The sequence below is a fragment of the Rhynchophorus ferrugineus genome, unplaced genomic scaffold, assembly GCF_030347505.1.
Source record: "Rhynchophorus ferrugineus isolate W39M unplaced genomic scaffold, kcgeb_rfMv2 rfM8, whole genome shotgun sequence".
In the NCBI taxonomy this organism is placed as follows: domain Eukaryota; kingdom Metazoa; phylum Arthropoda; class Insecta; order Coleoptera; family Curculionidae; genus Rhynchophorus; species Rhynchophorus ferrugineus.
The window spans coordinates 9,203,160-9,275,248 of NW_027472587.1; the positions used below are offsets into that span (position 1 = coordinate 9,203,160).

A 72,089-nucleotide genomic window follows, 5' to 3' on the forward strand; every position below is an offset into this window, starting at 1 on the left:
CTTGAAAGAGGAAGGACCATTAACAGCGATTATTTCATAACGTTGTTGGGCCGTTTGAAGGACGAAATCACCGAAAACTGACAATGCACCGTGTAAAAAATCCGTAAATTTTGCTTCGAATAGCTTCCTCATCCACCGCATTCTCCAGATCTGGCCCCCAGCGACTATTTCCTGTTCTCAGATCTCAAAAGAATGCTCGCTGGGAAGAAATGTTCGTCGAAGGGCCTATTTTGAAGCAAAGGACAAATCGCACTACAAAAATAGTTGAAGGGAATTATGTTGAATAAAGAAACTAATTTTTCCAAAAAAATGTGTTTTACTATGGTAGGTCGAGGACTTTTCAATTAACCTAAATGTCTACAATAAATATATTAATTATTTTATAAAAATTATTTTAAAATTAACAGTCGTATATAACATGCACAAAATCAAAAGAAACAATATATTTCTAATGTAATCGGTTCTGAACAGCTGTAATTATAAGTGTAAAGGTTGAAATAATTTATTGATATTGTTAATAACGCTGTTACGAAAATCCTTATTGTTCGTGAACCACTTTCCTTATTCTGCAACGATTATCCATTATTTCAAAACAAAAAGACAGATGGTGTTGAAATTATATTCTAGACAATGGCCTGTCCATATATATCAATTAAAGCTTTTATAAGGTCATAAACATCATAAACAATGCTTTTACATGATTTCCTTTTGATGGATGCATATATTTTATATGGGTTTTTTTATCGCATAGGATATTTATAATTGATTGACAATGTCAGGGTAGACATATATAGTGTGACAGAATGATTTAGTGTGTGTTGTTACAAGTTGAAACCTTTTTGAATAATAGCGGATACAAGGATGTTGATTTTATGACTGAATCGTTGGCTGTTACTTATTTTGAGTTGCAGTGATAATAGCTAATAGAACTAGCTAATTAATTGAAAGAGGGTGTGTTTTAAAATTTGGATGTCTTATATCGATGTGCTTTAAAATTAAAAAATAAATATCTGTGATAATATAAGTTTTACGAATACGTAGATGAATGATATTATCGTTCTAACTATTCTAGAAACTATATACAATAACCAAAACATATACGATATATGGTACATAATCCAACAATAAATTCTTGGTTCCGTAATTGATGTAAAGCCTGTTGATAAATATAAAGATTAATGGCAATATCCTTATAACCTGCCAATGAACTGTACACAAATCACGAAAATAAATCTAATTTGGAAAAAGAGGATGAGTCATGGAAACTGCTAAAGAAGACAATCTCCAAAATTTCGCAAAACCACTTGATAGATGCACAAAAATAAATATATATATTCAACTATATTCTTCATCTATATAGCACACACTCAACTATTAAAATATTTCATTATAGACGAAATGTTTACAGTCAAACAATCGGAAGCCTACTTTACAATAACAGAAACTAAAGCAGGTTTACCACAAGTATTGGAAAATATCACGATGGCTACATTTGCTGATAATACCAATGTCTATGAATAATAATACTACTGTCTAATAATACTGTCGGATGTAATAGCGAAAAAGTCACACGAAAATTACAACAGGCAAGTAACAATATAAACCACTGGACCCAAATATGGTAAATAAAAATTAAGGAAAGTAAATCTGTGCTTGTAGAGTTCACGTATATTGAGATCGCACAAGCACAATAAATATAATTTCATAGGGCAATAACGTTAATTATCTCGGAATGAAACTTGTTACAAAGCTTCGCTGGAAGGGACACGTAAAAAAGGAAGGAAAAACTTAAATTAAAACATAGTAAAATATATTGATTACTTGGAAGGAAATCAGAATTATCAGTACATAATAAATTGCTTTGAACATACGGAATCCAGAGTCTTTAGCACTAATTTAGGTGCACCGATATACTATAGGACAGATCAGTTACACCGAGACCTTTAGGTACAAACTGTCACCCAAAAAATCAAGAGAATTGCAAGGGGACATGAATACAGATACCTCCAGATAACTCCAATTAAGCTACTTTATTAAACTTATGTGAGTTTTATGTCAATCTTGATATTGTCCTTAAAGACTTATAATTTGTTTTATTTTGAATTATTCGGTACTTATCGTTATTATTGTTCCTTAAGTTATCATTGTTCCTCCGTATATTATATTATATTGTATATTATATTATATAGAAATGGATATCAATAAAAATGATATTGAATAGTTTGTCATGTATAAGATCACATGCTACCTGACAGTTTACTTCTATAAAAGGTAGGGAGATTGACGGGCACGACTAGCTTAAACCTTTTAAATTAAATCACAGTGTCAGAGAATTCTCACGGGTTACCTGCTAGATAATTCATTAGTTATATTTCAAAAAAAGAAAACACAAAATGTGGATATAATACGGCCATTCGGGTGCTATATTTCTTTTCATTCGTACGCTCTTCATTGAGTCACGCGCTTGTTCGTCAACATACGATAATTATAAATAATTTTCGAAACATATTGATATCCGATAAACGAATAATACAAAAGATATCGGCATTATCAGAACGATACCCCGAAGGCCCCTGGTTTGGGTTTTTTTTTCGCCTCTTAGATGGTTTGTCGACATCGTCGTCTAACCTTAACCGTGCCCCAAACAAAATATGGCTCAATCAAGATAATCCAATACAAATCTATTCGAGGATCGTGTGAAAATCAATAATAGATATTTCGGTTCAACGTGATTAGGTGAACGACAATAGCCTTTTATCGCTCATTGGCGTAAAACAAAGAACGAATATTATTATTTCGAGATAATTGAATATTTGGTTTGGTACAATTAATGTCTATTTATACCGTTTATAACAAAAAGTTATACATATGTATATAACAACCAACAAAACTAAACTAAAAGTAAAAAAAATATACATCAAATTTATATCAAAATATACATTTTGAAATATAAATTTCTAAGCATTTACCAATACTTGTCTTATACGTTAGTGCATTTCTACTTTTAGATCTTGAGATTTATTTTCAACATTATTTAACTTCTCTACATGACTTATTTTATATTCTTGGTCCTACCTCTGTCAAACTTTGTGAACTTGTTGTTCTTCCTCTCCAACTTTCTCCCAACAACCCTACGTCAACCACTAACACCACTTAATTGTACTCCAACCTTCTTCGTACGGGAAAAATCTCCATATTCTCATATACGCAACATGTAAAGAGACGAAATAACATGAACATCATATAATATAATGCATCTTGGTACATAGAATCACTACTTCCATGTAAACAATGTTATGCGTTGGTATTTCTCACTTTACATGCCATTGATTGTGACCAGACAACATCAAGCCACCGTGGCAAAAATAAAAGCACAACTTAACACTAATTTGAGTAAAACAGCTACGACCAAAAGAGTACAGTAGGGGCTCCACAAAGCTAGCATTCACGGAAGAGCGGAAATAACGAATGTCTAAGCTAAGCTGCGAAATAACTGATCAACGATCCTAAAACTAGGACAATTGAATGTGTGATTATTGTCTGATGAATAATCATAATTCCATTGTTTCTTACGAACGGTAGAATTTATACATGAAGAACCACAAATTTGTTCTCTCATTCACATCACTGGCCATATAACTATGAATGAATAGGTCGACGTCCTCAATGATGAAGTTCTAACTACTACTGGCATGTTGCTGCCAAACTCTGACATATTACTAGATGATAATGATTCCATGCGCATAGCCAAAAATGTTCAGTCTTTTCTGGCGAACATCATAATACCATAAAACATCTTGCCTGGCCAGAACAATCGCCATACCTCACCAGAATTGAACCGTGGTTAGCTTTAGAGCAGAAAGTGGGGAGTATATTCCCATCTCCAACATCACTGGAACAATTGATGGGTGTCGAATTCTAATTCCGAACGAATCTATTCCGCGAAAACTTGCAGCTATTTTAGAATCAAATGGTGTCTCAATAACTTATTAATAAATACAATTTTTATATCTGTCAGTTGTGATATTTTTTTATCCAATCTCCTCAGCCAGGCATTATTATTCCATATCTCCATATATACAGAAAAAAGTCCTTTTTCGAACTGTTTTTGGAATATAGCAACAATTATATTTAAATCGCTTAAATTATAAAAACCATCTAGAATTCACCACTGTCCTTCACTGTCTGCTTAAAATCTCTAAATATATATTTTTAATACGCTTTTCAATCACGTATTATCATTATTTTTGATTATATTCATTTTTAATTCATTTGTAGGCAACCAACAATGCAACCTACTGAATGCTATTTAAAACCATTATATTACCTGAAAACAACCCTACTAGGCACTTCATCATTATTATATTACTGTTAATGTATAATACAAAAAAACAAAAAACGAAATTCCAAACCCAATCATACATATCTTGTACGTTAACTCGTAGGTAATGCTCGACCAACTCAGCACTATACATTTTATATCGTAATTCATTTGCCGTTCATTCGTTAGCAACAGGTTCGAAGGCTCTAACCAACAAAAATCTCCCCAACCATATTTCTGCTACTAGTTGTAGAATTGTTTGTTGTTCTCTTTTCAAAATACAAATTGATTTCTATAGATATATTGTATTATTTTCGGTAATGAAAAACTTATTGCGTTGGTTCTTTCCTAAAAGTTTGAAGTATTATGGCTTATACGTTTTGTACTCATTCATTGCCAGTGTATCTTCATATAGGTATAAGAGTTGATATTTTCTATTCGATGTATATATAGAAAGCTTTATATGGTGCTCAAGGATTAGTCTTTTTTTTGTCATATATTTTAAAGTGTCCTTTTTACCAACGAGGGTTTATATGGACTGGACCTACTGTTTAACGTGGACTTCAAACCACGGTCATCGGCATTAAGCCTACCGACTGGCTAGTGATCAACTTAGAGAGCATCCCAGAAGATTCCTTTTTTGCCCAGTCTGATTATATACATACATACAATTCTTTGGGAATTCGAACTGGGGGGGGGGCGTTCCATGATTAGTTTTTATATAAACTGAATAATTCAATTATCCTTAATGGAAAACTGCTATATTATGTCAAAAAATATCAAAACCTTCGAGTTTAACTGTTTAGTTATATTATTTAACAGTATTTAGAGAGATACTCCGCATTTTCCACTAATATCGATACTGAAAATACATATAAGCATCTATTATAAATTTGAATCCGCTATTGGCTTGAGTTTAATATATTTTGCCCCCGGTCTTGGTTTTTATTTTTTACTATAACTAATACTTTTGCTATTTTTAACAATTCTGGCAGATTAATTATAATATACAAACTTTCAATATGCACAGAATGGATTATACCGTACAAACTATACCAACGCCGAACGTTGACATTCATAAACTGCCACCCGCATAAAATGCAGTTCAACAGGATCTGTCCTGGTCTCCACTGTCTCTCTATGGACCGAATTAAACAAAACGACGGACAATATGCCGAGATATACTGCCGAGACTGAGGTAAATGGCCAAAAGTTTGCCTCGTCCTTTTATGGGGTCCGTCGTTTGTAATGATTTGCGGACGCTAGGACAAAATAGTTTTTGGTATTATGAAAAGGATATTTTACTTAAATAATACGTGATAGTTTTCCTAATAGAAATCATACATGACTGTGACAAATATTTATTTAATATTTAGTAATGGCTCTAAATAATGTACATATTTATCTACAAAGTGGTGATCACATTTTTTCGATAGTGTTGCTGATGCAGAATTCATCATGAATTGGCTGCCTCTGATTATATCGCTTGATTATAAATGTTTTAAAATAACTAATATTCCCGATTATTGCAATTTTTCGTTTACGACAAAATTCACAGATTATTTTCGATAAATCCGATAATATGTAGATATATTAGGCATATGACTAAATATTTAGATTTGTCATTACATTCGTAATAACCGAGGAGTTCATAATGAAGCATTACCAGTTTTATGGCTCCTTTATGTTCCACGAAGTATATGAGAGATAGGAGAACCCATATACATAAAAAAGGATGTTCTTTTTTTTTGCGTATATTCAAAAGCACCGAACTATTGTCGTTTTACTCTTTGCACTCGCTTCAGTTTACCACATGCGTGTATTCTTCAGAAAATTGTAGTACTTGATGTTGTTTACGTGCAAAGATTTGATTGGTTTTGTATCTTGTGTTTCATGTTTTTAACTAATTTTAAGTTTACGTTAATATCAATATATATTAATATATTAGTTAATAGTTAATATATTAAAAAACGTAAAAATTAATAATAAAATTATGTACTTCTATAATATTAATTTGTAGAGTGCATTCCACGTTATGTTGTAAATTTTGTTCCAGAATTAAAAAATAATATATTTATAGATATAAAAAAGTAATATATATGTTAATATATATTATAATATATATATAAATTAAGGCTATTAACTTAAATATTAATAATGAGACAAGAAAATAAAAATCTAATAAATGTTTATCTCACTAGACTATTTAATAATATATTATTTATTGAAAATAAGGTAACTCATATTAATCAGGTTTAAGGGAAAATAATAGAAGACTTTATTAGTTGTACAAACAGTAGTATGAATAACCTATAAAATATAAGTAGTTTTTAAAAGTTCATGACTTACAGATGGTGGAAATATTGAAAACTCAATATGTACACATCAATCGAATCTATCCAAAAACACAGGGAAATAAACTTAACGTAGAAATCCTTATATCTGGAATAAAAATAATATATGAACTTGACTTGTAAATACCTTGTACGGCTTTTGTTTAAGTGTTCTCGTTTATGCTACTTCATTTGTTGCCATAACATTTTTAGTATGATGTCAAATCTTTACACATTACTTTAATATATTTTCAATATATATCTGTTAAACACTAGTACACAATAAAAATAATTAACAACACAGGTCTGCAATAAAAAAACTGTTTGAATGTTTTCAGTTAACAACAACTGATGAATCAGATTGTCCAGCTTGGTTGGCACAATGTCCACGGTAACAGGACGGTCCTCCTACTGTTGCGATAGTCGCGGGTTCGAATCCTGCTGGAGCATGGACGTACTTTATGTTTGTAATTGTGATTCTAAGTATCTTTATAGGCAGCAGTGGAAAATCCGATAAGGAATAAACATCCTAGTCACGCCAATAATCTGGCTGGGTAAGACCGAATGGCTTCTGGGATGCTCTCTAAGTTAGTCACTAGCCAGTCAGTAGGCTTAATTCTGATGTCCCTGGTTCGGAGTTCACGTTAAACAGTAGGTCCAGTCCTGATAAACCCTCGTTGGTAAAAAAAAGACTTTAAAATATATGAAAAAAAAAATTAAACCTTGAGCACCATATAAAGCAGCAAATTGAAAAAACGATGTATTGAAGTTTCTCGATAAAGGAAAATGCTTTTCGATATGGAATTTTTATGGTATGGCGCGAGCAGAAGAATTAGAGTGATGACTGTTACTTTCGTTCGTGCGACTGTGCACGCAAAATGGACCCAGTCAATGTCATACCCCAATATGGATCAGCTGTTGGTCCCATTCCTGATAGTGGACATTCATAGTTCTGATGACGAACGTGTCTGAACCCGATGGTGTGTGAATTGTAAGATGGCAAAAAATTTTTAACAGGATGAGCTAAGTGATTTAATAAGAAACCTGAATATATCAATAGATATTGCTGGGTTGCATGGCTCAAGACTAAAAAGCCGGAACCTAATTCTGCCAGAAGTTTCTTCCATCTGGTTTAGATATCATGAGAAAGAGTTCACTCCATATTTTGCCCAAGAGGACGAATTGGTTTATTATACCGATATTGATGGATTGATGGATTGATGGATGGATTTAAGGAGCAATACGTTATCGAACAAGGGCCTCTTTTCATATATTCGTCAAAAGAAGCTCTCAAACAGTTCTGCTTCACCACGGTGATTTTTGTGCTGCGATTTCTGTAGATCATTCTGTGCAAAGCAAAAAAAAACTTGGAATTGGTTCTGCACAACTTAAATTATGAATACCCTGGTTGGCCAGTATACGGCGATTTCAAAATGTGCATGTAGCTGGGGCAACGCTTGGTCTACCAAATTACCGTACATTTTTTGTCTGTAGGATAGTAGAGGTCCAGTAAATCACTGGACTAAAAAGAGTAGGCCGTCGAGAGATCTCAAAATTGGCGAAAAGATGAACATTGGCAGCGACACATAAAGTTCTTTTACCATCGCTTCATATAATGATGGCATTGATGAAGCAATTTGTAAAACCACTTTTCCAGAACTCTCAGAAGCAAAGATTAAGGAAAGTTTTCATCCGACCAGACATTAGATGGTTTATCACTGACCTACGATTTATCACGACCTTGAAGGATTCTCAAAAAGAAGGGTCATTGCTTTTAATTAATTCATTGACAAATGTTTAGGAAATCCTAAAATCCTAAATAATTCGTTTAACATAATTTACCCAAATTGTCAAGAAACGTGTCACTCTTATGACAAAAAGGTCATTTTCGGACTAAACATACCTAGAAATATAAAGATTGCATCATAAAATCTAAGCAGCTCTTAGAATTCTTTTTGCACACATGTGTAGTTATAAAGGTTTAAATTTTCTAATTATATAATCATTTTAAAGGAAAATACAAGAACTAAAAGCCACTCTATGGCCACATATTCTTTATTTATAATTATCTTAAGTATACACAAATATAAATAAATACAATAAACTAATACAATATAAATTAAGTTTGTATAAATATAAAATACATTTCTTAACAATTAAGAGCCATTGAATCTCATCATTGGTTAACATGTTCCAGTATATACAATTGTAGACATATGAGTGTATAGGAGTATAAAAGTTAAAAAGATAACAAAGCTAGTAATAAGATTTCTTATTACTACATTTATTATCAAATAAATCATATAAATAAAAGTTGTCCATGTTACGATGGCATTCCACAAATTAGTGGTAGAAAAGTATAATATTTTACTGTTATAACTTAACACTTATTTTAATTGATACATGTATTTTAATTTTTTTTTGAATAAGCTATTAATTTTTTTCGTTTAACAACACATTGAAGAATAATGTAAACTTAAATTAGGCCAAAACATTGAAACTAACCTTTACTTGGGGCATATGCAAAGAGTAAACAGAGAATAACCTGGTGTTATAATTTTACGATTTAATATGCTATTTTGGCGTCGACATAAATATACTTTTTTCTGTCACTAGAATTTTTACTGTTTTCCATTTATTGAAAAGGCTGGGTATTGTAATTATATGCGTACTTACGTTATTCCTAGCTAAGCTGAGCTTATTGCTTTCGCATTGAACCTTCATTCAATAGGGTATGCAATTTCGTTTTTTAAAACTTTCGAGATTATCCAAAGAATGGAACAAATTGATTGCCATGATTCAGAAGCACTTCATATAGAATTCAGTGCTGAATATACTGTTTAGTTTGCTAGCCGTCAGTCATCATTATGTAATTTAGTTCATTGTGTCAGTGTCGCTAAAGATTTTGTGAAAAGCTGGATACCAATAATGGTCGATATTCTATATCTACCGATTATTAGAACCCACAATTTTATCACCATGGAATCAGCTATAGAATAAAATTAAATATGATGACCTATCACTCGTTATATTCAAGGCGAATCACCTTTGCTTTTTTTTTGAGTAATAGCAATAATATTGTTCCTAGACAACCACTTAAAAACAACCTTTAGACAGTTGTTCTCGAGATATGTTGGGTCAAAAAAATATAATTATCTAATGTTAACTACCCACTACCTCAAATCTACATCGTCGTAATAACTATATATAACGATTATGTTATGATTAAAAGCATCGTTATATCAATGGTAACTAAATAATTGCTTATGGATTAGATATATAGATGTATGATATTGAACAGAAAGTCAAATTTAAACTGAAACTTTGAAACTTTATTTAGAGTGATGTAAATTATTTTTTAGCGATTTGTCTGCATTGGTGCGAAATGTTGTAAAATTATTTTACTAAACATTGTCAGTGGATAATCTCTATTTTCTTCCTCTCAGGGGACATTTGAATTATTCGTCGAAAAAACATACTCATATTCATCATATATACTGGGAGACAATAGAATGAATGGAAGAAGTGTTAATAAGAATAGAAAATGTCTGGCGAATACAATGAGTGGTCAAGTACTCGTACAATAAGTTTTCACGGATTTTTCTGTAATAAGACGAAGAAGAATCCTGGTACAAACCTAATTTGTCACATTCCTGATTATAAAACATGTTATATAGAAAAAAAGTAAAAGAAGAATTATTAGATTAAGTAAATAAAATAAATTACCTAAATAATAACGATTAGATTGTAATTTTGTGGCGGTATAAAAACACGTTTCACTACCATCGAATAATTAAACAATACAGATGCATAACATTTTTGGCTTATAAATTCTTCCTCTGTATAAGCTTGAACCGTGCGAAATCCCGGTGCTCCCGTTTTCCCCAACAAGGGACGCAAAATTTCCGCTAAGCCGATTAATATACAGATACTGATTGAAATTATCAATTAAAAATATAAAAAGGAAAAAACGCATTTAAAAAATATCCAGCAGCGACAGGATGTTATTCCGGCCTATCGTTATTTCGTACGCTGGCCTCGCGTACTCTGCTACGACGACAACGTCGAGCTGAAGCAGGAGAACGGTCGTTTGTCAGGCCGACGGCCGTATCGCCGTGACTCGCCGCCAAGGTCTACGGTTCACCGGCCTGCCTCTGCGATTTCACCCCGCTTCTTGCCACCGAAACCACCTCCACCGCCGTCTCTGCCGTTGCTGCAGCCTCATCCAGCCACCCTGCATTCTGAATGATTAATTTCACACCGAAATATGGACACGACGAATACACGTAATGGGCCGATGCCCCTTGCTCCAGGAAGCAAAAAATCATTGTGCATGATTCAGTCGATGTGCATATGCAGAAAGACACAGAAAGGCGAGTGGAAGCGAGATGGGGTGATAAACCCGAGAGAGAGAGAGAGAGAGAGAACGACAGACAGGTCGATTTGGGTTCAGAATTCTAAAATACTATCTACAGGGGATTTTATCAAGTAGTTATCAACATTAACTAAGAAATGTATTGAAAATCATAACTCTGTTGCTAATGAAACTGCAGGTGTAACTATGTTTAAATGATTTCTCCATTATTCAACTTCAAAGGCGATCTATTATTAATGGAACGGGACTGTGGGACAAGTACATTGGCTTGTAAACAAAATAAATGTGGATTTAACTGCCAAAATAAATTGTTCGATTTCATTCCCGTTCTACATGAGATATGTCAGGCTTTTCATAAAGTAAAACATACACGGTTGCAAGTTAAATTAAAGAAACTGCTCCCTCATGCACATTTTTAGTCTCACAGATAAAAATTTCACTATAAAACAAGACAATGAACTACACTAAATTACATCCAATGGATTCAGGAGTTCCGTAAGGCAGTGTACTTGGCCCCATCACTACCGCAGCAACATATACGGACGACGCAGCCATATTTAGATCTTACAAAGATCCAATAACACCATCAAAAAACCTCCAGACACACTTTGATAAAATATAACTGTAGCCAAACACATGACATATTAAAGCAAATGAAACAAAATCTATTCATATAACATTCACTATGTCCATAAGAACATTCCCACATGTAGATATCAAATATTGTCAACTTCTGCAAACCATCCGGGCCGATACATAACCTAGAAGAAGCACATACTTGCTTTGGAGTCGGTGCCGAACCTAAACAGTTATATTAATTTAGACTAGCTTTGTTGATAATTTAATTTTTTGTATAGGTCACAAAATTGTATTATTTTTTCATTTTTTGGGCTTGGCGCCGACTTCAGTTGGTAGCATTTAAAACAATATTAAAAATAGATAAATAGATTTCAGTAGGTATTAAGCTAAATTGTGTGTATGTAGTAGAATATATAACACGGATAGTTTAAATATGGTTTTTATTCATTTGTATTCAGCTATTACAACGATTATTATGTACATATTTTATTATAAATTTTGTGTGTGTGTGTGTGTGTGTGTGTCTCTTTTGAGTGTTAGATATTTACTCAATAAATTACATAATCATTTTATTAAGTATTACAATGGGTAGACCAAGTAAAAGTGCGGCTCGTATGAGGAAAAATAGGAATAAAGAAACAATTAGGTGATTTGACAAAAGTTCTAACTAAACAACATCAAAAATTTCTTGTCTCCGCTGGGAATCGAACCCGCGACCTCCGTTTGGGAGCTAAACGCTTTAACCATTAGACAACCACCATAGAAGCAGTTGTTTACAATATTTCTATGAGGTCTTATACGCTATAGTTAGTGCTTAGAAAGCAAACTGAATGGCTTCTGCACTGAACCACTTCCGAGTTTCCGCTACATCAGCTCAGCAATAACATTATACACAAATATCTGATTATTTTAGATAAACAATGAGTGAAAACTTTGTACGTGCCTTTGAAATTTAAGGGTTTCCCCCCATACCCAGATTCTGACATGGTTCCAATGGGAGCACCTCGGAAGTTCGCTCTTTCGAATAAAAATAATTTAGAAAATCGGAAAATATGATATATATCTGCTGTATATATCATATATATATGAGTAGATATATATATATATATATGATATATATACAGCACGACTCCTTCCAAGATATCTAATTTATCCTATAGCGAATGGATAACGGTTAAATAATGAACAAAACTAGCATAACATTTTCTTTGTTTCTTCTATCAGCACGTCCGTAACAAGCATCAAATATTTTCTATCAAAATTACTCGAAATCGTGGAAAAAAAATATACTCTCTGTCATGAACCGGTTACTTTTCCTCCTCCTGCATTGATTTTATATACATGGTATTTACACGCTTCCCTGAATAATGATGAATATTGAAAAACGCAGACCATAAAAAAACACCTTGAACACGAAAAAGTTCAAGTTTATTAACCCAGTTTATTACCACGGCCGCGCGTCGCATAGTAGGCGGCTTCGGTTTTAATTAATAATTTATCTGTTATGGTCTTCTTCCAGTTCACACAATAACTCACGTGCAGCCCGAAGTCAGACACGAGTTTGGACATGTAGGTAAATATATTTTTGAACGGAGAGAACATTCAGCATTGATATCAGCCATCGAGTGTTTCCTATTTAAATATATAATGAAGATAATGATATCAGATTAGGGTTAATGACTCGATAAGTCATACAGTTTATTAGATATTTTTTTAAATTTGCGGTGGGTTCGGTGATAGGGGCTTGCACAACATTACACCACGATAGTGTGACTAATGTCGACTATTTAATAAGACGTATGTTGTCTACCCGGACAAAATTTATTTTTGTTGCGTCACAGATGTATATGCGAATTTGATTATTTTAAGCGAGATATTATCTGGACGTGTCACAACTAGTTCGTTGTGGCAGTCTAAAGAAATTAACTTAACCTCAAATGATAAAACAACAATGAAGAATTAAGTAATATTCCTTGTCAGGGGTGTGCAATTGCAATGGTAAGTAGTGGGGCAAAGTTTTGCTTAGTTCAATCATTAGCGGCGCTGACAACGTGAATTTGATTGGTTAGTTTAAAATAGTTATGTAGAAACCTGTAAAGAAAATACTTTGCTTTGATTGGTCTGCCATTTCGCCTCATTATTTTGTGACGTCACATTTATTGGCCAATAGTATTAAAATGAAAATCAAATTTGATTCTTAAAATTGATTTATTAAAATAAAATCCTATACAAATATACATAAGTGTAAATATTATAAATATATATAAACAAAAAGCAAAAAAAACATTATGCACTCTATTCTAGACAAAATTCAAATATCTATAATTCTTCTATAACGCCTTTCCATATATGTTTAATGCCATCAATTTTATGGGATCTATTAGAGTTCTAACTTATCTTGATATATTGAAGGTAAACTTAAAATCCTTCCCTGTTGATATTGCATTAACTTCATTAAACCAAAAATACAATCACACCTCATAATAACTTAAACTTTGGTCTTGAAAATCATTATGGATTGGACAGTTGAAACATTAAAAATTTATGTGTTTTTTAAAGGTATTTAGATTTTAGAGTATTTAATTTGTGGAACTACTTAATATAAAATGTAGACAAATATTGCATGTTGTCTCTTTTCAGAACTTTGGTTAAATAGGCTAAAATAAGACAAAATACAATATTAGACTCTTGTTTTTCTCAGAGCAGAATTTTTTGGAACTGAAAATATAGACTCAACTGGTGATTTAACAACCTCAAGTGGTACTAGATCTCCCGTTAAAAAGGAATATAAGTTATCTAACACGTTCATCTTCTTTACGATTTTCCCTGGGGGAATGATGTGAAAAAATTAAAGTGATGAACATACTAGGTGAAGGATGCTGTTTCTACCTCCATGACCTCTAAAAGATCCAACAAAATTCCTTAAGCAATCTTGGTTAAGATTTGTTGGACAAATGTAGTTATTTGTAAATTTAGACAAAATAGATTTCTTTAAGGTAATAAATTCCCTAAAAATAGCAATTAAATTTTTAATTGATGACACCGTAAAAAATATTTTCTTAACAAGGCAATCAAATTTAAATATATAATTCCTCTACTATAAAATCATTGAACACTGATTGTTCTAAAAAGTTAAAGTATTACAAATATTTTAGGGATATTTTACAATTAAAAGTAGTATTTATTACTACTAATTATCCATTTATATTAATTATTACCTTCTTGTAAGACTTCTTTATGTAGAGACATCACACTGACAGCATACGAACAACTTGGTAGTTTAATTGAATTTTATTACTACTAATATCTTCATAAGTAGGTTTTGATTTTCTGTAAACAAACAACATATAAACAGACATGTAGTAGATAGATAATTTTTTATGTACCTGATAAAAACAATGTTGGATATGCATTTATCCGAATACCTGTTCGTGAAGGAAGGGTAATTCTAAATTTTTCAGTAAAATATCCGTAACACACACCGTGACGTTGATATATTTGCATTGTGGTTTATCCAGGTAACTTACTACTATTTACTTGATCAACCCATTCTTGGAAAGGAGCGAGATCATTCTTTGGGAAACGATGTCTAATTTCCATAGTAGATTTTTACCCCGATACATTACATCTTTTACTACACTGACGCATTGTCATCATTTTTTATATTATTACTCCATAATAATTAATGTAAAACAGAAAATATGCACAACGTAAAACGAAAATTTCATGGTCTAAACAAAAACCGAAACCTACAAACAACAAGCATAAAAATGGACGCCCATAGAAGATGCTGACTTCACACAATTTGATCGACCAATCACGTTTCATGTTAATGGCGGTAACAGGAATTTAAACTAGCCAATCACAAATTGCGATCGCAGCGCTAGTTGATTGAACTAAACAAAACATTTCCCCAAGGTCGCCTATACCGTGAAATTTCCATTTTTCCTATGTTCCTTGTTACAAGATCTTTAATATGAGCAAATATAGAATATGATGACCACTTTTGAAAAACTCTTTTACAAGATTCATATGTAATTTACTATTTTCATGAATTCACATTTAGGTAAATGAATCGTGAACATTACTAGCTTGTTGTATTATAAAATATTTTTCGATTATTACATTATTGCAGCAGTGAACCCACATGATCTGAATTGATGACACACGGTTGTCGCATCACCTCTGAGTTTTAGTACATTTTTACTTTGACATATAACAAAATTCAAATCTAAATAAATTAATTAAACACAAATATTATAGAATATAATTTATTTTAACATTATAATACATCTAATACATATATTATCGAAGAACTTATATCTATAATCAATTATACAGCGACAATAATTTATAGTATAGAGTTGTTTTATTATATTTAAATAGAACTTCTCTACACGCTAGGTTAAGTAGAGTTCTAGGCACATTTGTTATGTGGTGGTGTCCCCCGAAGGCCTAATCCACCTAATCAACAATTGTATATCTGAGTATACATTACTATACTACCTTTTACCCATAGTTCTTGTTTCCTTCGATACAATGTTTCCATTCCATGGTAATTGCCACCATTGAATCATATTTTAAAGTTATATTGTTTTTTATTTTCTGAGATATTTTGGTGACCGTACCCCTACTAATATTCAGTGCAGCTGCAATAAGCTAAAACATATGTTCAATAAAAACCGCGACAAATAATATTTAACAGTAAAAATGCTTACCTTTCATAACACATTGTACTGGTAAGATGAGACCTCTATTATCTCGTTTCTGTTCGAAATAACTAATTACAGACGCAATCAGTTTTTGACTCAAATTTTTTAACGGCTTCAGCATTTTAAACCAGAACAACAATAAGCGGCGATCCGAAACTGATCCGATGTTTACGTTTGACCTCCCTTTCCTCCGACAGTCCTCACTTATTCTTGGTTCCCATTTTACATCTTTTTTTTCAGTTTTGTCAATATACGGTGTTATCCCTCCCTTCAGATCTTATTTTTGTTCTCTATACATCCCGTTCTTCCACTTTCATTTGTCATATCCTTCATAGTTATCATCATAGCCTTTTGCCGAAATCGTCATCTTAATGGGGGAAATAGGTGTAGAGGCGTCAAAAATGCATTTTTCTCTTTCATAAATCAATAGTACAACTATTCAGGAATATACTCTGACAATTTTAAGGTAAAATTCCAAACCATTTAATGCCTTCTTTAATGTCTTTTAATGACCTTCCTCCATTCTAATGGGTTGGGCACGTGAACGGGGCGGTATTGGAAGGATTATTTCTTTATAACAATAGGAATTTTGGATTTAAATGTATAGAGGTATTAGTGACCCAGTAATGATACTTATATTTTAAAAATAATCATAAATTAACCTTTATAGTATCAGAAATACGAACATGGTGGTTCAAGCCGTAGTATTAAACCTCCTAAAAGATAATTTCGCGGATATCGGTATTAAAATCCACATTCAAACAGAAGAAAAAGTATAAATGAAAATGGAGAAAGAAAGACGGAGTAAGTAAAAATGAAGAAAATGAAGATTTATCGAGAGATATTTAGACGGTCACACTCAAAATGAAAATGAAACCCCCAATTCAACAATATGGTGATTGGCTCCAAAACATTTGCATCTGGGTTAATAGACGTTGATGTCTCGGCATATTTGGTTGCGTATAGTGGTGGCCACTAAGACACATTTTTATTTTAACTCTTTTTTATTGGATGTGAATGTAAAAATATTGTAAAAAAATACTTGATTTTCACATTCCGATAAAGAAATTAATTTTTGTTTCTCCTTTTTAATGTTTGTTCACATAGAAGAGACACTTAAAAAACTAATTTTTTTGAAAAATGTGTTTCACATGAAAATTGTGACCTCCAGAATGTACACAAATCATTTACTTGGTTGAAGGCACACAGCGCGCGGCAGCCTATATCTTCATTGTGAGTTTAAAGGAACTTTTGAAAACTTGTTTGTAAATTCTTAAATACATGTACAATATATTCTCAAAATATAAATAAAACAAATTTATTCTCAATTGGCTAAAAAAATCATAAAAATGATACGAAATACGTCGTTCTATATCTATTTCCCCTTAATATTTTCTTTCCAATTTCTCACCATTAATTGTTGTTTAAATACAACTCTTCCCGATACGACTAGTCCACCTATTGGCATGTTTCGTCCCACATCAACATCTGCCATCTATTATTAATTTCCCTCAACACACTAATATGCTCCTAAAATTTCCAGACAGCAGGACGAGCTAATATTAAGTGGTTTAATCGGAATACTTTAATTTTTAAAGACTCCTTCGAAAACGACGCCCCCATGAAATGTTATATTACATTATTATACATAAAATGTATAACCAAAACACCTTTTGTATCATCAAGTGGTGAAGTTGTGTTATTTTTGGCGCCTTTGGTATTATTTATTAAAGTGTTCTTTTTTACTTTTACATAATATTCTTGCTTCGGTCGAGGATTCCTCCTCTCTTCTGCAGTATCTGATATCTTCGTCACAGGTGCGTCATAAGTACCTAATTAGTACTAATAAAGCTAGAAATAAAAAAGAATAAGACACATTACATCATCCTCTAGCATGTCTCCTTTCCATCCTTTCTTTCCAGATTCTTTCAACCTGTCTGGCCCAAGCAACTATATTCTAATTGTTCTATATTGATTTTTTTTTATTTCAGTGTTTAGTGAAACTTCTCACTCTTCTTAGATAATTAATATCCTCTGCTTGAAACTTATTTTATACATTTTCGATAGTCCTAGATCATCCAGCCAAACGTTAGGATTTAAGCTCATAATTTTTGCAATTCTGTCGTTCCCATGGGTTCAGTTACTTTCAATTTCTATTCCCAAATACTTTTAAACATAAAAAATTCCTACAGCATTAGTAAATCAACTATTGGAAAATTAAAGCTATTTTGCTTTGGTGAGTCGAAGCTGCCTGGTAAGCTTTCCATTGGAGGGCTCGGAATTAGGCAACTGATATAAGGAATCACGGAAACCTTTATAAAAGCAGCTAAAAGTGACAAGTTGCGAAGTTCCCATATATAAAATGGTATTTGCAACACTTTACATAGACGTGGCGTGTCTGATTGTTGAAACGGATGTAATAACGTAATGCTATGTTACAAACAAGAAAAAGTTTTATATATTAATATTTTTAAGATTACATTAGATTGACTTTAATTCGTATGAGTAATTAGTAAAGTATAAGGATTAATTTCAATCATCGGTAAAGGGTAACCGGTGAGTCCGAAATTTCAATGTCAGTAGATGTCCAGTAATAACACTACAAATAATGAGTATGAAATTCTGCATAACACATTTGGTATTATCAAGACCATTAATATTAAATTTGCTTTCATCTAAAATCATATATATTATATAATAATATATGGTATCGAGCATTTTTGCGACTGTTTGCAAATATGATTGTCCATAAAGTCAGTAATCAGGCTAGGTAAAACCGTATGTGTTCTCGAATGGTTCCTAAGTTGGTCACTTGGCAGTCATAAGAATTAATGCTAAGGACCGTTGTTCGGAACCTACATTATATAGTAGGTCCAGTCGCTGAAAAATTAAAACAGGTTAACGTGACATACATACATTTGTATATCTATAACTATTTTCACTATTAGTCACAGATATCGTTGATGCTTCAGTAACCAACAATTCTTCATTATACTCACTCAGTTAAAGAGATAACTCTGCAAGAGTACCTTGATAATTTTTTTTATTATCTAACAACATTTTACATTACATTCATTTCCCAATTTCTCTCTGCTCTCTTCCCATAACTTAAACTTTTGTTCTCTGTTTATTGAAGTTTCATTTCATATTTATAGGTTATCTATTAAAACTTATTCTGAACGTAAGCGAGTACTATAATATGTTATGTAATTTATGCTTGGTCCGGTTGGTATCAACATCCAAGCTCCTGCTATTTTCCATTTCTTTATTGAGCCAACTAAGTACCTAATTAGTACTAATAAAGCTAGAAATAAAAAAGAATAAGACACATAGTGTATCATATAACGGACTTAACCTGGTAATTTTCGTGACATACATACATTTGTATATCTATAACTATTTTCACTATTAGTCAGAGATATCGTTGATGCTTCAGTAACCAAGAATTCTTCATTATACTCACTCAGTTAAAGAGATAACTCTGCGAGAGTACCTTGATCATTTTTTTTATTATCTAACAACATTTTACATTACATTCATTTCCCGATTTCTCTCTGCTCTCTTCCCATAACTTAAACTTTTGTTCTCTGTTTATTGAAGTTTCATTTCATATTTGTAGGTTATCTATTAAAACTTATTCTGAACGTAAGCGAGCACTTTAATATGTTATGTAATTTATGCTTGGTCCGGTTGGTATCAACATCCAAGCTCCTGCTATTTTCCATTTCTTTATTGAGCCAACTAAGTACCTAATTAGTACTAATAAAGCTAGAAATAAAAAAGAATAAGACACATAGTGTATCATATAACGGACTTAACCTGGTAATTTTCTTGACATACATACATTTGTATATCTATAACTATTTTCACTATTAGTCAGAGATATCGTTGTTGCTTCAGTAACCAACAATTCTTCATTATATTCAGTCAGTTAAAGAGATAACCCTGCAAGAGTATCTTATCACTTTTTTATTATCTAACAACATTTTACATTACATTCATTTCCCAATTTCTCCTTGCTCTCTTTCGATAACTTAAACATTTCTTCCCTGTTTATTAAAGTTTCATTTCATATTTGTAGGTTATCTATTAAAACTTATTCTGAACGTAAGCGAGTACTTTAATATATTATGTAATTTATGCATGGTCCGGTTGGTATCAACATCCAAGCTCCTGCTATTTTCCATTTCTTTATTGAGCAAACTAAATACCTAATTAGTACTAATAAAGCTAGAAATGAAAAAAATAAGACACATAGTGTATCATATTACGGACTTAACCTGGTAATTTTCGTGACATACATACATTTGTATATCTATAACAATTTTCACTATTAGTCAGAGATATCGTTGATGCTTCAGTAACCAACAATTCTTCATTATATTCAGTGGGTTAAAGAGATAACTCTGCAAGAGTATCTTGATTATTTTTTTTATTATCTAACAGCATTTTACATTACATTCATTTCCCAATTTCTCCTTGCTCTCTTTCCATAACTTAAACATTTCTTCCCTGTTAATTGAAGTTTCATTTCATATTTGTAGGTTATCTATTAAAACTTATTCTGAGCGTAAGCGAGCACTTTAATATGTTATGTAATTTATGCATGGTCCGTTTGGTATTAACATCCAAGCTCCTGCTATTTTCCATTTCTTTATTGAGCAATCTAAATACCTAATTAGTACTAATAAAGCTGGATATGAAAAAGAATAAGACACATAGTGTATCATATAACGGACTTAACTTGGTAATTTTCGTGACATACATACATTTGTATATCTATAACTATTTTCACTATTAGTCAGAGATATCGTTGATGCTTCAGTAACCAACAATTCTTCATTATATTCAGTCAGTTAAAGAGATAACTCTGCAAGAGTATCTTGATCATTTTTTTTAATTATCTAACAACATTTTACATTACATTCATTTCCCAATTGCTCCTTGCTCTCTTTCCATAACTTAAACTTTTCTTCTCTGTTTATTGAAGTTTCATTTCATATTTGTAGGTTATCTATTAAAACTTATTCTGAACGTAAGCGAGTACTTTAATATATTATGTAATTTATGCATGGTCCGGTTGGTATCAACATCCAAGCTCCTGCTATTTTCCATTTCTTTATTGAGCAAACTAAATACCTAATTAGTACTAATAAAGCTAGAAATGAAAAAAATAAGACACATAGTGTATCATATAACGGATTTAACCTGGTAATTTTCGTGACATACATACATTTGTATATCTATAACAATTTTCACTATTAGTCAGAGATATCGTTGATGCTTCAGTAACCAACAATTCTTCATTATATTCAGTGGGTTAAAGAGATAACTCTGCAAGAGTATCTTGATCATTTTTTTTATTATCTAACAGCATTTTACATTACATTCATTTCCCAATTTCTCCTTGCTCTCTTTCCATAACTTAAACATTTCTTCCCTGTTTATTGAAGTTTCATTTCATATTTGTAGGTTATCTATTAAAACATATTCTGAACGTAAGCGAGCACTTTAATATGTTATGTAATTTATGTATGGTCCGGTTGGTATTAACATCCAAGCTCCTGCTATTTTCCATTTCTTTATTGAGCAAACTAAATACCTAATTAGTACTAATAAAGCTGGATATGAAAAAGAATAAGACACATAGTGTATCATATAACGGACTTAACTTGGTAATTTTCGTGACATACATACATTTGTATATCTATAACTATTTTCACTATTAGTCAGAGATATCGTTGATGCTTCAGTAACCAACAATTCTTCATTATATTCAGTGGGTTAAAGAGATAACTCTGCAAGAGTATCTTGATCATTTTTTTTATTATCTAACAACATTTTACATTACAGTCATTTCCCAATTTCTCCTTGCTCTCTTTCCATAACTTAAACTTTTCTTCTCTGTTTATTGAAGTTTCATTTCATATTTGTAGGTTATCTATTAAAACTTATTCTGAACGTAAGCGAGTACTTTAATATATTATGTAATTTATGCATGGTCCGGTTGGTATCAACATCCAAGCTCCTGCTATTTTCCATTTCTTTATTGAGCAAACTAAATACCTAATTAGTACTAATAAAGCTAGAAATGAAAAAAATAAGACACATAGTGTATCATATAACGGATTTTACCTGGTAATTTTCGTGACATACATACATTTGTATATCTATAACAATTTTCACTATTAGTCAGAGATATCGTTGATGCTTCAGTAACCAACAATTCTTCATTATATTCAGTGGGTTAAAGAGATAACTCTGCAAGAGTATCTTGATCATTTTTTTTATTATCTAACAGCATTTTACATTACATTCATTTCCCAATTTCTCCTTGCTCTCTTTCCATAACTTAAACATTTCTTCCCTGTTTATTGAAGTTTCATTTCATATTTGTAGGTTATCTATTAAAACATATTCTGAACGTAAGCGAGAACTTTAATATGTTATGTAATTTATGCATGGTCCGGTTGGTATTAACATCCAAGCTCCTGCTATTTTCCATTTCTTTATTGAGCAAACTAAATACCTAATTAGTACTAATAAAGCTGGATATGAAAAAGAATAAGACACATAGTGTATCATATAACGGACTTAACTTGGTAATTTTCGTGACATACATACATTTGTATATCTATAACTATTTTCACTATTAGTCAGAGATATCGTTGATGCTTTAGTAACCAACAATTCTTCATTATATTCAGTCAGTTAAAGAGATAACTCTGCAAGAGTATCTTGATCATTTTTTTTAATTATCTAACAACATTTTACATTACATTCATTTCCCAATTGCTCCTTGCTCTCTTTCCATAACTTAAACTTTTCCTCTCTGTTTATTGAAGTTTCATTTCATATTTGTAGGTTATCTATTAAAACTTATTCTGAAAGTAACCGAGCACTTTAATATGTTATGTAATTTATGCATGGTCCGGTTGGTATCAACATCCAAGCTCCTGCTATTTTCCATTTCTTTATTGAGCAAACTAAATACCTAATTAGTACTAATAAAGCTGGATATGAAAAAGAATAAGACACATAGTGTATCATATAACGGACTTAACTTGGTAATTTTCGTGACATACATACATTTGTATATCTATAACTATTTTCACTATTAGTCAGAGATATCGTTGACGCTTCAGTAACTAACAATTCTTCATTATATTCAGTCAGTTAAAGAGATAACTCTGCAAGAGTATCTTGATCATTTTTTTATTATCTAACAACATTTTACATTACATTCATTTCCCAATTTCTCCTTGATCTCTTCCCATAACTTAAACATTTCTTCCCTGTTTATTGAAGCTTCGTTTCATATTTGTAGGTTATCTATTAAAACTTATTCTGAACGTAAGCGAGTACTTTAATATGTTATGTAATTTATGCATGGTCCGGTTGGTATCAACATCCAAGCTCCTGCTATTTTCCATTTCTTTATTAAGCAAACTAAATACCTAATTAGTACTAATAAAGCTGGATATGAAAAAGAATAAGACACATAGTGAATCATATAACGGACTTAATCTGGTAAATTTTTATACTAATGAACATAAATTTAAAATATATGAATTTTAATTTGCAGAATATTTTTTTTACAATTGTTTTGTCTATATCAGTAAGATAAGAACTTTCAGCTAAGTTTGTATAAAAATAGTAAAGGTTGGTTAGTAAAGTTGTTTCACAATAGTTTGAATAATGATATCCAATCTCAAAAACCTGTATAATGCAAATTGCAGATTAAAACCATTCAAAATTCAATTCGTGATGTTTCTACCAAGAACACTCGTTCGACTGAGAATCCCTCAAAAAGAAAGTACGTGCAAAAAGCATTGTTTTATTTTATTTTATTTAGTTAAACAGTTTAAATTTTAATTTTTCGGCTTGAGTCTTTATTACTTCATATCACTGTGTACCGAGTAACGTCATATCGCATCTAAATAAACTGCATTGTTCCCGGCGGATTCTGCAATATGAAAAAAATTGCAATTGTTTGCTGCAATCGATAGATAACTAATAACTAACATATCGGGTGCATTATTATGTTATCCTAACTCTCCCGTATCGACCGATATCGAGTCAACAAGGTGATTTTTGGAGGCTCCATTGGGTAACTACGATATCGTCCAAGTCGTTGTCGAACAAGGCTCTCGTTTCGTGGTTTGGTGCTCATCTGATAAATTTGTAACGCGCACACAAGGGCTGTTTACGCGACACGATGCTATTTTAAAAACCGCGCAATTATAAGTCAAAGATTAAGATGTTTTTTTATTGTTATTATTTCGAATATTTTATTGCGTAGTATTATATATTCGCGTTTGTTTTGCTTTATATATTCGACGTAGTTCGGTTTATATTTTGTGTGGACATATAATTCGTTAATAAAGTACTTACGAAATGTTCTTTCTAATAGAGATAAGACAAAATCCATTTTTTGTATCGGATTCTTATTGGTGATGAAAAGTTAATATTTTACAAAAGTCCCAAAAACAAGAATATTGGACAAAGCTGATATATTACGATAAATATTACAATCATGACTCCGTCCTTTCAAGAAGTCGGCTTTTTTTAATTCTTTCGAAAGCTTATCCTCTCAATCCTTTTATATGGCTCCAACGTTCTTGCAGTCCATGTGTAAGCTTGGGGTATCTCAAATTCACATCATATTAAACAAGGCTATTAAGACTAAAACTCATTAACTAACATCGTACTAAGGCAAATTCTGCATGTTTCTCTTTGAGACCGTATTAGAAGTGAAATCGTTCGTTTAAGATATTTAAGATGTTTCTAACTTAGGGTAAAATTGTAAAAGGGTTTTATGAATTAGCGATTTCGTTCTAAATCACATTCCAAGCCAAATTACATTATCTCTTGTAGTTTACGAGATATGGGCTATCGAAATTTTACACCTTAGGCTCTGTTTCTAACTAGGGCCAAAGTTGATATAAGTGTACAATTGAAGAACAAATTTATAGGCGAATATGTTCAATGGTTTGAATATGTCTATCGAACGAAAAGTGAACGAAGTCGACACAGTGGTGGTGAATAAAACTAATATTTTTGGAAGCCTCAACAACTGTGGCCGACCACCAACCGTTACGAGATTTAGTGAAGTATGTTTGTAGTCGATGTTGGATGAGAAATATGTTAAACACTCAACCAAAGAGCCGACTACGGAGTGATGATGGTAATTATATATATATATATATATATATATATATATATATATATATATATATATATATATATGAAAAAATTATCGAGATATCCATATATCGGCCATAAGTTTGGTTGTTATGTTGCCATAAATATGTTGCTCTATCGCATATGAATGAGACTCAGATCAGGATGGATGAATAACTATAATAAGTTAATTTTGTAACAATTTCTTATTCATCCATCCTGATCTGAGTCTCATTCTATGCGATAGAGCAACATATTTATGGCAACATAACAACCAAACTTATGGCCGATATATGGATATCTCGATAATTTTTTCAGCTGAAATTTTGATGTCAATTGCAGCTGATAAAACAACTTTTTACAGTCCTTTACAATACTGTGGTGAAGATCCAAAAGGAGGGGAACTGTTTCATTGCTTACCGGGCAAAGAAAGAAGAATTTTTGTAGCATATTGTAAATGATGATGAAACGTGAATTTGCTATGACGGTTTCAAGAGCAACAATTTCTTGGGTTAGTTCAGGACAGCCATCCACATCGACACTGAAGCGAATATTCATTGTCATATGTTATAGTTTTGCTGTGAATATGGTTGAATTAGAAAGTTGCAGTGTAGTACGAGCTGCTAAAACCGAATGATACTATTACTACAGGTGTATACCAACGTTAATTAAACAAACTGAAGCCTATTGCAAGAAAATACCAGTAATACCAAGTATCTCATCCACATATTGTCAGAATTTTGTAGGATATACTATTGCAGCTTAAATGGGAAGTTCTGCCACATCTGCCGTACCTACCAGATAGAGCGCCTTCTTATTATTATCAAGTTCGAAAATGTATAGATAATTATATCGTCAGGCGTTTAACATGATTAGGTTTATTAATTGTGATCGAATTTCGACCACAGGGTGGTCACTAGTATAAACAATAAAGGATAATTGATACAATATATTTGATTTTAGATTCTAATCACTAACCACTAAAATATACTAATGATAGTGTTCTGAAGTAATTTGTTGCCAAACATCAGAATAACTTGCAACCCAATTTCAAATATATGGTTACAATGTTAAAAACAAAACGAAATAGAGTTGGAAAAACGTATTTCCTTATGATTATTGATATTTTTAACATGCATAATGAAAAAAATAAATAACTAGGAAATTAAAGTGTTATTAGCATTACCATTAACAAAACTGCAATAAATTTCAGGCTAGATTTCCATAAACAAGACAGTGAAGGTGTTGCATAACACATTTTTCAGGAGGCAGAAAAATTAATTTTACGGCCGGCATTATTTTGCAACGAATATGAATATTTTATGTAAATGTAGCGGCAAAATAAATTGTTTATATAAAAAACGCGCATGCGAAACAAACAATCGTCGTTTTGCGATACGCGCACGGTGCAACGGTTATCAAGATTGTCAAATTATGCAACCACAAAATCGTACGTAGTCCGAGACTGGAAGGCGTAACGGCAAAAAATTAATTACTTACACTGATTATCGGGGCCCCATCTCTGGTCCAAATCTGTTGAATAATTTACTGCTGCTCGGATTGGCATGTCGGATTTATATTTCGACCATTGTTCTTTGTTAATAGTACGGGGGATTAATAGTAAATAATAATACATGGGCTGTAAAGTCCCGGGCCTAACCTATAGATGGCCTTAGTATTATTACATTCGCCACATTTCCAGTTACTACTAACCTTCACAAGAAAGCTGTTAAAATTTCACGACATTTGTCTCATAACTTTGTGAGTTATTGTGCTGAGAGTGACACTATTTCTTGTTATTTCCAAAACGATGGATGGAAAAACAATTTACGTGAATTAGCTGACACCGTAAAGAGATCAAAAGAATGTGTCAGTTTTATATCGCATGAGTATTTGACAATGACAAAGCTCTGTTCAAAGTGTGTGCCCGGTTTGCTCACTGTAGACCAAAAACAAGAACGTGTTGATGGAAAGATTATGGCCTCGGAATTTTGGGATGTGCGTGGTGTAATATTCATCGACTCTCTTGACCGGAGATTTACCATCAACAGTGAAAATTATGTAGCGTTATAGGAACATGTGAAAGTCGAAATTGAAAAGACCAGATCGCATATGCAAAGAAAACGATGGAATTATTGTGTGGCTCTTGATGGAGATTACTTTGATGAATAAAGTCAATTTTGAAGAAAAGAAAACGAGTTTTCTTTCTTACGCACGGGACTTCCCTGTCCATGTTATAGATAACCAAAAATTTCAGTTATTATTTTCAAACAATGCTCGGAAATCCGCCGATTTCTCTGAAAACTTTGTAATCTATTCAAAATAACAGTGAACTTACGTCATCAAGATGTTTAGTGAATTGCCTGTAGCAATTTGTAAATTAGAATCGGACATTATTTTCTTCTCATTTTATTCTAGTTGAAAATAAATACAATGGTGACTGATACATTCGAACACATAACGCAATCAACCTACAAAAGTCGCCCGGTTGTCAAGCGTCTGCAAAATTCTTCAAAATATTAGTTATAATAACTACAACCGGCAAACGTTATTTTCTTGTTTTAATAAATTACAAATCGTAGATAATTATTAATCTGATTGAAAATGCCAATGCCAGACAGAACAAATTGCCTCTCTAATCAGTTACTTCAAACAGAAACGAGAGAATGAAGAACCCTCTTGCCAGTAAGATTCGTTAGAGAGGTAAGCATTTTTATTGTTAAATAGTAAGTTGCAGTTTTTTTTATTGAAAATATTTTAGCGTGATGTAGAATACCAGTATGCTACCAGTAAAACCAGTAACCCGTCCTCATAACGAAGCGGTTGAGATGAATCAAGATCAGCTTGATGTTGCTGTATTAGCAGAAGTCAGAGTGACTAGTTTCTTCAAGATAAACATCTTTTAATACAATTATGTCATTTCGGAGGATTATATATCCTCATATACTGTTGGGTAATATAGGATTTAAATAGTGTAAACATAATCCACAAAGAGATTTAATGGAACCTCCAGGTATTTCTTTAAAAGAATGCAATTTTTAAAACCATATAATAAAATTAAGGTAGTCTTGTTATTTCCAATTTGTATCTTTACATGAGACATGGATATTTCAGAATGAAACATTGTGTCACCCATGGCAAGATTATAAATAGTGTTAAGACAACAAAAGTTAATGGAAAAAGGTAAATGTTGGAATAAAAATTGATTAGGTTTTATTAGTCATAACATTTATTAAAAATTCAATGCAGGTATATTTTTCTTCATGCTGTAAATAGGCAGGAATGCTTAAAACATCTTCGGTTTAGATGATCTCGATCAGACTCACTGAAGAATAAATTAACAAGTGATAGAATTCTGAACAAATGTTAGATATACTCAAAATTATCAGCTTAGTTATTCACATGTATGAAAATTTCTGAATATGGAATTATGGTTCAATGCTGACTGTTTCCAAGACAGGTTGATGAGAGTGGAAACAACTATATACTGTAAATACAGGTGTCTATATAATTAATATACGATAATTGTAAAAAATTGTATAGTAGAGTGTGAAAGATTTATGTGCATATATATGTGTGTAATTGTTCAGAATATATATGAGCAATACTCTGGACTCAGGTATGATATATTTTTGTATGGCGTTAATAGATATTACTTCACCATCAGACATTACACACTCGTTCTATTTAAATCAGCTCAACTTTTTCTAAACCCAGCTTCGTTAACGCAGTGCTCAAGGCGATAGGACGGATCTCCTACTCTTGCGATAGTCGCAGGTTCGAATCCTGCTGGGGTATGGGAGTACTTTATGTTTGTGATTCTAATTGCAAAAACGTCTTTATTGACAACATTGGAAAATCTGACAAGGAATCAAAGTCACGCTAGTAACTAGGCTGGGTAAGACCTGATATCTTCTGGGATGATCTCTAAGTTGGTAACTGGCCAGTCGGTAGGCTTAGTGCCGAGGACCGTGGATCGGAACCCACGTTAAATGAAAGGCCTATCCAGATAAACCCTCGTTGGTAAAAAAGGGACCTTAAAATACAAATAAAATTCTAATAATCGCATTTAAAAGTTATATATTCGAATGGTAAAGTATCGATCGAGTATTAAAGTTGCAACACTAAATATATCTGTAAAATCCACTCAATCACACAATTATATGTTTTAGATCATGATTTAAACCGAGTACTATTGGCAGCGTTCGATTACTGGTTGGTCATGACTTAGTACCGCCCCATGTTTGAAATGTAGAAATGTTTTTAATGAAAATCGAGAATTTACAAATAAATTCTGATCTGCCACTCGTCATATTAACAACGGATAAGAACTAACTAATACGTAATATTTATTCAGTATCTAGAATTTCAAATTAACTAGAGCGTGTCTAAACACGTTATCATGCAGACGCTTTTTCTTTCACAATTGGTATGACTTGAATGTTTTGCTATATACAAGCTGTATAACAAATGACTCATCAATGCTACAGAAGTATGATCCGTTTTATATTATATTGGAAACATTGTCATAATTAACAGATCAAATCTTTAAAGAGCAAACTGAAAGCGCTACGTTTACATTTATATAACTTGTTGGAACTTTATGGTCAAAAAGAGCACCAAAATGTAATAACAAGGAGACATTCTTATTGATTTTGTAGCAACCTTGAGGCATGTCGAGTTTTACATCGTGGAATAACGGTCAACAAAGTACCCAGGAATATAATCCCAGATGTTGAACACGGGCGGGGTGCCAGCAGCGACAACTAGAACACGATGACGAATAGCTGGCAACCCCGAGAAGTTTACCTCAAGAAGTTACTGCCCAAGCCTCGTCTCCAGGTAACACCGCTGCCATCTGTTTTATCTATTTTGTATTTTCTACTTTTTTATATTACCAATAAATAACGGTCACATAATGTAAACACCACTGTTTCATTTACCTCCATTCACCGAGCCATATGAGTTTACCCTAAAATTTTAAATGAAGAATTGTAGGAATCATCTACATTTGAACTGATCTATACTTTCTTGCATGTCAGAAAATAGCACTAAAAGTTGAGTTTGGTCGATGTGATCTGACTGAGACATTTTTGTTGAATGAAGTTTGCGTTGGTTTTCAATCATTACGGCATATAAAAATCTATACGTTCTGTATATACTTACGAAAGTTTATTCAAAATAATTGGCACAAAAGCTTGACACCTTAGTTGATCATCATATTTAAATTCCCATTAAAAATTTTCTTTTGACATTGGAGCTTTTTCATTTTTCATTACATAATATTGGCATTTTTTTGTGATACCAATTTATGTAATCTTTGTCGTTGCCAGTATCCATTAGAGTGAAAGTGTTTCATGCTGCACATGTTTATGATTTTCTTCGATACTAAGTGAGTGCGTTAAGCTTCTTCTCTAGCCCACCCATCGAGTGGAACACTGTTGGTGGTCCTAGACAAAGCCCTTTTTGTTGGACGTTAAAATTTGATTAAGAAGTGTGTTATTCTTGTCACGGATAACTAGAAGGTGGTACCTTTTATGTATTTTTAATCAATTCGTATTATGGCTTCTAGAAAAGAAAAATGGTTTCGGATCTTCTGTAAGTTTATGGAAACTATTAAGTCGATTGGTCTCGATCAAATTACAGTGGTTTGGTTTTATCTATAGAAACAGAGGTATCATCAATTATTTTTTAGTTTGACAACTTTTAAGGTATATAATTTATTTTTTAGAGTGTAAATGAATATTTCGAATCAATTTTACAGGCCTATATATTAAATTGGTTAATATTTTTTAAATATACTTTAAAGTCTTCTTTTACCAACTATGGGTTTATCTGGACTGGGCCTAAAGTTTAAAGTGGTTCAGAACCACGGTCCTCAGCATTAAGCCTACAGATTGTCGAGTGACCAACTTTAGAAATCATCCCAAAAGACATCCGGTTTTACCCAGCCTAGTTACTGGCGTGACTGGGATCATTTTCCTTGTCGGATTTTACAGTCTTGCCTGGAACATTCACAAATATTAAACAATTACAAACTTCTTGCCAATACTCAATTAGAAACAGGGATTTTTGATAGTATTATTGGAACAGTGAGGATTTACATAATTTGTCAGGTTTCCCTCAAGTGAGAGGTAGGCAACATCAATAAGTATTACACGTTTTTTCACTGTTTGGTTGTTTTCTATCCCTTTTTGTTAACTCTGAAGCCGAGAGAGATCAGATCGAGAAGTGCTACGCTGTCAAAATAGTCCTGAATTTTCTCCACCGGATAGATTTTTGTCTATTATTCTGGTGTATTTATTGTTTTTGAAGTATATATTTTAGGTGAAAAATATGGCTAAAACGTGAAGATTATACGAATACATAAATGAAGTAATGAAAATATACAGCAGTTAAAAGGAAACTAAATACATTATTTGCATAGATGGAACACAAAGGACAAATAGAAAATATTATGAAAAATTTATATAAATTTATTCTTTCAATCTTGTGTTAATTATTTTGATTATTAACTTAATTGTCTATAGTTTTGTTCATTCATAGTTCATTTAGTATTTGTAAATACATTCTTTAGCATACATTTCTAAATTCTAAGAAATAAATTACCTATTTGTGTTCGTAATCTTTTTAAATACATGTTAAGTCAAATATTAATGTCAAAATTGTTGTATTCAATAAATTTCATCATTATGTTTATAATATAAAAGTAAAGAAAGATGCTTTATGATACCCTGAAGCTGTTATAGTTCTGAAAGTAATCTTAGTTATAGCACTGTGTTATAATATTCAACGGTGTAGTAATTTAAATTTATAAATACTTTGATGTTTATTAAAACTTATTAGAAATTATATTTATTTAAATACCATTTTTAAAAAAGTTACTGAGTGTTAGTTCTTCAAATAATATGCATTCATATATATTAATATACACATATTTATTATTAAAAGAAGTTTATAAAGAAAGAAGTTTTGGTAACATATCATTTTTAAATTGATAAACATGATAACTTAATGAATTGTGGTCGATTTTTGACCACATCACTAGTAAGTATAAAATCTGGAACTGAGATAATTGTAGGGCTAATTTTTTAAACAATTATCTTTATTACATTACTGTATTATTACAAACAATATGGTGTTAAAATAGGCAATATCTCCCCAACAACAAGACTTGTTTCAAGACATTCCCTGTTCTGTTGAGCCGTACGTATCAACTCCATCCGGGACATTCTCTTCAACATGTAATTTCCCTCATTTCCTTTTCAAGCCGTACAAAGTCGTTGCTACCTGAAGCAGAAAAATAGAACAGACACGTAGGTATATTACGCGTATACTAATTAGAATTTTATTATGCTCGGAAGTGGTTTAGAACTATTTTATGAGATCTTAAACATCGAAAAAAGCTCTATTATGTAAAATCGCCGTTTTGCATCAGTCGTCGTACGTAGAGTCGTGCAGTCGTAGAAATTTCAGTTTTAGTGGTTAAGTGTTTCCGCTGGATATTGGAGCGCGGAGAGATAGCGATCGATCAATTTAACTCAGGCCTACGTGTGAACAGACGCCGCGAAGAATTTCAAGGAGCCGGCTTAATTATGTTGCTATACAGTAGGCCTGTTAAAATTGTGACCAAGCACAGTTTAATGCTAAAACTTATAAACCAAATAAAAAAGTACTTGTAATTATGACAAAGTATTATTTAGGTTCTTGGATGTGTTATAATCAGAGAATGTATAGAATAATGCGAAGTATGTGAACAACTGTTAAACAATCTAACCTAATCGTTAAATTCGATAGTCTTGATATTTTTCCACATAAAATAATAGTTTTCCATTTACAATTATAGAATTATTCAGTGTGTCTAGACGCGAATCTTGGAATGCTTATAATTTCTGTAATCCTTACCTTTGTTTGATTTGAAGAAATATGCTGCTGATATTAATCAAACATTTTTACATCATACGTTTTGGGTAACGTTATTTCGGCATATCTCAGGTAAATACCAATTAGGACAAACCAAGAACTTTTAGGAGCGTAAAAAGTAAAAGATACTGCTTGTAAACCGATATGTGTTGCAAAGTTGATACATGCAGTATCTCGACTATAACATGTCCAGATTTTTGGGAGAAGATTGAATCTATTATGAACTTCCAGACATTACTTTTTAAAGAAAATAGTCTTTAAAAACATACAAAAAAATCAAAGAAGAATTATTATATCAATTTGTATATTTAGATCAGAGATGAATATTTCAGAACGGTAGATTGGGTCACTATGGCAAGATGATAATAAATATAGTGTAAAAACAACAAAAGTTGATGGAGGAAGGAATAACTATCTATTAGGTTTTGTTCTAAAATAAGTTTTGAAGAAACCATGTTAAAGAATGAGCTATTTCAAATTTCAAATGTTAAAATATGTTATAATACATAACGTCTTTTGTTTCATTATTTTATTTAGATTAGAATTTTGATATGTGTCTAAGTCATAATGTACTAAAACTCAGAATTCTTGCGGCAACATTGCGACGTTTTTACAGATCGCAGAATTTAACAGACTGCTATTTTGAATGGACTATACATAGTATACATTCACATAGAGAATGGACAAAATAATATGAACATTTAACCTATTCACAATATTTATTTATTAATAAGGATTTTTGTAGCAGTTCTTCGCAAAATGGATGCATATGGGGTCTAAATCCAAATGATTCGATGACATTACTCTCACTCTCTGCTCTAATACTCCCTATATCAGTTCTAAAAGTTAAGGTCCGGCGATTGTGTTAGTTGATGTTATTATGATCAAACTATAACTGAACCCTTTTGACTATGTGCATGGACGCACTCTCATCTTGGAATATGTCATTTTTTGACAGCAATATACTGGTCATAGAAAGAACTTATAGTTAATAAAATCAGTTAACTTTGGGTTTCTCCCACTATTCCCCACTGCCAGTAATGTTTTACCATACTTTATGTATGCTGTCAATACCGGTGACAATGACACTCCTGACACGTTAAACAATTCACAAAGACAGCTGTTTTCGTCACAGGTAGTCCCACTAATCGAGCACCAACGATTTGCCCCCTTTCAAAGTCTCAGAGATCACATATATCATAGATCTGTTACTTCAACTGTCGCAGAACAAAGCAATACATACAAAAGCGTAGCATTATTTACACGGAAGTGTTCCCTCAGCCTTCATCCAGATTTTCGCCGTGGTTTTTGCTTTATTTAAAAGTATAGTACCGTCGAAGGTCATTATTTAATTGTTAGTACTTATGGAAAACAAAAGAACAAGTAAAGGAGGAAGCTCCTTTATTCCTTTCGTAACAAATGCAAATCATGCAATGAAATGAAAATGCAAAAATGCAATGAAACATTACGTTAAATGTTAAACATTTCACTAAAAGCAATTCAAAGTTTTCGACATGTCATCGTAAATGTATAAATTAATAACGTCGTACCCATCTCGAAAGGTTTTCAAATTGCGAGAGATAAGCTGGATGTGTAAACAGTCATTACCAAATGACCTAATATTGACTGAACATAGATAAGCCCGAAAGAATTTTTATTCAAGACCGTAAAAGCAAACTAATCTATATAGAAGACGTCCGAGATATTCGCCATACAGACGGATTAAAATATTATACTTTCTATTATTCATCCACGGAGTCTCGTGTAATTTATAATTAATCCTCTTCCAGGAGAAAATCTTCTTGACGAACAAGAAAACCTTTTACGTCGAGGAGCCGCACTGAAAGAATATTAATATTTATGTACTACATCGAGCATTTGGAAGGAGGAATTATTTGGGCCAGCTTACACGCAAATCCGTAAAATCGAAAGATAAAATTGTTTCCGATGATGTATTCGGAGAAATGTTGTCCTTTATTGTGAATAAACTGAATAATGTTTAATCATTTGACAGGTATACCAGTGATATAATGGGGCGAAAGGCTTTTCGGTTATTTTCATATTTTTGATCAAATCAAATCGAAATTACTCATATAAATTTTAAATTAATGGATCAATTTTCCCACTATTCACATGGAATCATAATTTCGTCAACGTACATCTTTGAACGTGTATAACACTTTTATCATTTGCGATTTAATTGATTGACTGTCTATTAGTAGCAGAGAATTAATGGTTTTTTGAAGTTTGCAGACCATGATGAACAATTTATTTCCAATACTGTACCAATATTACTTTCTTTAGTGTTAACGCGGGCATTACAACCGTTTGAAGCTTCTCAAAGCATCAACATCTTTTGGACCTAGTTTCCTAACTTTAATGTCGATAGAATTTCATCGATTTCTTCAACGACAGACTGATCAAAGTATGGTTTCTTTAACATGGGAATTTCCTGAACGGCTATCATCCATCAAAAACACTACACAATTGTCAGTGAACCTGTGCAGCACGTTCCCAATTCATCTTGAAAACAAAATATAATAAAAATTGCCTCACAGTTTCTTCATTTTCAAAACCAAATAACTTGATAACCAAATAACTAACGGAATAAATAACTAATTGATAAACGGATTACGCAACCTTTATATCTAGAATATTCTATGGACTGCTACCTACTAGGAAATCTGAAACTACTTTTTATTTACTACTATTTATTACTATTTTCTCGCCAATAATTCCCAACTTTATAATAAAAAAACTAAACGAAAATATTGTTCAAATTATAGTCAATCGGAGACTGTAATAATTGTACCCATAATTCAGGCGGTTTTTTAATGGCATCCATTAAAATTATGCAACATATATAAAACAGTGAACTAACGTCATCTAAACGTATGACGTTAAGAGTACCTTCCTTTCATACCGTGTGCGCATGTCATACTTTATCCTAGCATAGTTTATCATTGCTATCAGCTCCCAGGCATTTGGAAGATGGCGGAAAATATAATGATCCCAAAACCTAGGAAATCACCAAACGAACTAAAAGCCTATACACCTATATCACTGCTGCCAGTAATATCTAAGGTTTTTGGAAATCTCCTGTTGAAAATAATAAAACCGGTCATAGAGAGAAAAAACCTAATACCGACACACCAGTTTGGGTTTATTAACAAACACGCAACAAATGACCAGGTCCACAGGATGACAGATATTCTTGAGAAAGCCTACGAAAATAAAAATGTAGACTCAGCTATATTCTTAGATATAGCACAAGCCTTCGATAAGGTTTGGCATGAAGGCCTTATTCATATACTACAGAAAATGCTATCAAAAGAACGCACGGAGCTATTAAAATCATAAAATACAACCAGAATGTTTAGAGTCAAACACGAAGAAGCTTACTCTACAATAAAAGAAGCTAAAGCACGTGCACCACAAGGAAGTGTACTGGGACCAATACTTTATTTACTCTACACTTATGATATATATTTGCTGATGTTACTGCGATTATAGCGGCCGGAGACAATAGTGAAGAACCCTCACGAAAATTACAACAGGCTTCAATGTGAATGTATAGACAATATAAATAATTGGACACAAGCTTGGGAAACAAGAATTAATTAAAGTAAATCTGTACATGTACAGTTCACCTATAAACAGATCGTACAAGCACCAATAACATTATATAATACTTCCATATAGCAACAACGCTAAATATCTTGGAATGAATCTAGATACAAAAATTCGCTGGAAGAAACATATTAAGAAGAAAAGAAAAGAACTGGTATTGAAATATAGGAAAATGTACTGGCTAATTGAAAGAAAATCCTAATTATCAGTACATAATAAATTGCTATTATATAAGTAAATACTGAAACCTATATGGAAATACGGAGTTCAATTATGGGGATGTTCTGCAAAGAGCAACATCAAACCATCTGACCATCTGATCTTAGTGTAGTGTAGTGAGATGCATATGATAAAAAATTACAGCTGTGACATATATAAACATTATTTCACCAGAGACTGAGTTAGGGCCGATGGGTCCTCCTAGTTATATACCTAGATTTAATTTATCATAAAGACAAATTGTAGGTTAGACGGAAACGACTATTAACAATGTAATAATTAAGTAATAAAAAAAGTTGCTATCAGTTATAGTTACTCTCTGTTGTCTATTATGATTGTCTGCCATTGCTATGTCTACCATTGTCATTGTCTATCAATGATATTCTCAATGCCATCCATTTTCAGTACCATTACTTGTAGGTACATTTATAAATCGGTACTACTATTTATCAGTACTATGATTCGCCAGCATAATTAATGCTGCTGCCAATATTGACTGTCATTATCAATATGTTTAATTAATACTTGATATTTTACGCCATGGGTTTAAAATTAGTTAGTTATAAAAGCTAGAAAAACATTTAATTAGGTGCTCAATCATTTGGGATAATCCAATGTTTTTTAGTCATTTTGTTGCCGCTCTTAATCCAATCATCATCATCATCATCATCATCGGGAAATTACATTTCTGGATTGTCATTGGAAACTACCCCAGTTAATATTTGCATAATTTGGAGTACCTTTTTTTTTGAATTCCGGTAGGTATTTACTAATAACTTACAATTTGCGTCAACTAGTCTATCACCTACATTTGATAACAAACTTATCAGGATTAATTTACTAATTGATTTCGACACGCTCAAGTTATCTCAAAAAATCATAAACAATAATTGCGATAAATTTATAGAAAATTCCTCATACGTAGTTAGTTTACCAATTATTTTCGAATATCGAATCGATGACACATACACATTTTAATCATTCGACGAGTTCATTAGGAAAGAAGCGAACTGATATCGCGTTTATTTAATTAGCATATCGGATGGTCAATGTTTACTAGCATATTTACGCAACGTATCACATTTCCATTTCATTATTTTTCCAAATTTTATTTCTCAGACAATCTTTTGAATTCTTAGAGCTCTTGACGTCACCATCTAATCATCAGCATTTCCACTAGACATTTCTTTCGGCGCTATGTTGAAATCGTTATATCTTCCTTCGCTCGCACTCTCAGTTATATTGGCAGACATTTTAATTTGAAAGGCTTTGGGCAGCTTCTATCAGATGCAGTCGTTACTGGTCTTCTCTAGATTACCGTAACATATGCGGCTACGGATTGGTCTCAGAGCCTCCCCAGCTAGGTACCGATTGCAGTCACCGTAAACTCGTCATGTATGTCAAACGTATCGTCGTCGAAGAAAATAAGTTAGCACGTCGTCGAACAATCGAACCTCCCACAGCGTTGATTACGGAAAGGAGACCTGTCCGAGAAATAGCTTGTTTTCAACGTCGTTCATAGACCACCTTCAAGTGCCAAAGCAACGATGAAGCAACTGTATCTGTAGGGCCGAAATACATCAACAGCCGTACGATATGACAACCGTAACAACCAATATTCACACATCAATATATACCGTTTGGTCATCCGTAATAACCATTTTTGTTGGTATATAAGTATATTGTATTTGATATGTTTGTCATATTTTGTCTTTTTTATTTTTGTTTGTTTAAAATTGTATGTAAAATTCTGGCACGGGAGTACTGTAGCGACCTTGAGGCATATTGAATTTTACGTCGTGAAATAACGGTCTACAAAAAACCCAGAAATATAATCCCAAATGTTGAACACGGGCGGGGTGCCAGCAGCGCCAACTGAAACACGAAAACGAATAGCTGGCAAACCCGAGACGTTTATCTGGGAGATTATTGAAGGGTACTTTGGATCATTCAGTATCTGACCAGCATCAGACGTGCCACCATCGACTGCCCAAGCCTCGCCTTTAGGTAACACCGCTGACAGCCTTTTTTATCACTTGTATATCCACATTTTATTTACATTAATAAATAACGGTCACATAATGTAAACACCACGGCTTGATTTCGTTTTACCTCCATTCACCGAAACCCCAAACACAACAATAAATAAATTTAAGCAAGATCACGCCATGGCACTATTATACCGAGTAGTTAAATTTGTCAAATTTAAGTATTAATTATACTATTCCTCGCCAATTCTATGATACCGTTACTTTAATGAAGACGTTCGTCCAGCGTTTATCAACAAATGAATTATTCAACCGCATAAACAATCAAGAAAACCTGTATATGAATCAGATAGAAGGCGACGTGGTCTGTCTGGTGATTTCTAATAGAACAGTCAAGTCAATTTAGTTTCGGTCAGTTCTGACTGAAACCACCAGATTTATTACCGAGAATAAGGCGGATCATACGATTTTGTAATGTAAATATTATATTAACGATCCTTGGATATGTATTACGCAGAACTAACTGTTCAGTACGATTGAGCAACTTGCGTTGATTACAATATGGGTAATTATTAAAACCGCAACAAGATAAGTCAATACATTTTGTTTATAAAATATAGTTAAGATGTATTTATTCAAAGTTTTGAGGATTTGATTATATACATGTTTCTCATCTATGGATTCCATTTCAAAATAACAGTTTATTTCTTGAGCTAAACCATTCTTGGAGCCATTTTTCGTGTTGCTATACAAGTGCATGCCCTATGGATACGAAAAGGTGGTAGTCGCATGAAGGGTCTGGAGAACCTTCTTTGACTGGTTTCGCTGTATGAAACAATCGTGACCTCAAGCTGCAAAATCATCTTATGATGTATTTTTTTGATCAATATACAGTTCAAATTAATGATCAATTATTGATAACGATCAGTCTTAACTATTTTCCCAGTTTTCTAGAGTTCTAAAGCAATACGACGTTGCTATCGTTGGTTATACCATGATTGTTTTGCTTGGAATTTTCTAAATAAAATTATTTTTTATTATCCACTACTATTCGATGGAAAAATGACCCCCTTCATAAATTTGAAGCAAAATTTGACTATTTTTCGCTTTTCTATTGTCTGTCGTTTAATTCATGTTTTGGGAATCTGTACCCAATAACATTTTGTTCTATGTTCTGTGTTTTGTTTCTATGATTCTGATACAATAAGAATAAATACAACAAATTGCTCACAATTTAGGGTAATTGATATGGCTCGGTGAATAGAGGCAAAACGAAGTGAATCAGTGGTGTTTACATTATGGTACCGTTATTTATTGGAGTACTATAAAAAATGTGGAAAATACAAAATAGATAAAACGGATGGCAGCGGTGTTACCTAGGGACGAGGCTTGGGCAGTCGATGGTGGCATGTCTAAACCAAACGATGGTCGATTACTGAATGATCGCAATACCCTTCAATAACATCCCAGATAAAGGTCTCGGGGTTGCCAGCTATTCGTTATCGTGTTCTAATTGTCACTGCTGGCACCGCTGCAATTATATTTCTAGGTACTTTGTTGACTGTTATTCCATGATGTAAAACTCCAAACGATGCAAAGTCCCTACAATAACATTGAAATAAAATGAATTGGATTAAAAAAATGAAATTGAAATGAAATCAATACATTGAAAATATTTTACATCTATCAAAGGGAAACCCAACAGTTCCCAATCTAGTGGTATCCCTGATATGGTTGATTCTTGTCAGATTTTACGTAAAAATATATGGAACAATTTTGCTAGTATCATGAGAAACGAATGTATCAGAAATGACCTAAAATACCTAGGACAAAATGATCAGTAAAACATTTTGAATTAGTCAGTTCTCTTAACATATTTTCGCCAATGATATTGTAGAAAATACCTCAACGCATATCACGTCATACTATACATAATACATTTTTATAAAAATAATGCTTGATATTCAAAAATTTTTAATTATTATAGATAAAAAAAAATAAATACATAGTTTTAAGAAATTTTTTAGAATTCATCGCAATATTATTAAATATTGCGCGAAAACGTTATTATCTCGGGCATACGTTTTGAGGTTTTTTTATAAGCGTTTTAAATAACTACAATGACAATTAATTACAATTTATTGAACAGTTTAGAAAAATAATTCGGCACGTTGATATTGTAAATTGTTATAAATTTTAATATCCACCGTGTGCCAAACACCTTGAGGTAACAGAAATTTATTTTATTCTAGACTAGCTGACCCGACAGACTTCGTCCTGTCAAAAAGATTTGTAATGTGGCAGTTTTTGTGCCTACGTATTTTAAAAAATTCTCCTGAACAGAACCATCACCCTGGTGATAGGGCGTTGTGAATAAAAAATAATTAAATAAAACATATATAAGGATTGAAAAGTAAGTAATCGCTTTATTGTTAATCATGTGAATCATAATTATTATTATTATTATCATTATATTGCTTTGTGGTATACGATGTTTTTTGTTTGATTACCTGGCGCATAGATAAACAAATCTGATGGTTTTCCAACACGGGAACAGGCAACATACAATTGACCATGTGAGAAACATGGGTTTTCTAGATTAATACCACAAACACTTAATGATTGCCCCTGGGACTTGTTTATAGTCATAGCAAAAGCAAGCCGTCAACATGTCTATAGGAAATTTGCCATTACCAATGTCAATGAGTTGTTTAGAGAATATGTTTCCAGATTGGTCATTTTGCAACTCGACACGCATATTCTTGCTTAAATGAAGTACTTTAACATGTTTCCACAAATTGGAGGACTTTAGACATGCATTGAGTTCATCAGCTGGCGTTGATCGTGGAATCACTGGCAATGTTTGACGAAAATCTCCTGCTAATAAAATCATTGCACCACCAAATCGGTTATTATTGCTACGTAGATCTTTTAAGGTTCTGTCTAAAGCCTCCAAAGATTTTTTATGTGCCATCGTGCATTCATCCCAAACAATCAATTTACATTGCTGCAAAAGCTTTGCCATTGCAGAGTTCTTCGAAACGTTGCAGGTTGGAGTTTCATTGCTTTGCATATTTAATGGCAATTTTAGTGCTGAATGGGCTGTTCGACCACCTTCAAGCAAAGTTACTGCGATTCCCGACGAAGCGAGTGCAAGTGCAATTTTATTTTGTGAGCGAATTGTTGCTAATATTAATGAAATAAAAAAAGTTTTTCCTGTACCACCAGGTGCATCTAAGAAATAAATCCCTCCAGTTTCATCATTTGTTACTTTCATAAGAGTTTCAAATACATACTTCTGTTGTTCATTTAACAGTGGAAGATTTGTTTGAATTTATTCTTTCAAAGCGTTGAGATCATACAGTCTTTCTCGATGCAACTCTTGGTTAAAAGCGTCATGCATTGGACGATTGGGCGCGGTCAGGCCTAATTGAATTAATAGTTTGTTTGACATTATCAAGCACATGTCCTCAATTGAAATCAATGCTTCATTGTAAATTTCTTCACTGATTTGTATATTTGGATTTCCCATTCTATTCCGTATTTGATACAAAATATCATCACACATATAATCTTTGTAATTCATCCACAAATCAATTGGGTTTGATGGGAAGCATGTAGATATGATTATAGAAAACAATGTTCGTATTTGATGAGTGTGTGATGATATTACAGCATCATTGAGAGTTTGATCCCAATGAGCGTCATTTTCAAGCAATTGCAAACGTTGACAGGCTTCTCTGTAGGATCCACACAATTCACCATCAACAGTTCGTAACTGTTGGAATGATGTTGGGCCACGTACATTGACTAATAGCAGTCGTAAATAAAAACATTCATCATTGCTTGGATGTACTGAATAAATCCGGCCAATCGCATCGGTGGAATATACATCTGTATATCCTGGAACTGGTTTTCCTTGTTTCCGTCGTATAAATCTCCTTGAGGATTGATTCCAGGTATAATATTTTGGCATTTCAGAATATAGCAATGTTTGTGCGAAATCATCGTTTTGGCATGTCTCAAAAAAACTGGTTAATGTAGTAGATGGTGGCTGAGCAGCTCTTTGTACTGCGTTCTGTGCTGTAAAATACACTCTTTGTCCATTTTCTAAATGCACAGCTAAGTGAACAACAGAAGGGTGTCTCTCATGAATAGGAAAAGAAAATATTCGCCAAACTGCTTCATTACTACTGACATAGCGGCCCATTTGGTATTGGGTAACTTCATCATTAGAATTCTCTGCACCAATTCCAATCACAGCCATATCACTCCCTTTGGTTACATATTTGCAAATGTATTTAATCGATTTCACTGAATGGCAAGATTCAACGTTGATGTGTGCTTTGAATGTCTTTGATAAAATGGGTGAATATGGAACAATCCAACGATTATCTATTTCAATATCTTGTTAATTTAATTTGACAATTGTTGATTTTCCATTGTCTGCTGTCGATCTGCGACGATACAATGGATAACCGTCATTACCAGTAATTGTTTCCGATATTAATGTCCGTGGATATCGTTTTGAACATTTACCATCCATCATACACGGTGAATTTTGATTAAGAGTTCCACAGGGACCATGTATCATGTTTTTGATAACTACCTCATGCAATCCAGGATCTACTTGTACATTAGGGATTTCAGCTGATATCACTGCATCAACTTCATTTGGCCTTATCTTTTCAACCAACCAAATCAAAATGTGTGCATGTGGCAATCCTCGTTTCTGCCACTCCACAGAATACATCCAGCAGCGTGTCTCACCAAACACATTATGTTTTACGATGAAATTCATTAAAGATTTCAACTTTTGTCTAAAGACTCTGGCTGTAATATCATGACGATCAATGGATGATTTCCCAGGTAATAACTCCTGCTTAATTTCTATCCATTGCGGATTGAATGTAAATGTGATGAACAAATCTGCTGTACCATAATGACGAACATACGACATGGCATCTTGAGCATATTCGTGCATATGCCGAGGGCTTCCGATGTATGTTGCTGGAAGAATAGTCATCCGACCGACATTCTGTGCATTTCCATCAGTATTAATCGCATCTCGAAGGTGAATATACTCTTCAGATCGGAGTTTGGTTTGATTCAACCTGATGAATGTTAATCTCTCCGTTTCAATTTTAACATACATGTCATCAACATATTTGTGATATAATCGCCGACATTTCAATATGTGATTATCTGCATTTTCCCGAATCATTAGGCGGTATGAATAATAGTTCATTGAACTGACTTTTTTGTTGGTTTCAGAACCTGTAAACAGATTTTGTTTTAATAACATTCAAATATAAAATTAAAATACATAATATAGTGACTGAGATATTATCGCCATAGCTAAACTAATATTTTAGTTACCTGTAATGGGATTTATCATTTTTATTGATAAATCGTAGCCATCTTCACCTTGCCAAAATATAATGGGATATTGCAGTGCATCATATGAGCGGTGTGTTTCCTTTATAGGTTGTAATTGAAAATTCCGACGATGTAAAACAATATCACGGGATTCCAAGTTTTCTCCAACTACAACGATAGCAACTTCATCAATAGTTGGTGCATTAAAACGTCTTGTATGTTGACCTGCAGGTGTTTTATCAGCTCTGATTACAATTTTGTGATTATCGGATGGCATCAGATCCAGGGCAGTTTTAAACAATATAATCAATTGATTGTGTTGATGAAATAAAGTTTGTAATTGTTCTACAATAGACCTTTTTACTAAATTGTTATGTGCACAACGCAGATCAATTTCTTGTGGTGAATTGCCCATAAAATAAATTTGCAGGAATTTGTTGTCGCTATCTGACACTGGTAACAGTGAACCTGCTCTGTGATATATTTGCCCTTGTATCTGTAAATAAAAAAAATATTATGGTGTGGTATAAATTAATGGATTGTCAATGATCAAACTTAAATAATATTTGATCTTAAAAAGTATATATTTAGTTTTAACTAATATCTATCAAATATAAAATATAATAAAAGTGTCACTGAAACTGAATCACCATATAATATGATGACTAAGTGATATATTTCGTAATGATTAAGAAATTGAAGATTAGTAACACATCTTAACTTTGGTGACAGAAAATTTTGTTCGCTAAAATAATTATGAGTAACTGCTATAATACATACCTTGAAAGTTGGCATAAAATTTTCCCGAACTGCATTTGTTGCCCCAAATGAAGTCATTTGAAAGCAATTGTTATATTGTTGAATATGTGTCAAAAAGTGTATAGAATCTGTTCCTATTCCTGAAACCAATGAGTACAATGGTTCTGGTGGTGGATCCAATTGTATCAATTTCACTTTACCATTTGCGCAACACAATCCATTGGCATCGTTTTTGTATTTTAATGCCTTACAGTGCGAGCAAACCAAGTTCATAGAACCAATAACAACACATTGGTAGTTACTGTAGTCAATTGACACATCGTAACTGAAAGCAGCTGGATTCAAACTTGCGCGATTATTAGTTGAATGTCGCGCTCGCGCTTCACGCGTTTGTGATATCCGAATTCTTTCACGTTCATTTCCGTCGTCACGTTCTTGTGCAGTACGATTAGATCGGTAATTAGCTTGGTTTATAGCATTTCTGGTTCTTCTACCTAAATTGCTTCGTCTTATAGGAGGCATATCAAATATAAATTATTTTTTCACTAATCACGAACTAAACAAACACTAACTAACTAAACACTCTGCACAAAACACGATATACGAATTTGTTTCGTGTATCACTTGACAATTCATCTGTCATCTGTCAAAAGTCATCTGTAACAGACAACTTTTTTTTTTAAATTTGATATGACTTGAACTCAAATCCTTTTAAGCCGTACGAATTGTTTTATTTATTTAAAATTTGAATTAAATTTTAAACAAATAAAAAAATTTAAATAAATAAAACAATTCGTACGGATTAAAAGGATTTGAGTTCAAGTCATATCAAATTAAAAAAAAAAAAGTTGTCTGTTACAGATGACTTTTGACAGATGACAGATGAATTGTCAACTGATACACGAAACAAATTCAAACAAAAAGGGCTATTTTTAGGGTTTTTCCAGCAATAATTCTAATTTTTCTCGCCGTAAAAACCATCCCTGAACTTCAACGAACATTTTAAAAAAAGATTTGGCCAAATTGGTCCAGGCGTTGTTGAGTTATGCGCTTAGGAACATATTTTGCGATTCATTTTTATATATAAGATTTGAAACAAAATCGTCTTTTTCAATTTTAACAATTTCGTCTCTGATTGCTGAAATATTTGTTGCTACTGATCTACTATATGGTCTATTGTATTCTTAAAAGCCTTTTGTTGAAATAACATTAGATACTGATTCTTTAGATACCTTTTTCTTCCATCCCACATTTCTCATTGAGTTTATCTGTGTAAGTACCCTAAAGTTTTTAACAAATTATCATTTTTGGGATAAACAATTTTAAGTTGTTCTTTTCAAGAGCTACATAAAAGTATTGTTAATTATATAAATTAAAAAATACGTTATGTGTTTATGTCTGACTAAGAGATGTGATGCATGAGCTATTTAAATATAAAACAGAAAATAAAATAATTTTTCGAGCAAAATAAATGATTTTATTATATTAGACCTTTTTCGGAAAACCATGTTGTGGATTTTTTTATGTTTCACAGTCTTCGGTGCTCATTTCACCACGTCTAAACTTAGCAGACCAATCTTTGATGGTTGATTTTCCTGGGGTAGTATCCGGAAACTCGGCATCAAGCCAAATTTTTGCGTAACTGTATGTTTCCCTTCAAAAAGCAATATTTTATCAACACGGCAAATTCCTTTTTATCCATTTTTTTCACAAAAAACAAAAAATGCTTCACTCAAAATGCTATAATCCACAAACTATTTTTTTATTATTTAATTAATATATTGTTACTAGTCGTTTCCGTCTAACCTACAATTTGTCTTTATAATAACTTAAATCTAGGTATATCTAGGTAATCTAGGTAAATCTAGGAGGACCCATCGTCCCTATCTCAGTCTCTGATGATAAACATTATTTATACATGTCACTTCTGAATTTTTCACGACACTACACAAGATCAAATGGTTTGATTCTTTTGAGTCTGTGTCCTGTTCTGGTAGTATCCAATAGTTGCAATATTTCAATATTCCTATGAGAATGGAGTCTTTCCTCGTGCCCCCTTGAAATTCTCTTGATTTCTTGACCGACTGTGTGTATCTGAAGGTCTCAATGTAGGTAATCAGTCCTGTAGTATTTGGGTACACCCACAATACCTCTCAGGAATTTGTTCTGAAAAATTTGTATTTGATTTATGTTACTCTTTGCAGAACATCCCCATAATTGAACTCCGTATGTCCGTATAGGTTTTAGTATTTGCTTATATAATAGCAATTTATTATGTACTGCTAATTGTGATTTTCTTCCAATTAGTCAGTTCATTTTCCTATATTTCAATTCCAGTTCATTTCTTTTCTTCTTTATATGTTCCTTCCAGCGAAGTTTTGCATCGAGATTCATTCCAAGACATTTAGCGTTGTTGCTGTATGGAATGACAGTGTTATTTAATGTTTTTGTTGCTTGTACGATCTGTTTATAGGTGATCTGCACATGTACAGATTTACTTTTATTAATTCTTATTTTCCAAGCTTGTGTCCAATTATTTATATTGTCACTTGCCTGTTCTAATTTCCGTGAGGCTTCTTCACTATTGTTCCCGACAGCTATAACCGCAGTATCATCAGCAAATGTAGCCATCGTAATATTTTCCATTCGTGGTATATCACAAGTGTAGTGTAGATAAAGAATTATGAGGACCAATTATGAATTATGGAGACGAGGTTTGGGCAGTCGATGGTGGCACGTCTAAACAAAACGATGGCCGGTTACGGAATGATCGAAATACCCTTGAATAACATTCCAGATAAACGTCTCGGGGTTGCCAGCTATTCGTTATCATGTTCTAGTTGTCGCTGCTGGAAACCCGTCCGTGTTCAACATCTAGGATTGTATTTCTAGCTATTTTGTTGACCGTTATTCTACGATGTAAAATTCGACATGCCTCAAGGTCCCTGCAATGCGATATATGTTGGCCGCTTCGTTCTGATAATACGAACAAACGTCACAAGCGCAACATTTGCGAAATCAACGTTACCTCTACAGAATCTAACCTTGTCTTATTACTCATATGCCACTAATTACTTCGTCGCGAATAATAATCGGATGCCGACGGATACTTGCGAAATATAGCTAATAAGAATAATCATGATCACTGCCACAATTCGCCATTAAATATGGCACATATCGCCGTGCAGTTTCGGTTTAAAATTGGACCGTGACGTTCGGTTGATGTTGTTCGTCCGACGAGGAGGTTTTTTGTCGATAATTTTTATTAATGTCGGTTCCTTTTTGATGCAAATTAGATGTGAAATGCGCTTTGTTGCCGGGCCGAATGCTAATGAGTGTCTTTTTCATTAACCGACTGTTTGGTGGTTGTCTATTGAAAGATATCCGACAGAACTTCTAAATATTTATTGAGGATATATGCTAAATAGACGGAGTGAATATCACATCAAATATACGATTTACATCTATAGCAAATAGACGTTTATTTTTTTTTTCAATTACACCTTATATTACCAATTAATTTAGTGCTACTGTTTTGTTGTACTTGCAGTACTACAATTCGATTAATGCAAGGCGAGCTCGGGATTAATACAACAGTATATATTTCACAAATTAAAATAAATCCTAATCTACTCTAGGAATGTTCGTCGGGTGGGTCAGTCGGTCGAAATGTGTGGCTGCCGCTGCGATTATTTGTCAGAACACTCACTACTATTTTTGGAAGGAATTTGCACGAGAACTGAAAACACTGGTTGAAGAAATACTGTTTATTTTTAATATTAAATTATACATGTGGTCGACGGGAGAATTGACAGGATATTAGGTTACGTAGAAGAAATACGGTAGCGCTGTGGAAGTGGTACTATTACAAGGGAATGGAGAAAAGAAAAGAGAACGAGACGTCGTCGTGATGGTCTCTTATAGTCTGGAACTGCATGGAACCAATCCACCGGCGTGGCCAACCTTTGTATTCGTTTCTTTGTACACTACATAAGCGAAAGTTAAGAATACATTTATTCATTAAACCAGTTCGTGTGTTCTGCGTGCTGTTGAGCAGCTACGTTGCTGTGATTTAGCAAACTTATTTCATGTTTTAAGGCGAAATCTTGGAGCCCTTCGTGTATCCATTTGATTTCGAGGTCATCATGCAGCTCTTCGTTGGTTACGTAGAGATAAGCATTGGTAATTAATCGTAGAACTTTGATTTGGGTGTGTTGGATTATTAGTTGGTTTGAGATTTCAATGTAATCCCATATTTGTACCCGGTGGGGCCAAATTAGCTTTATGATTGACTGATAAACCAATCTCTTTGAGTTTAGTTCAAGTTGAGAGTATCTTTCGACTAACCAGTTGCTTGACTTTGAGTCTAATCTGCTCTGTTTTTGTCTAATGTACTCTTTCCAATTTAACCATCGAGATGTATTTCGAGGTATTTAGCTGATTCTGTTTGAGTAATCGGGCATCCGTTAAGTGATATAATTAAGTTTTTGTCAGTTCGTCGCAACGCAAAGTTAACGTGGCCAGATTTGGAGCTATTAAGCTGTATTTTCCAGTCTCTAGTCCATTTGTAGACTTTGTTCACCACTACTTGTACTTTTCCTACAACCTTAGACACGGAAATATCTTTTGTCACGATAACGTCTGCAAAAGTTCCAAGCACTGTTTCTTTTACTGTTAGGATACCAGCATTATAGAGAAGATATGGGAGTGACTCCTTTATAGATATATATACTCCTTTATAGATATACTACCCTGTAGAACTCCGGTCATTCTAGACCTTTGTTTCGGAAAAAATATTGACACCAAAGATTGTACGACAGAACCATGTTTTGATCTATCATCTGATCATTCACCAAGTTTCTTCTTTATTATATATATATTTCTATATTTTATTACACATTTTTGTAAATATTTAATTGATCTATATCTAGATAACATTTGAAAATCATTTCATTTTTAAATGGACTACACAACTTATGCAGTATCACCGTAAGTTCCTGAAAATATTACTTATGTAGAGGTATTAAAATTGTTACTTTATTTTAAAAACACCCAATTTAATAGTTAAGTTAGATTGTTTACATTGACACTTCTAATTTGTGCCAATGGATATCGCTGATCAAAATACATACACAGAACACCTAATACTTATTTTTTATTTGACCGAACCAATTATAATTTAGATACAGGTAGAAATATAACTTTTAGATATCACCCCATAGTCAAGATATAAACACCTTAAGCATGAAATATCCTTATTGCTTTCTGCCGTATTTACATTATAACTTTCAAGATTATGTGGGCAAAATGACTTTAAACGATATGCTTAATGTTTATTTATGAACGCTGATGAGAGACGCGTGAAAGAGTTGGCCGAATCAGGTTAAGTAAAGAAACGTTTTTGAACTTTAAATATCGCATATTAAGAATATTTAGATTACAACTTCGACTTCACCTATTTTAATTACCCAGTATTTATTTTAACGCGAATCGGTTTGATAATATCGCCAACAAATCAAATAAAACAAATCATAAATAATAACGATTTTAGGCTTGCGAAATTGCCGGTTAAAAATTAAATACAGTGGTCCAATATTAATAGAAAAAAAAGTCGAATGAATTAAAAACGAGTAAAAAGCAATGAATCAGTCAAGATTTAATATGCAATAAATGCGGCTATTGTATAATTTAATGCCTACATGTAAAATTAAACGTAAATATAAATTTCATATACGTTTTACTTATTATTTTCCAATAAACTGCAACATAGAAATCACGCCTTCGCCAAATTCGCATTACGATATTAATAATTTTACACCGAATGACCTATAATAACATGTTTTATTTATCCAAAAAAGCGCTATTTGTTTTATGAGTTTGGAGTTGATCGTATATACAATATATAATAATGGGGCAAAAAATATCCTCTATACATAAATAATTTATGTTTCATTATGAAAGTTTTGACAGGAAATAGCTCATATTGCCATTGTTATTAAACATAACTCGATATTAATAATGGTAAAGTATGAAAGGAAACAATTTATATATAAAACGTATCTACATTATATATGATATTAAAATAATCCCATTATGATTAAAACAATTATTTACTGAGCTGGCTTGGTAGCTCCAGTAGTTATGACGACAGCATGGTCTTCCTACTGTTGCGATAGTCGTAGGTTCGAATCCTGCAGGGCAGGTACATTATATTTATTATTGTAACTGTAAATTTCTCTGTGGCGACAACAGTGTAAAATCTGTCATGGAATAACCATCCCAATAACACCAACAACCGGACTGTGTAAAATGGTCTAATGTAATGATATCTGGTCAGAAGTGGCTATTTCTAGATGGTCCCAGCCGGTATACGGTAAACTATGGCAGTTTCGGGTAGATTTTGCCACGGGACGATATTCACAAGCGATCGGAAAGTAGAGTGAACTACGGCAGTCATTTTTGTTTTGATTCTGTCACTGGTAAGAGCTCTTTTAGATTATCTAAACCAAATTCGGTATATTTTCGGCATAATTGGCCAAGCGAAACTAAAATTTCATATAAATATGACTGGATATCCTGTATGTGAGCTGGGGATGCAGAAAAAGTATCGAAATATCGATATGTTTTTCAGACAATTGGTTTTAAAGGTTTATCTAAAATATTACTACTTTTTAAGAAATTTTAAAATAATATTTTTTTAAATATCGATATATCGAAATACTGATATTTTTTCCTGTCGTCAACGCCCCTAATGTGAGCATACCTCATCAAAATTACAACCCATTGATCATAAAGCATCATTCTACATTATTAAAACTGAACAAGGAATATTGAAGTGTGACTTGATTGATGCTCTTTATAGATTGATGCTCTGCTTAGATGTAGAAAGATAGTATTTAAAGAACAACTAAATCCTGAATAATTAATATTGCGGGTTCCAATTTTGGTAAATATGAACTACACTTCTCAATACATAATTCCACTTCTAAATTAGAGTATAATCGATCAGGAATTTACAAAAGTGTATCAAAAGGTAAAATGCATTCAATTAATCAAGTATTTATACCATATACTTCAAATTCACCTCTAATTTACAAGAACTGGCAAAGTGGCGCGATAGGCATTTCAAGAATTAGAGCTGTTGTTCGAAACCCACGTTAGGTAGAAAGTCTAGTCCAGATAAACGTTTAACTGTTAAAAAGGATACTTTAAAATACATAAATTACTTACACAATACACTTGAAAAATTGTTGATCATGACACACTACGATATAAATAACCATTATTTTAATGTGCAATAAAACATATTATATTAAAATACTTAATATTTATTTTAGTTTTTTAAAATCACAAGCAGTTTTTTATATTTTCAATCTCTATTCAGTGCTACAATTTTTGGTCATATTTTAGAAACTATAAAAAACAATGTTTAAAGCATAACATACCTAAAAATATCTCAGGTCCACTGAATCCAATATCTTAGGTAGAGTCCAGGTAGAGTCGAAATGAAGTGTACAGTGCATATTTTAAATAAAACGATAATTCTGATTTAAATAAACAATCTCCAAATAGGCGAGCTTGTTATTATTTTACAGCTCGTTAGCTTTTATCTGTTTTAAATTAAACAAAAATAGAAAGTAGCGAAAATAAATTAATAAATGGTTATGTAGAAAAGTTACGAACATATTTTAACAAATTATTTTGATAAGTAAGTCTTATAATTTATGTCATTTTTAAAAATATTTCTCGACTTTGCATAAATCCTCGTTATTTTCGCTCAATATACTGTAAAAATCTTATCACTGGAAGACTCTCTCGTCACTAATTTTCCAAATCTAACAAGTCATAGAAGCAATAACACAAGGCACAAATAGGCCTAAATATTGATTTACACACCAAAACCTTGTTATCTAATGATAATTTAGATTTACGCTCTATCAGCTAATACATTTGGTTTAGTTTAAGCCCAAGCTGTTTGCGTTTTGCCGCTATATCCTTCCATGTCAAACGTCGATCAAAACGCATTCCCGGATATTTAACGTTTTCTGCTTGTGGAACTTCATGATTATTCAATTATTATTTACTGACAAAGGGTTAATGTCACATGGTTAGATTTTGTCTCATTTGCTTTGATACGCCACGTTTTCAACTACAATTCGACTTTCTTAAGTGCAAGTTGGAGGTTTCTTGTGGCTGGTACTGGATCCTCGTGTGATGATAAAACCGCTGTATCGTCAGCATATGTTGCAATAGTAGTGTTTCTTGAGGTCGGTAGGTTAGCTGTATACAATAGATATAATAATGGGCCAAGAACACTACCCTACGGAACACCCGAATATATAGGGTGTAGGTCAGTGTATTCATAACCCTATTTGACAATAAAATGTCTGTCTTTGAGGTATTTTATCTAATAAACGTTCACTAGTACACGCTAGAACCTTTTCTGTATCCCAGTGTGGCTCTTTTTAAACATTTTATCTTGTGGGAAAATCTGGAAAAAAAGATGTCTTTGAAGTGTCGAACAGTAGTAGTCTGATATAATTGATATACTCCTTTTTCTTTGGTATCTTTTCTCTGTCTCTTCCATCACCTTGTTATTCAATCACATTTCCCAAATTTTCCGGAAAAGAGTCGAGGTGGGGATAAAGAAATTGTACTTTTAGTCTCATTAGACAACCTAAAGTATGAAATGCATTTAGCATTCTTTTGACGATTTGTATCTAGTTAGGGTATTTATGGTTGCCAAAAAATATCAACAATTACTTTTGATACCTAATCCTTCATCGTGATGAATTATGTGTCCAAAAAAGGCCTGGAAGCTTGGAAATTACGTATTAGCAGTCTCGATCTTTAGGAAGTGATTTTATAAATTACTTCATCTATCCCAACTTTATGTGCAGCGGTGGTAAAATAATGTGGAGGTACCAATGGGTGTTTGAAGACGTATTTTCTCACATCCTGGAATTTTTTCTTTATTATTTTCATTTTCAGCATACCGAAATAAATTGAAATCAGTTGAAAATGCTCAAACTATTGATGTTATATTCCTGTATAATCAAATGGAGTTGTGTTTGGTAAATACGATGGGTGAATTAGAATTTCACATTTATGTTTAATGTTATAAATATGCCGGTGCTTATGTAATGTATCAATAACGTCAAGAATATCATATTTGAATATCAAATAAAAGCTATTTAATTATATTTGAATAATAGTACATTTTTAATAATTCCGCAAAGGAGAAGAGTGATGTAAAATGTGATCCAAAGCCCCAAAAAAAAAATTTTTATTCCATGTTATTTAAATTCATAAACTGTTATCCATATTAATTATGTTACAGATTGAAGCCTCTATCAATAAACAATCACGTCAGATTAGAAGAACACACTCGAGAACTGACAAAATCGCACAGGTAAAAAATAAGGTGAGATTTTATTAAAATATCAAATAATAAAAAGATTAATATCAGCTTAATTTAAATAAACAAACTCCAAGTAGCTGTGAAGATCATAATTTCGCACTTCGTTAACTCCAGCTATTTTTAATTATTAGACAAATGTTTATATATAAATGGATCCGTGAATATAATATTATCTAGTCACATAACGCACACATCATGCCTTAAAAAAACGACATTATTTGACGAAGCAATATATTAAGAAAATAAAATCATATACGAAAAAAATAATTACGAACGAGGAAGCAGAGAGCTACTGCTGTCGTCATATTCAAACAAGGCCGCAGATTTGACAATGGCGATATTGATACAATTAAAACGCAGTTGAAGTACTTATCAGCAATCAGGGTTGCCACGTTAACCCTGAGATATTTATTAAACGATGTGGGCGGACCGCTGGCATTGAATATATCAAATAATTGTGCATGAACAAATATAATGAGATGAGATTTTATTTGAAAAACTGTTTGCTGTATTTGGATTGTGTAACTGAATATGATAATATTTATTCCCAGATTGAGAATATGCATTAATATATTGCAAAATTGTAATTTAGATATGTTAGCTGCAATATTTTTCTCGTACTTATGATCATATATGAATCTCCTACTAACTAGATTTATTCGTGTCTGCTGCACAACCCGAGTTTCAAAACATGGAGAGTATTCTGCAGGATATCCGGCATTATTCAGTTTGACTACCGGCGTGGTTATTATTTGTGGAACTTTACAAAAAGAACAAGCTCACTCAATAATAAAAAAAGGTGTATAGCAACGCAGTGTTTTGGGTTCTGGTCTTTACCTACTCTATATATGTGAAAAACATCAAATATAGAATATTATTATAGCCACCAGAAAACTACAATACGCAATTTGTTATATAAATACGTGGACCCAGGACATGCAAAATAAAACACAAAGGGACTAAATTAGTCCAAGTACCTTGGGATGAATCCTGATACAATGTTTCGTTAGAAAGATAATATAGAGAAGAAAAGGAAAGAACTACATTTGAAATACAATAAAATGTATCGGTTATTTGGAAGAAAATCTAAATTCTTCGTACATAATCTATTCAAAACAGTAGTGATATGTCCGTCAATATGTGCCTGTCGAAAGTTGTAAATTAGTTTTACAGTCAGACAATATTTTTCTTCTCATTTTCTTTTATTTAAATAGAGTTAGAATGTTGTTAGAGAAGTTCGAACATGAATGAGACTGCAAAAGTTATCCGTTTGTAAAACGTCTGCAAAATTCTTCAAAATACTATAACTACGGGTTGTAAACCGGAAAACGTTGTTTTAACTCTTTGTTTTAATGAATTTAAAATGACCGCGGTTTTCATTGAAAATATTTTTTGCGCGTTGCAACTGCACTGAATATTAGTAGGGGTACGGTCACTAAAATATCTCAAGAAATAATATACAATATAATCTTAAATACATCAAAAAGAAATCGTCTTTATGCGAAACAGGTGACGAATCAAGATCAGCTTGATGTTGTATCAGAGATCAAATATATAAAATAAATAAAAAATGAAATATATAAAAACAGTAAGTAGTTTTTTCAATCGAAATATAATTTAATAAAATTATTTGAAAAAATCGTTAATCTGGGAGGAATTAAATCCATAAAAAACCAAAAAATATACCGCTATTTGAGGGATGTAGAACATCCCTTTATACACTGTTGGGTAATACAGGTTTTAGCGGCTGTAACGTCAACTCACGAAGGGGTTTCATCGAATTTCCAGACAGTGCTTTTAAAAGAATACAATTTATAATTTTGCAAAAACATACATCAAAATCAGGGAATAATTATTAAATCAATTTGCATATTTAGATGAGACATGGATATTTCAGAATAATACATTGGGTCACTCGTGGCAAGATGATAATAAATAGAGTGTAAAGTAAACAAAAGTTGATGGAAGAAGGTAAACGTGGGAATAACTATCGATTGGGTTTTGTTAGTCATAACATTTATTAATAATTCATTGCAGACATAGAGTTCTTCAGGCTGGAAACAGGAATGGTTTAATTCCTGGTACAGAATTAATATTTGCCTAAGGTATTCTATGTCCAAGGGTAACTACCATGAATAAACGAACCATAACTTGTTTTTGCACTGGTTTGAAAATGAGTTTTAAAGAACTTGGAAGAACCATCAGTTATTGTCATGGATAATGCACCATATCATAGTACAATGGTGGAGAAGATGCCAACAAGTACATGAACAAAGGCTGCAATTTAGGAATGGCCTAAACTACATAAAATAAACTTTGAGGAAACCATGTTGAAAATGAACTATCTCAAATTGTTACTCGGTAAATATAATTCAAATAATTAATTGCATTTTATGTAATTTACTTTTATAGAAATAAGCTGGAGAAACTTGGTATATCAGATTGCTGAACGTTATGGCCACAAATTATTTCGTCTTCCTCCCCATCACTGCATATTTAATCCAGTTCAGTTGATACGGGGTATTATGATATCAGCGGTTGAAAGTGCGTATGGGGCAAAAGCTTTTTCAATTCAACATGCAGCCCAGTGTGCCACACCTTGTCGAAGGCCAGAGAAATATCGAGAAATGCAGCAGAGCAATATTTTTTATCTTTTAAGTTTTTGTTAATTTGGTTGACTTTTCTATGTATTTGTTCTGTTGTTCCGTGTTTATTACGGAGGCCAAATTGATGGCCTGGAATAATATTTCTTTTTTCTGCGATTATTTTAAGTCTCTTAATGTATAGTTTTTCCGAAAAGTTTAGAGATCACAGGTAACAGGCTTATATGACGATAAGAGAAGACATCTTCTGATTTTTTCCCAGTTTTAAGAATCATAATAATTTGAGCCACTTTCCAAGTCCTCCGAAAGTAATTAAGTCTTAGCATGGCATTAAATATGAATGTTGCGGATATTTCAAACCAATACGGATTAAATACTGTTTTTAAGTGTTTAGGGAAAACTTTTGCTATCTTCAATATCCTAGCCCAGGTATTGGTGTCAATTTTAATGGGTGGATTATACCTTGAGGTTTTTCAATTTTTTTTTTTACTTTCCAGCAAGTAGTTAAATAGTTTTGAATTCCTTGATTTGGTTCCTTGTTTATTAGCTCTTTCAGCAGTTTTCTCTTTTAAGCAATTTTTTTGTTTAATTGTAGATTAAATATAATTAAACGTTTGATATGTCGCGCTATTAGGTATTGCGTACAATGCGGCCTCTTGTATAGTTTTAGTTATATTTTTTGCTGCTATTTCTCTATCTCTTTCTGTTTTGAGAGGTAAATTTAAAGATATTAAACAATCTAGCTTTTCTCTAAATAGCAGCCTGTTGGTTTTAGTGTTATGCGAAGAAGGTGGTTTTGTTTTGTAGAGAATATTTGAATTCACTGTTATAATAACTGGTGAGTGATCAGATGATAGATCGAAGCATGATTCAGCTTTGTACGTTTTGGTGTCAATCTTTTTTGTAACACAAAAGTCTATCACTTCTTGAATTTTATTTCTATCTTACGGCTAATATGTTGGCTCACCAGTAAGGATATGCTGTAATTTATGTGCCTTTATTGCTTTAACCAATCCTCTGCCTTTTGGTGTTATTGATCTAGAACCTCACATTACATGTTTTGCATTGTAGTCTCATCTGACAATGAATCTATCTTAACCCAACGTGTTAAATAAACCATGGTGTTGTTCTGCATTATTGTTGTGTTTGGGTAGACAATACATAGCACTCATTGTTACTGGCCCGTTCACTTCTTTAGTGGTTACACTGGTGGCTTTTAAATATTCCTTGCTGAATTTCTCTCTTTCACAGTGTGTTATGTTTCATAGGATAATTATGGATATCCCTCCATGTGCTTTATCATCTGGGTGCTTTTTTGTGATACAGCTTGTATTTCGGAATCCGTAAGTTACTTCTATCCGTGATGAAAAAATAGTGGTAAACATCTTATCAAAACCGAAAAAGAAATATTCGATATAGTGGAAGGCGACGGACTATAAACACCTAATTTCATTAGTGCCCCAGAAAAAATTAGGTTTTCAATAGACCATACATCATTCGGTTTATACAGATTCCGTATATATTTTGCAAGAACAACTACCGGAGATGTATTTGCTTCGATTTCACGTATATTATGTACTCGTTTAAATTGGACCATATCAATTAATTATCTTAATAGCTAAACAAAATTCCGGCACAACCAGACAGAATGGTAAATAAACCGTTAATTCACCAAACTTCGACTTGCTTATACAAATAAATACTCGACCCGCTGACAGCGAAAATATGGGACCGAACTCTTGTAACCGACCGAAGCAATCGGTAAAACAGGAAAATGTTACGCCTTTCATAAACATTTTTGACGATATGTAGACGAGAAGAAACGCCGTGTTAAACTGGCAATAAAACAACGCTTGTAAACTATTAGGGCGCTGTCAGTTTATTATTAGAAGCGGAACAGCTCGATATTAAATATGTCCGTGTTTAAAGAAGTTATTAGGCGGAATCATATTTGATATTGCAATGGCTTCAAATAACAAAATCATCACGGCATTGATTTCTATAGTTTCTATATTTCTATAGAATATATATAGTCTATTCAAAGTGTTTTTAGTAATACGTCATGGATATTTGTCACGTCGAAATATTGCAATGTTGCCGCATCAACTCTGAGTTTTAGTTCAGTTTGAAATACAAGATAAATCTAACCTAAATAAAATAATTGAACAAAAATGCTATGAAATATAATTTATTTTAACATCATAATAAAACAAATACATATATTATCGAAGGACTTAAAACTACAATTAAGAACACAGGTATAATAGTTTGTAGGTTAGATTTGTTTTGTTTACATTTAACTATTTTCTGCACCATACATAAGGTAGAGTTTCTAGGCGCGTTTTTTTATGTAGTGGTATCCCCCTGGAGGCCTAATTAACAACTGTATATCTGGGAAACATATTTTACTTTTATTCGAGAGTATATTTACCTTATTACGTTTAATTCTTGTTTCCTTCGATGGTGTGTTTACTTGTTAAGTCATCTTGGTATCACTGTTTATTTTATTTCTTCTACTGCTATATGCGTACACCATTCTTCATAAAATTAATCACTGAATTCTCTCTAATGCATTTACCATATCTACAAAACAATTAGTATTCATTCTCTTCTCATACGTTCTAACCTAATGCTCATGTTTCATTTTGAACAATTCTTCACAACAACGCTTCCTTCCACATATCCAAACATTTTTATGGAATATCGTTTTCGACCCGCGATATATCCGAAATTATTAATAAATATAATGACCAACAAAACCTAATCGAATGCTATTGTAACTTTTAAATTTTTCCAATTCTCCAATTCTTCTTTCCAAAATGAATGAATTCCAATTCTGAATTTTTGTTGTATTTACACCTTTTTTGTTACTGTCTTGCCAAGAGTGCCACAATTAACCATTTTGAAATATTTAAATAATTCTCATTAAGTAGCACAAATTCAAATAGTTTATCTTCCTTGGTCTTATTTTATGCCTTTAAATTCTGAATTCTTTTTAAGTTAATGTTTGGAGTTAAGTTAGTTTAGTTGGTTGTCTTTAAGTTAGTTCTATTAAACCTATCCGAGGGTTATCTTCACACCATTTAAGCCCTATGCCCTGTAAGAGTGTATGAAAGAATGTCTTACATCGCTCAAAGAGCTGCATGTCCCTAATTCTTTTATGTATAATTTCCAGGCAGACAATTTACTCTAAATTAAATTTATTAAATTGTGTTTATATCGATAAAATAGTTTGTGTACTTACTGTTCTTATACATTTCGTATATTTGGTCTCGAATAGAGCCAATATCAAGATGGTCAAGATTCATCACCCACTTTGTATGTAGACGAGTTTTCTTGGGTGATTCAAAGGTATTATTCTTCATTTTGTAAGCGATGTTATTCACAGTATCCACACTAATATTTACCGCGGCAGCAACCCGCTAAAAATATTTTCGGCATTATTAATATTATTAATATTATATTAATATTATTAATATTATATTAATATTATTAATATTATATTAATATTATTAATATTATTATAATTAATATTATATTTGATTAAAAATGTTTTCGGCATTTTCAGACAAAGTAACCTCTAGTAATTATAAGTAATATTTTAAAAAATTTAGCGTACATCTGACAACCAGACGGCGACCGGCTGTCAGACATATGAAAAATTATTGAAAGCAATAGTGATAAGAGCTTTTAACTCTTACCTATAAATTATTGTGGCTATATTAATTAACCGTAGATTTTTGGATATATTATAATGTTAAAATAAATTATATTTGATAAAATTTTTGTTCAATTATTTTATTAAAATTAAATTTTTTTTGTACGTCAAAAACAAACTGAACTAAAACTCACAGTTAATGCGGCAACATAGCAATATCTCGACGTCACAAATATCCATGAGGCATTGCTAAAAAAACTTTGAATAGACTATATAATATTTCTATAATTCTCTATAATTATCTAGATGAATACTGTGAATCTAAATAACACTGAACCTGAACTGAACTGAACACTAGATCATTACAAATGTTACCACTCAAAGCTGCATACAAGAGAAAATATGTGTTTGTAAACACTTCAATGATAATATATAAACAAAATACCTTAATTAATTATGTTTTTCAGGACTTGATTGAAGGACTACTGGATGTTGAAATAATCTTAATCATTGACAATAGTTCATATGCCTCCTTTTTCATTCCGATGACTCATTCACCACAGGATCGTATATTATCATCGTTGTGGTTGTCGCTCGATGGCCATTTGTACATATTTTAGTAGCGATATCATTTCCGATGGTACGTACTTTGATGCTGCCTATATTACTGTTTAATAACTTGTTTTAATATGTACATGTATAATCTTAATATAACTAACAACATAGGACAGTAAATCATGATCATTAATAGGATAATTTTATTTTATAACAAACTGATTATCGTATTTGTTGGTATTTTATCGTCTATATTTAGCAAACTATTCTCTTTGGGGTTATTAGTTTGAAACTAATCGCAAATCAACGTTTAAAGTGGATCTTTGTGGATGGTTTTTGTTATTAACCAATGTCATAGTAAGTTATTGGTTCTGGAGCATATTTGCAATCTATTAATCTTATAAGTTGAGAAAATTTATTTGGTATTTAGAGATATGAATGTAATAGCTTGCGGAAAAAGTTGGTTCGGTTTTCAACATCTTTTTCAATGAACTTATATACCTTTTTAACTTTGTAACTTTTCAATGTTATACAGAGGATGCATTAAATATTTACAGTATGGTCCATACTAATGTCGCGAGATGATATCTCATCGGGTTATCGGGTTACTTCAATATACTACATTCATTGAAGCACTTATTACTATAAACACAACCCACCCAAGGAGCATCCGCTGCATTATTTCTAATACTATATTATTTCTAATATTTCTAATGACTGATTGTTTGAATATTGAATATTGAAACCCTTTTGTTATAATGATCTATTGTCATTTTTAATTATGGATACCTACATCTTCATCCTTAGTTTGTTGTTACATTTTTGTCTTGTATATCATTGTAACAAACCTGAAAATAGACTATTTAATCATATAAATAATAGCATCGTTGCACACTTAACTAATTATTATCCAAACGAACAGTTTCTCTAAAATTAACAGAAACAGCAGAAGTTTTTTATTATTCTCATATAATACATAAGAACAATTATAAATAACTTTTGGACATCTACTTGGAATTATTTTCTGCGGTTTAGAATTGATAATTTTAGTACACTCGAAAAATATTGATCTACTAAAATTGATTGAAGGAAGTAAGGATGATCACGCCTAGAAAAATTCTTATGTGCAATGTTTACCAGTTGCAGTTGGATGATTTGTATTGAGCATCAAAAGAGCAACAGTTATTATATAAGGAAAAACGTGAAAAAATTTAAACGTTGGAATGATTAGGTATTATTGGTCGTAATATTTATTAATAATACAGATATGCTGTTCATATTCTTAGAATTGGTTAGTTGGAATGGGTAATAACAACTTTGGTTTGGATAAACTCAATCAGACAAAAAATTGAATGGAAATTGATAAAAGATGAAATCGTGTACGTAAGGATAGATTGGAAATTAACAGCTTAGTTATTCACTTGAATTAAACTTTCTGAATGTGGACAAGGTGATGAGAGTGGAAACAACTAAAGGTGAGTTTATAATTAATATACGATAACTGTACGAAGTTTGTGCATAGATATGTGTGTAATTGCTCAGAGTTAGAATGTATGACGAGAATATGAATACTTACTGTTTTGTAGTTCTGATAAATTCAGTAGAGAGAATTCAGTGATTAATTTTATCAAGAATAGCATACACAGGTAGAAATAAAAAAATAGAATAAACAAAAAAATATTGATATCAAAATGACTTAACAAGAAAACACATCATAGAAGGAAACAAGAACTAAAGAAAACGTAAAAAGGTAAATATGCTCTCTAATGAAAGTAAAATAAATTACTTGGATATATAATTATGTAGATTAAGCCTCCAGGGGATACCACTATATAAAAAACGCGCCTAGCCTCTACCTCATGGTTGATGTGGAAAAGAGTTTAATGTAAATGTAATAAAACAATTCCCCTATAAACCATTGTATCTTTGTATATATGCATTACATATATGCATTAGATGTACTATATTTAGATTTTTTATTATTTTGACTAGAATTTTGTTATATGTCAAAGCCAAAATAAACTAAAACTCAGAGTTGATACGGCAACATCGCGACGTTTTGACATCATACATTCAGATGACGTATTCTCACTGCTTTTTTGGTTAGGACATAAAATAGTTTGGCTATAACACGATTTCAAAATGCTAAAGAAGTTCGAAAATAGATCGAAGATTGTTTCACACGGTATATCTATGTTGCCAGAAAAAGTTATAAATATCTGCAAATATTTTGATTAACATATATGGTACCAATTTTTCTCAATAACCTTTTAAAAGTGGAAAAAATTATCAGAACACATACAAATAATTAATATTTCAGAATATCAACTCGCAATTTTTTAAATGATATAGTGGTATCCCCATGCATTTAAAAAGGAAACAGAAAGGAACAAAAATCAGTTCAATTCCCCAGACCAAAACTTTCAAACCATTGGCCAAATTTCTCTCGATAACAGTATATCACACAATTTCCTGTTTATCTTTATTTTTCTGTAATTCTTTATCAAAATAAAGGACGCCAGTCCGCCAACCAGAAACCCGACATACTTCAAGACATTACTCGTGAAAAAATTACCGTATATTTCGTCGCTGCTTTCGAGTAATCATAATTTGTCAGTTTAATGACTCCCATATTCGGGTAAAGTTCTTGCCTTTGGTTTTTTCTTCCTTTCTCGCTGTCAACAGACAAATGTAAATAAAACGTCGACATATTTCTTCTATTAGAACTGTTTTTTTTTGCTCGTCTCTCTCTCCTGCTCGCTCAAGTGTCCTGTTATTTATAGCCAGTTTTCGTGGGTTGTACTGAAATGAATACATTGAAAAATTATATATTTTTATGTTATATCGTAACCTAAATCATTTGTATCTTTTATCAAACATCAATCCACTTAATATGTTTGTATCATATATAAATATTATTACAGAAATATCGTATAAGCATTAAGTGTTCAACGTATAGTCCTTCTAATAAGACAGTGAGCTCACGTCATCTGAATTAATGACGTCAAACTGTAGCAATGTTGCCGCATCAACTCTCAGTTTCATTTTGGTTCTGACATACAACAAAATTCTAATCCAAAAAATAATTAAACAAAAATACAGTTATCAAATATAACTTTATAGTTTTAAGCTTAACGCTTTAGTTTAACATTTACTTAAACTCTGTCATACCAACTATGAGTTAGAGTTCTAGGCGCGTTTTTCTATGTGGTATACCCTGCAAGCCTAGTCCAGCTAATTAAATATTGTATAACCAAGATATATATTTTACTTTCATTAGAAAATTATTTACCCTTTACGCTTAGTTGTTGTTTCCTTCGGTACAATCTTTCCTTGTAAATTTATTTTGATATCACTGTATTTCATCTTAGTTTGCTCTGTTACTAGCTGTACACATCTTTGTAAATAAAACTAGATATAATCAACCATTCCTGTTGCCAGCTTGAAGAACGATATATCTGGTATGAATTAGTAATAAACGCTATGACTAATAAAACCTAATTAGTTATTATTCCAACGTTTACCTGTTTCCATCAATAATTTATTCTCTTAACATTGTTTTCATTATTATTTTGCTATTAGTGACTAATCATACTGCATATCTCTAAGCTTTCTGTGTCTATTTTTAACTAGAATAAAATGAGAAGGAAAATATTGCCTGATATTTAAACGAATTTATAAATTGCGGCAGGTAATACATTAAACATATTGATGACGTGAGTTCATTGTTATTTTGAATAGACAATAGATCAAATTTATTTAATTTTCTCTTTTGAATTTCACGCTATCTACACTATTACTAATAAAAAAATCCATCATGTCCATATTCAAAATCCGTATTATTCACATTATATATTATTCATCAAAACCCAAGTTATTTCCTATTAGCTTGCAAATCTCCTTCTCATAAAACCTTCAGCTAACAATGAATCTGTTTTTGTCAAAAATTAGTTAAGAAACAGAAACTTTTATTTTATTTGAAAATACTTTTATTTAAAAACGAAGCAAGTCCTTGTCACTTATTGAATCAACACCAAACTGATATCTTAGAATATCCAGTAATGTATTAGTTTCACTCTATAGCATATACAGATATTTTAAAATCGTTGTCTTTGGAGGATCAGTTTTGCCTACAAAGCCTCTTCGTTCATCTGATATTATAAAGCATAAGCGTAAAGCAAAAGCCTAAGCTAGTGATAAATCTCTTTGTATATAATAGACTGTAGGAGATTTCTGTAATTGTGTTTATACCAAATATTCTTCCAATTCCAAAAACACCGACTTACACACCAAAAAAAATTTATGTACAGAAATATTTACTTTACCTGTTTTAATACTGATAAGTGCAAGTGTTTAGTAGCTTAACAGTGAACATTAGATGATTTGCTTCATTGGTTTTGTGAGAGTATCCAAAATATTGAGTGGTTTTGTGTAAATATGTTATATCGCGCGACTGATACGGCCCTGGTCACAAATATTGTATATTCGTTTATTATGTTTATGTTAAGATTGGTTGGCATGATGAGCGAGACATCTGAACATAGGAGTTATGTTTAGGGTAGAATATATTTGAACCCTCATTCTCATTTTGAATCGCCGTTCGCGAAAAATATGGCTTTTCATGCACGTTAAGCTCTCTGTGGTTTAATAAGAATCATATCTGCAATATTCAGATAGTATTAGTTTTTCTGGTTCTGCTGTTCACCACAGTATACGAAATTGGCTTTGTCATGTTTGACTTCTTGTGTCTGGTGATCTTGGTTGTTTTAATCATTTAATTGTTTAGTGATGGTGTCCACAACACTAGTAGGAGTTGGATCAAGTATCTTGCGTTGATTTTTGAATCTTAATGTCTACGTCATGTGCCAACAAGGATGATTTCTCGATTTTGTCGAACGCGGTTCGATGTACTTCTCTTCGAACACTTTTTCTTCTGTTGATTTGTTTTCTCGCATTCGTGGCAGGGATTCGTTATTTACTGAAGTTAGGAAGATTGTACTAATCTTCCTGCTTGTACAATCCATGATTTTCTATTCAGGTATGGTCTGGTTCATTTTGTACAATGAAAACCCACCTTCACCATCAACTTAAATAGCTCTTGAATTATTGTTGCGTTCTCAATCTGGTGTGAGTAAGCAAAAACATTAAGAAACCTTATGAAAATAAATTGCAAATTGCTTAGTGCTATCCAGCAAGTGTATAAGTCTATAAGCAATGAATAAATTTGTGTACTGTGTACTGTGTATTAATTCCTGTAACATTTTCTGTTTGCTATTGTTAGACGAGGGAAACTATAAACTAAAATTCTAAAATTAAATTAAGGGCAGATGTTTATGTTTTATGTTATATTGGATCTTTTTTTTAGTAAATGCATGGCTTTCAATTTTATTTTTAATTTAAAACCTTTAATAAGTTTCAAGCAGCTTCATCAAGTTGTCAAAGTTCTATTTTTTAGACTAACTTAGAAAACCACTTTATTCATATTCGTTGTATTCTTCGAATGATTTATTGAGTGAGAAAGAGAGAGAGAGAGAGACTGAGTAAAATGGAGTGGGAGTCGTAATTAATACCCCAATCAAAATGTAGGTAAAGTAAATAAAAAGCAACGATTACAAAATACGTTTTTGTTTGTGGTGGAGAACGGTAATTAATTATTTAGTTATTAACTGTAAACCCTCTCATGTTGACAATACCTAATTTACTTTATTGGACAGACCGTTTAAATGGATGTACGGGGTCAATGAGTGACAGGTCATCAAACCGATGACGGATTTTTAAAATTAGGTTGTTCGTAAAAATAATCGCGTATTTTAAACGGCGGTGTGTCAGTACAATTCAGTATTTTTAAAATGTTATCTTTTTTTTGAGATATTAAAGTATGCTAATTAAAAGCTTGAAAATAATTAAATGAATGATTTTGTTCCAACTTCAATCACCTGAGCTTTATATCCGGCTCTTCTATTTATATATAGTCAATTCAAAAGAGCAGTATACCGACGTGACCTGTCAAAACGTCGCGATGTTGCCGCAGCAACTATCAGATTTAGTACATTTTGGTTCTAACATATAACAAAATTCTAATCTAAATAAAATTATTAAAAATACTGTTTTCAAATATAAGATATTTTAATATTATAGTAAATCTAATGCATATATTATCGAAGAACTTAAGATATTAATTATACAGCCATAATAATTTATAGGTTAGAGTTGTTTTATTATATACACTTTGAACTTTTTTCCACACTAGTATAGGTAGAGTTCTAGTCGCGTATTTTTAAGTAGTGGTATTCCCTGAAGGCCTAATCCACCTAATTAACAATTTTATATCTGAGTAATGTATTTTACGTTCATTAGAGATTATATTTATGTTTTACGCTTAGTTCTTGTTACCTTCGATGCAATGTTTCCTTGTAAAGTTATGATATTACTATATTTCTCCTAGTTTGTCGTGTTACTACCTGTATATATCATTCATGATAAAACTGTACTTATTCTCCTTAACGCATTTGTCGTATCGGCAAAAGAGTTAGTATTATTTCTCTCCTCATACATTTTAACCAAACGTTCATGTATATTCTGAACAATAACACACATGCTTATGAAGTTTTCACACTCTATAATACAAATTCTTACAATTAAAGTATATTAATTGTATAGTGACCTTTAGTTGTTTCCTCCTCCATCGCCCTGTTTTGATAGTTGTCAGCATTGAATCATAAACCAACATTCATAAAGTTTTATTCAATCACTGTCACTCTCAGAAACACTACTCTTTTGTTGACTTTTCACTATATTTATTATCATCTTGCCATGAGCGACCCAATGTACCATTCTGAAATATTCATGTCTCATTTAAATATATAAATTAATATAATTCTTTCTTGATTTTGTTAAATGTCTTAAAATTTTATTCTTTTAAAAGCACTCTCTGCAAAGTTCCATTAGACCCCTTCGTGGGTTATATTTACATCACTTAAATCCTATATTACCCAACAGTGTATGATGGGATGTTCTACATCCTTGAAATAGCTGTATATCTTTTGGCTTTTTATGAATACTTTCCAGACTAACATTTTTCACTTTCACATAAGCACAGTTTCTTTTTGGTGAATTTAAGGTTATATTGTTTTTTACTTTTTTTAGATATTTGAGTGATCGCGCCCGTACTAATATTCGGTGCAGCTGCAACGCGCAAAAAATATTTTCTTAATTTTGCAGACGTTTGACAAACGGACAACTTTTACAGGCTCATTCGGATACATGTTCGAACTTCTCTAATAGCATTGTATCTCTTTTTAAATAGATTAAATTGAGAAGGAATCTATTTTCTGACTGTAAAACGAATTTAAAACTTTCGACAGACACATATTGATCACGCGTGTCCACTACTGTTTTGAATAGACTATATGTACATTATCACTATAGAGCCTAAGTAAGGTCCGATAGGTTTTCCTGGATATATTTCTGATATTTAAGTTATTGTAAAAATAAATTTTAGATTACGACTAGTAACAATGTAATAATAAAAAGAGTCTTGAACGAACCACTTTTGGTATTGATACAAGAACGATGTATGTGACTTTGAATGTCGTCCCAATGTGACCTTTTAGGAAACTGTTCTGTCTAGACCAAACCGTTCGATTTCTAAGCACCGACCGAATAGGTGCTACGGAATCAAAATATTTTCGTTTCGAAAGGGGTATAATTTTCTCGAAATCTATTTATACCGTTGACCTGATCGTTTAACTTAAGCGGCTCGGCCGTTTTTTAGCGGATACTGTTTCGGTAAAACAACCATCGGAAATAAATAAATTTGTCTTTATATCGCGCAATGTTCATTCTCTAAAACTATTAGAAATTAATTAACGTTTTCGTTTATTATTATATCTTCTAGGAAAAATGTATTAGATTCGCCATAAACTTGTAACCATCTCAGATGTTATTTTTGTTATATTATATAGTATCGTTAAATGAAAATAAAAAAGGGTAAATTTGGGAAACTGCTGGCCTATAGATTAGTTTTAAAGGATTTTTTTCTTTAATTAGAGCTTTAATATAAAAATAGGTTCAATTTATTTTGTTTAAAGTATTGTCCATCGATAGCTATTATTTTTTACATCTTTCAGGCAACTTAGATGTATCTTTTGAGGCTATGCACAAATGGACACATTTTTCACATCTTGAAGAAGTAGACAGGTTACAAATACTAATTAAAAATAGCAGGGTCTGGAAAATACAGCGGATGGGCAGCACTTCCTATTTTAATAGTTTTGCAACATGTGGTCGACGTTGTCATGCTCAAGAATAACATTGTTGTGTCTTTGTTCATATTCAGGCTGATTTTCGCGCAGTGCTCGTAATAAAGAATCGTAGTGATCCCCATTGATGAGTTCATCGAGTAACGCCTTCAAATCCTCCTCTCCAAATATTTTTAACTGTCAACAGCATTCTATATCTTCAGTGTTAAATCACCCCTTGTTGGAATTGACGGAGCATGGTTGTCATAACTTCACGCAACACTCGATAACCTTCAGCAGTTATTTTTCAAAACGATTAAGAGACGGCCTGATTGGGGCAGTGGTCAAGGCGACAGGACGGTCCTCCTACTATTGCGATAGTCGCGAATTCGGATCCTTCTGGGGCATTGATGTATATGTTTGTGATTGTAATTGTAAATGTCTTTATAAGCAACAGTGGAAAATCCTACAAGGAGACCATCCCAGTTCGCCAGTAACCAGACTGGGTAAGACCGGATATTTTCTGGGATGGTCACTAAGTTAGTCACAGGCCAATCGGTAGGCTTAATGCCGAGGAACGTGGTTCAGACCTCATGTTAAACAGTACGTCCACTCCAGATAAACTCTCGTTGGTAAGAAGGAGACTTTAAAATATACAAAAAAAAAGAAAAAAAACTATATAAAAAATTAAATCTTCCCGGAAATGAAATTTGCTCGGTAAAAATTTAATCAATTTCAAGCACTGAAACATGTGTTGTTAACACTTGTAATTATAAATTTCTCTAGGTATTAATACAAAAACTGACAAGCACTAACCATCCGGGTCAAGCCAGTAACCAGGCTGGGTAAGACCGGATATCTTCAGCTGGATTCTGTAGAAATTCCAATTTGAGCGGCATCCCTTTATCTCTTTAGTATTTCGATGAACAGTATCTATAAAAAAAAAATTGGAAATTATAGTTGGGGTAAACCTAAGCCGACAGAAGGTTACTCTTAATTTTGCTCATTATTATTTGTTTGGCTTCCTTGATAGTATAGATGGAAAATTAGGAAATCGATAGATCAGCTATAATGATAATTTATCCTATATCTTTTGAAGGCCGTCTTTCGTAAAATGAGTCTAAAATATCGGAGTTCTTCTGATCTGATGACCAAGAAGTTAGTTGAAAAGTAGCGATATGTCGTAAGTTATCTGTTTTCATTATTTTACCTTAATTGTCCCTTGAATTAACCTATTACCTATTAAAAAGCCGAGAATAGTTCGGCCTTCTTATATTTATTCAGATAATAATTGGCAGACATTGATATTGGACAATAAACTTCCTTCGGTATTTGCACTGGTTACTTATAGATAATATTTGTTAAGTGTCTATGGGCAGTAGCATCTATTTGGATATATGTTATACTTCATATTTACGAATTCGCAGTTAACGTTTATGTGCGAGATATGTTTGTTCTACAGCTATAAATATTTTACTTCCCTGGTATGTGGTTGAAGGGCGTTGCCATTTCAGACAGTGATTTTATACTTTGAGCTATTTTGCTGAAGACTTCATAATTGTTTCAGATATATTGGTTTTACTACTGCAATTATTATTTAATAGTAACTGTTTTAATTATTAAATTGCAGTGTTTTTATTGATATTGGTTTCTTTTTTCCTTCAAGGTAGATAACAAAAACTATTGTAGTTACTTGTGAACTACGCAACCTTTTAAAATATAAAAAACATAAACAATAAATATCTTTATTAAAGTATATCTACTTTATTACGTTTACTTGTTGGAAAGTATTGGTGTTTCCATGTTTTGATTTTTTTTAATTACATAAATAACTTGAGTTTGAGAAGATTAAGCAAATACACTTTTTGAATATCCATATTGTTTTCCCTATTTATTTCTTCATTACTTTATGACAGACAATAAAGGCCAGTCGATGTTGAAATAAAATTAAAAGAGCCTTCCGTGCGTTATTAACTAAATGTTGTATTTAGTTTAAAGGGCTATATAAACCAATAGGTACGTAAAATAACACCACTCTAATGTAAGACACAGTTTCTCACGGTTTCTGATTGAGGAAAAGTCTGGTAGAGTCAAATGGCAAGATCCTAATGACCAATTCACATCCCTGCTCCAAGAGATAAACATAGCTCCGAATAGTTATGGAGAATATATATGATTTTAACTTCATTAGATAAAAATTCACATAATTTG

At 32.3% G+C, this 72,089-nt stretch overlaps 1 protein-coding gene and 1 long non-coding RNA gene across 2 annotated transcripts; one reads left to right on the plus strand and one right to left on the minus strand.

Moving 5' to 3' along the window:
- The first annotated feature begins 24,633 nt into the window (after nucleotides 1-24,633).
- LOC143200739 (uncharacterized) lies at nucleotides 24,634-27,885 on the plus strand. Its single transcript, XR_013006803.1, has 3 exons — nucleotides 24,634-25,507; nucleotides 25,868-26,014; nucleotides 26,077-27,885. It is a non-coding gene; the product is annotated as an uncharacterized LOC143200739 (long non-coding RNA).
- A 15,789-nt stretch (nucleotides 27,886-43,674) lies between these two features.
- LOC143201521 (uncharacterized) lies at nucleotides 43,675-54,386 on the minus strand. Its single transcript, XM_076412649.1, has 3 exons — nucleotides 54,276-54,386; nucleotides 44,643-45,138; nucleotides 43,675-44,540 (listed from the first exon to the last, which is right to left on the minus strand). Exons 1-3 carry the CDS (start codon nucleotides 54,384-54,386, stop codon nucleotides 43,675-43,677), a joined length of 1,473 nt encoding a protein of 490 aa, XP_076268764.1.
- Nucleotides 54,387-72,089: the final 17,703 nt, after the last annotated feature.

Bases quoted from the DNA above. Each gene is read 5' to 3' on its own strand.
- LOC143201521 (XM_076412649.1), bottom strand. From the start codon at position 54,386: ATGAAAATAATAAAGAAAAAATTCCAGGATGTGAGAAAATACGTCTTC. The intron at 45,139-54,275 runs GTAATTTATAAA...TTTTATTTACAG, and splicing joins ATAAAGTTGGGATAGATGAA to ATACAAGGGCAAATATATCA. The intron at 44,541-44,642 runs GTAACTAAAATA...ATCTGTTTACAG, and splicing joins AATGATAAATCCCATTACAG to GTTCTGAAACCAACAAAAAA.